The sequence below is a fragment of the Bidens hawaiensis genome, unplaced genomic scaffold (assembly GCF_021521415.1).
Source record: "Bidens hawaiensis isolate Kalapana, Puna unplaced genomic scaffold, B.hawaiensis_p1.1 tig00016462_1, whole genome shotgun sequence".
NCBI lineage: Eukaryota > Viridiplantae > Streptophyta > Magnoliopsida > Asterales > Asteraceae > Bidens > Bidens hawaiensis.
Window position 1 is genome coordinate 130,966 of NW_027492510.1, and position 72,089 is coordinate 203,054.

The 72,089-nt window shown below is 37.3% G+C and overlaps 1 protein-coding gene and 1 pseudogene across 1 annotated transcript; one reads left to right on the forward strand and one right to left on the reverse strand.

The window, feature by feature from the left end:
* Positions 1-1,339: 1,339 nt before the first annotated feature.
* LOC143551575 (quinolinate phosphoribosyltransferase [decarboxylating] 1a-like) lies at positions 1,340-3,888 on the reverse strand. The gene is made up of 10 exons (XM_077041975.1): positions 3,813-3,888; positions 3,049-3,209; positions 2,819-2,952; positions 2,677-2,740; positions 2,491-2,573; positions 2,309-2,392; positions 2,050-2,202; positions 1,801-1,977; positions 1,663-1,730; positions 1,340-1,562 (listed from the first exon to the last, which is right to left on the reverse strand). Exons 1-10 carry the CDS (start codon positions 3,872-3,874, stop codon positions 1,466-1,468), a joined length of 1,083 nt encoding a protein of 360 aa, XP_076898090.1. The 5' UTR covers positions 3,875-3,888; the 3' UTR covers positions 1,340-1,465.
* A 37,775-nt stretch (positions 3,889-41,663) lies between these two features.
* Positions 41,664-44,100, forward strand: LOC143551576 (zinc finger BED domain-containing protein RICESLEEPER 2-like; annotated as a pseudogene).
* Positions 44,101-72,089: the final 27,989 nt, after the last annotated feature.

Consider the following 72,089-nt stretch of genomic DNA (forward strand, 5'->3'; position numbering starts at 1 on the left):
GCCATATAGCCCTATACGACCCGTATAGGTAGACTTTTCAGATTTCTAAGCTTAAAACATGAAAGATTTGTGTGATGGTTTTTAAGATTGTGTTGAAAGCAGTTTGATTGAATGTAATATTGGGATTTAAGCTTAAAATGTCTATATTTCAAAAGCTAACACCCCATATATACAAGGCCGGCCCAATAGTATACCTAAGTGAAGCTAGGGCTTTAGACCCCAGAAAAAACACAGAAGGCCTCCATCTCCCCAAGGCCGCCCCATAACGAGGGGTCTTATGGGCCAAGTCTGCTATCTGACTTTTAGGCTGCTTACTGAGCAATAATCAGGGATTTAGATTTCCAGGGAAGTGGCAATCCTCTAATTAATATTGCTCTAATTAATCATTCCATTTTCGAATTTGGCATCTGCAAAATTTGCTATTTCTCTTGTGTGATTCTCCCTCTTCTTGCTTTTCCAAATTTGCTAAGGTAAACAATCAATTCTTATGGTTTGCTGATTACATATTGTTAATTGTTATTGACTTATCGTTTGTTAAAAGACTAATTTGTGGGATAGAACACTAGACATTTTCACAAATTGTTAATTGTTTTTGTTTGTTAATCAATTTCATACCGACTTTAATCAATTAAATATGTAGTTTGTTTTTATCATGTTTTTACACAAAGCAATGAAGTGTATTTTGTTCGGATCTGATAAGTCTCTTCGAACTCAATTATGTATTTTTCATTTTTTTTGGACAACAATTTCTATAATTTTATTTACGGCCCGTATAGAGTTATACGAGGCACCAGAAACAAAACTGACACCTTACGACACAAATTGACATGACCCAGGGCCTATATGACTCGTATAGGCCTATACGAGTATACGAGCCGTATAAGCGACTGAGGGTGATGTATGAAGATCGCATGCCCTTACAAATTATTAGGTTTGAGCTTAGTATAAATGGTTTCAGATTAGATTCTGGTCAAACCTATAAACACATTTAGACAAATGGGTTTGGTTTGTCTAGCAGATTGTCTTGTTTAACCATTTTATTTATTAAAACATGTTTTTGTTTGGATTTCTTCTCTTCCAATTTCTAAACTAAAACACATTCAAATTATTTGCTAACTCTTTCAAGAAACTAATAACTAAATCTTAATACATTATCTAATCATTTGCACAATTGATAAAGTGGTCACAATTGATATTAAATCTTAATAATAAAATTATTTTTAAAAATTAAGATTACATATCAATTTATAAATGGATATTTGTGTGTTAGATTGTTAGAAAAGGAAAGAAAACATATGTTAGAAATCTAATTTCTTTTTGCAATTTTACAGGTCAGGTCATGCTCTGTGACTTTATTCCTTGAATTTGTTCTACAGCCAAAGTAGAGAAAATCATATCATTATTATGAAACGTAACACGTGCAGAAGGGTAAAAAACAACTCTCATTTTAAGTTTTTAACTATGACTATGCTCGTTTTGTGCGCCTTCCAACTTCAAGCGCCAGCTCGGTATCAATTTTCAGGGATATGTCAAGTGCTTTTACCGAGTGTGTCAGCGCCCCGCTGCATACATAACACAATAAATCAGAATGCCTTTTATAGAAATAACGTACTTTGGTTTATTATAATCATACTAGTACTTAATAAATTTAAAAGGTTTTACCTGGATATGTATGTCACTCCAGTTTGCCCAATCTTGTGTACCGTATCCAGGGTAACATTTCCAGACGCCTGCAATCCGTTTGGTTATAAAAAGTAATATAATAATTCATAAAAGAAAATTGATGTTTTAGAGTTTTACCTCGGTCTCAAACTTGCCATTAATAATCTCTACAGCTTGTTTAAGCATGGATACATCAATACCTCCATCAGGTTGCGGCACAACCATATTATCCAGCATTATTCTGCTTAACAAAGTTTCGTTTTTGGAAGCGTAATCCAGGACCTCATGTATTTCTTCAAATGTCCTAGTCTCCACCTGTTTAAATAATTACTGAAATTTATTCATCGAGATTTGAAAGTTAAATTCCTAAGTTAGTTAGTTAGTTACCTCAACACCCATCTGATGATTATTTTTCTTTAAATATAAGTCAACAGATTTGAGGGCATTCGAAACACCTCCAGCTACCGAAATATGATTATCTTTTATCATCACCATATCAAATAAACCCATCCTGTGATTTTGGCCTCCGCCTATGAGTACCTATTACAGTAAAAATGCATATTATTAGGAAAAAGGCCTGCACAAAATTATAAGAAGTTAGGGTTTATGTGAAATATAGTATAAAATTGAAACAAGTGAACCACACCGCCCACTTATCCACCAAACGCAAGGCCGGAGCAGTTTTTCTTGTTTCCAAAATGATAGCCGGGTGTACAGCATCTGCCATGGCCTGTAACAAAAAGTTGCTCATTTAAGAAAACCTTTCTAACAAATAATTAAAAAATAGTCAACAAACAGATAATAGTCAACACAACTTAATACTCACACCTTTGTGAGTGTGGCTATGCCACTCATCCTCTGCATAAAATTGAGCGCAACTCTTTCAGCTACAACAATACTGTGTGCCCTTCCTATTAAGTTCATATACGAAACACAAGATCAATATTAATCAGTTTAACTTCATTTTCAAAGAACAGATATAGTTTGAATAACTTGATAATGTCTATTGCTTACCATGCACTTTGCCAAACTTTAATCCTTTAACAACGCTATCTCCATCTTTTTTAAACCATTCCACCTAATTACCATTTTTCAACAGTAAAGAGCTACTAATATTCAGTAAATTCACACAGGTGTATTGTTTGCCAACCAATACCTTTAAGGTAGGATCAACTTCATTAAATACCATCTCAGCAAGTGAAATCCCTGCAACAATTCCATTATCCTTTGCTAGAAAATAAGCTTCAACTTCCATTTCAGTCGGTATGGTGGCCAAACAGGTGACATCCCCTGCATTAACGAGCACAAACTACCGCTAAATGAAACTATGTAACAGTATTCTTGGCAATTATTGAAAAATGAACAAAAAGTCAATAAAAATCAAACCTTTGTCTCCAGCATCTTCCGAAAGGGCTAGCTTAATGACACCCTTCAAATCATAAGTTGGGTGAACAGGAGGCTTCACAATAACTGGCTCAACTGATTTTACATGGTTCATGCTTGTAGTTGCTGTCATTTTAACAATCAGTCTGTTTCTGGTGCAACACCTATATCACCCAAAAAAAAATATAGTTTCATACACACGATAAAAGAGCCTAGCTGATCCGCCCATGAGCTACTCGAGAGACCGGATCAGTAAAAAGCTCGAAACGAGCTGAGCCTTATCGAGCTCGAGCTATGGGAAGATTGTTTACGCTCGTCGAGCCTTAACGAGCATAGTGTATTTTTACATTTGAACTTTTTCGGACTTCTATGTATTAATTTCACACTGCACAACGAAGCTCGAGCCGAGCTTAGGCTTGTTAAGGAATAAGGATTTTCTTAAATATATAAGAATAACGAAAAATGTATGTAAATTATACTATTTTGGGCGTTTTCCTTTTAGCATCAGTGCTGCGCATTTATAAACTAATTTATTTTTAGTCTTCGGTGCCATTACTGTAACGAAGTTAACCAATACAGACTAAATTACCGCAAACGCACATTAGTTAATTAATAAATAATAAACGAGCCGAGTTCAAGCTCAAGCTTTGGTAAGTCAAAAGCAGCCCTAAAAGGCCTAAGCTTACATACAGTACACATACATGATGAAATTATTATATCTACATAGATATATGAATGAAATATTAAGTAGTTGAATAAAATGAAACCTTGAAGAAGCTACAAGTAGACAAGCAGGTGCAACTAATTGCGAGTTACAAATTCCCAACATCTATTGAATATGTAGTAGTAATAATAATACGCAACAAATTAACCTGCAATTCAAATAGTAAAATTGAACTGAATAATTTTCCATAATCAACTAATTAACAAAAACAAAAAAATATATATAACTCACAACTTAATTATGATGCGCTCAATAAAAATAAATGAAGAAGCTTCAAAATCAAGGCAATTTGAAGAACCTTTTTATTCTTTCTTTTTTTTTGCGGGTACCAATTTTTAGGCATGGTGCTTAAAGCTAAAAAGATACAATCTAGCCCTTGTAATATTATGCTTATAGTCCCTACGAGCTGCTCGCGATCTACTCGACCTCCAATCAGTAAACAGCACCAAATGAGCCTGACTTTTTCATGGTCGAGCCTAAAATAAGTCTTATTTAGTTATCGAGCTCAAGCTCAAGCCGAAGCTTGTTTAGGCTTGTCAAACCTTGACTATTTTTAATTTTTATCTTTTTTTGGACTTTATTTTTATAATTTCACACTGTATAGTTGAGCTTTGGTCCGTTTAAGGTACCACATGAGCTCGAGCCAAGATTAAGCTCTTTTAAGTTTTTTCTAGTATATCAATCAATCAATCAATCATACCCAGTAAAATCCCACCGACAGCAGAGCTATAGGTAGGGTCTGGGGAGGGTGGGATGTAGGCACACCGTACCTCTATCCAAAGGAATAAAGAGGTGGCTTCCAGAGAGACCCTCGGCTCTAAGAACATGTGTATGAAGCAAAAAAAAAGGAAATCAAAGTTTAACAGTTATATAAAAAACTACTACTAATTATAATAATATTAATAAAAAGGTCACAGTTTAACCGCAATATAAAAGCTAATAATAATAATAATAAAATATGTAAGGGAAATACCATTATGGTATGTGACCTAAATAAGTTAAGTCTAAGCCCTAAGGTATTCAATTCTCTCTAAAAATCCTTAACTTTAATTCTACTTCTCCACGAATTCCTATCCTCAACCATGTCCTCGGAGAGGTTTAGGTCTATCAAATCATGCATAATCCTCTCATCCCAAGTCAATTTCGGTCGTCCTCTACCCTCCTCCCCTCTATGGTAATGTTTTCTACGGATCTAACAGGATTCGTCGTCTGTCTTCTCTTTACATGTCCAAACCATCTCAATCTCCACTCTCTTATCTTGTCTGCTATGTTCGCCACCCCTAATCTCTCACGAAGCATAACGTTTCTTATTCTGTCTAGCCTTGTGTGCCCACACATCCAACGTAGCATTCTCATTTCTGCTACCTCCATCTTCCGCACTTGTGCCTTCTTGATGGCCCAACAATCTGTTCCATATAGCATTGCAGGTCTAACTGCCACCCTATAGAATTTTCCCTTCAGATTAGTCCGGAAACTCTTGTCGCATAATATACCTGTGGCTGCTTTCCATCTACACCATCCTACCTGAACTCGGTGGGTCACATCACTGTCTAATTCCCCATCGCTCTGAACAAATGATCCTAAATACTTGAACTTCGTTACCTGCGGGACCACCTGCCCTTCAATTGTGATGTGTGCGTCTTCACTGTCGTTTATCTCACCAAAATCACAGTGTAGGTACTCCGTCTTAGATCGGCTAATCTTTAAACCTTTTGTCTCTAAGGTTGTTCACCACTCCTCAAGCCTCATGTTTAGATCTTGTTTTTTCTCAGCAAGTAACACAATATCGTCTGCGAACATCATGCACCACGGGAGAGTCCCCTGAATCGACCTTGACAACTCATCCAAGACTACTGCAAAAAGAAACGGGCTCAACGCTGACCCCTGGTGAAGACCTACCTCTACAGGAAAGAAATCAGTATCCCCCACTGGCGTACGGACACTTGTTTCACTCTTGGTATACATATCCATAATTATCTCTATGTATTTCCTGTGCACTCTTCTACCCTCCAAGCACTCCCAGAGCACCTGTCGTGGCACACTGTCGTAGGCCTTTTCTAGGTCAATAAACACCATATGTAGATCACGCTTCTTCTCCCTATACTTTTCCATTAATCTTCTTATAAGGTGTATTGCCTCTGTGGTGGAACGCCCCGGCATGAAGCCAAATTGGTTGACCGTAACCTGAGTTTCTCGTCTAAGTCTAACCTCAATCACTCTTTCCCATAGCTTCATAGTATGACTTAGTAGTTTGATTCCTCGGTAGTTACCACAACATTGGGCGTCTCCTTTGTTCTTATAGATAGGAACTACAACGCTGCTCCTCCACTGGTCTGGCATCTTACCTGATTTGAGAATACTATTGAACAGAGTAGTTAAGCACATGACTCCTTCCTCCCCCAGACACTTTCACACCTCGATGGATATGTTGTATGGGCCAACCGCCTTAGACCTTCCCATCCTCCTAAGTGCGTCCTTCACCTCTTCTCGTGTGATCCGTCGGCAGTAGCAGTTATTCGATTGTTGTCGATGAAAGTTTGTGTTGTCATGTTCTTCTTGGTAAGCTCTCCCATTGTTAAAAAGATTGTGGAAGTAGGTTTGCCATCTTAGCTTGATGTCCTGCTCCTTGACCAGTACATGCCCATCTGTATCCTTTATGAACTTCACCGGTCCTAGATCTTGCCTTCTACGCTCCCTGGCTTTGGCAATCTTAAACATAGAATGTTCCCCCTCTTTTGTTTCTAGACTTTCATACATCCGTTTAAAGGCCGCCTTCTTTGCTTCCGCCACTGCCTTCTTTGCCTCTATCTTGGCCGTTTTGTAGTTGTCCCTCAAATCCACTCGCTCCTCCTCATTCGTGCACCTCATTAGCTCCCTAAAACATCCTTGTTTGTCCCTTATCTTGTCTTGCACTGCGTCATTCCACCACCAAGACTCCTTATGCCCACTTGACTTTCCTGTTGTGACCCCGAGAGTCTCCTTTGCTACTTGGATGATCTTTGTCTCCATAGCTTCCCATATATGAGTTGAGTCCCCATTTAGTCGAGCCCGCGTATGCAGTATGAGTTTATCCTTAAACAGAAGGAGATTTTCGTCCTTCAAATTTCCCCATCGAATTCTCGGTGTACCTTTCTAGTATATATAAATTAATTAAAAAAACATGTATAATTTAATTAATTAAAAAAACATGTATAATTTAATTAATGATTCGTAAATGAGCAAAGTCCAAGCTTGAAAACACAATTCACGAGCCGGGTTCGAGCTTTAGGAAAAAAGCTTGAAACTTGCTAAACTCGAGCTTTAGTAAGTCATGACGAGTCAAGCTCGAGTACGACTCATTTACAACCCTAGCAATGTTTTTCATTTATTAAGGACATGGATGTCTATTAATTGAAAATGATACTCGAAAAAAAATTTGAACTTTTGAATTAGGTTAATAGCGATTTGAATTTGTTATCTTCAAAATGAATTAAAGTACATTTAGGTTTTCTAGTATCTGAATGTATATAATACATCTCAATCAGCTCATCTTTGGCCCTCAATTGAGTAAATCTCTTACCCTAAACGCCGTATCATAAGTTTGTCTCTCAATGTGTAGATGTTTCAGACCCTAAACAATACTTATAACCCTAGTCATCCCTCTGTGTGCAAACGTTCAAACAACTTTCAAATAAATTGCGGCCGTTGTCGATATGTTTAGAGGAATATTCATATATATCGTATAATTGTATAATATAGTTTACTGAATGAGTATAGAGTATTTCAATTTTTATCTTTCTTTTGATACTTATCTCTTCTCTCTTCTTAATGTGGTTATATAGTTTTTCTCTAAACAAATATGTAGCTAATATGTGTTTATGTTTTCTTACATTTATGATAAAATGCTAGGTTTTTGTCACTTGATCACCTTCTGTCACTTTCGGATGCCTATTTTTATAGTTTGGTTGTGCTACAATTGATCTAACCTAATTTGAAAGACTAGTGATAGCTTTTTAATGTGCCGATATATGAAAAAGTGATTGTTGCCATATTCATTAATGTCAACTTTGTTGTGTTATAACTATATCTTTAATATTATTGTAATTTGTCAACTTTGTATTTTGCTAAAATTTAATGCTTTGTTTTTACCGGTATCGTAACTTTAAGATCTGGATTTGTAACAGATATCGTTTTACTTTTACCCGATTGAAACAAGTCACAAATTAAAAAAAATAAAAATAAAAATAATTTCACTTCTTTTTCCAGGATTGAATCATGTTGCCTCTATTTTAAAAAAGGACCCAACACCAAAGAAAAAAAGAAGAAGAAACTAAATAATCCATTTTGAGAGAGTAACCCAAATTATTGAAATATTGCATAAATTCTATAATGACCATCTAAAGCCGTCGGAAATAGGGCCGTCCCCGAGAATTCATAATAAATCTAAGATATAAACTCAATAACTCAAATATAATTTATATAATTGTGATAAAAATAAACAAAATAAAAGCATCATAGTAAAATGATATCATTTATAAACTTAAACGGGTCTTGAACTTCTCCTAGCATTATTGGAAGCAAAGGTCTCTATCAACTTTTTGTAATCCACACTCTTCTATATATCGTTCTCAATGGCTATAGTGATTTAAGTGTGCTAATGATAATGATACAATTATGATTTAAGTGGGCTAAAGGGTCAGAGTGGTCACATAAGACAAATCACATATAACTAAATATGTAATCAACAATTAAAAAACGATAAAGATACGAATTTAATAACTTCATTTGTACAAATATACAGTTTCTCTAAGTAGTAGGACAACTCAATTTGTTATTATGTGGCAACGTTACAACTTAGTTTATATAAAATTTGGATTTTAAACAACTTTATATAATAAATAATATTAGGGGTGTTCTCGGTCCGATTTTTACGGTTTTTAGGTCAAACCGTAACCAAACCGTTAGTAACAGTTTTTGGTTATCAAAAACCAAAACCGAACCGCTAAGATTCGAAACCGAACCAAACCAAACCGTTACTAGCGGTTTGGTTCCGGTTTGGTTTCACGGTTTTTCTAATCTCTCATTTGCTTGTGAATAAGACTTAAAAAAGGTTGATGTGTTTCGTCAAAACTAGTAGTAATTATAACCAAAAGATATTATCTGATTTGAATATGTTCTTTCGAAACATGAAAAGCATTATAAGTTATAACTAACTATGCTAAAAAAGGCTTTTGTTGTATCAATTTTTTTAACAGGGACTTCGAATGACTCGTAGTCACGTAATATTTACTCATCGGTTTAAATGAGCCGCCTCCTTAGCACTTCAATTAAACCCAACTGCATTTAGTTAATCAAATATGAATATATGATCATCCTAGTTCACTGTATGAACATAAACACAGATAGTTATCTATTACGGTCCGGTCCGATTTTATGGAAGGTTTGCGATATAAACCGCAAACCGAACCGTTCACTACGGTTTAAAACTTTTGAAACCGAACGATCAAAAGTTAACAAAAAAAACCAACCGTGAAACCAAACTGATGACCGGTTTGGGCGTTTTCACGGTTTCAAACCAAACCATAAACACCCCTAATAAATATACAACTTTATTTAGTAAATATAGCTAGAGGGTTTCAAATGTCAATTTGTATATTTTTCTTTCTATTTGTAGTCACCCATTAACAAATTTAATAAATGTGTTTGGGGCTAAAATGAAGACCAGATTTTTGGGGTATAAATTAGGACTTTTGTGTTTTTGTTAAAAAAAAAGGTTATAAGAATTTGCATAGAAGGGGACTAGACCTAATTGAAAAAAAAAAAGCTTTCCCTCTCCACCATTTACATTATATAAATTGACAAAAAAAAATGTCATTTTCGTTCTTGTGGTTTGACAGGTAATGCGAATTTAGTCTAAAAAGTTTTATTTTTTTAATATGAACCATCCATGTTTCTTAATTCTTGCCAATTATATCCAAATCACTTATCCCGTTAAATTTAATCTTAAGTCAAGGGTAGGCATGTATTTTCAATATTTACTTATTATAATACTTATTTCAGTGAACTGCAGTTTTCATCTCTGTGGTTTGTTCAAATATGTGGTTTTAGTCCGGTAGTTTCAAATTTGCATTTTTCTTCCCTATGGTTTCTTTTCACTTGCAATTAAACCCGAATTCACTAATCTCGTTAAATCTGGTCATTAAATCCATCAGTGTGCCCTTCACATGAAGGACATTTTTGTTCCTTCTTATTCTTTTTTGGTCAGACCCTACCATAGCATTGCTATTGGTGGGATATACTGAGTACGATGATGATGATATATTATTCTTTTTTGTCCTTTCCCCAAATACACCCAGCCCCTCACGTGAAGGGACTTGCGAATTAGGACTAAGGTTTATATGGGGAGAAAAACGACAAAAATGGTCGTCACGTGAGTGGCACGCAGATGGGTTAACGACCAGGCTTAACGAGTTTAATAAATTCAGGTTTAATTGCAAGTGAAATGAAACTACAAGGACGAAAATTACAAACTTGAAACTTTTGGACTAAAACCGCAGATTTGGACAAACCATAAGGGCGAATACCGTAGTTCACAGAAATTAGGATAATAAAGAAAGAGTGAAAACACATGTATACCCCTGACTTAACGATAAATTTAACGCGGTTAGTGATTTAGATGTAATTGGCAAGAATGGGGAAACTTGGGATAGTTCATATGAAAAAAAATTAAACTTTTAGGACTAAAATAGTATTATTTGCCAAACCACAATAACGAAAATGACAATTTACTCACTCACACACACACACACACACACACACACACACACACACATATATGCTTAAGTTCATGAGAGAAATGATAGTACTAGCGGGAAATGAATATAGGCCACTAATTTTATTTTAGGTTTTAAAAGCATAAAGATAAATGAAAAAGATATAAATGTAACAATAAATGCACTATCTATTTAATTAATACAACTAATATAACCATAATAAATCTCTCTCTAATTAATATATCTACCTAATTTAACTATAATAATTTAAAAGATAAAAACAATAATTTAGTTTTATAATTTATTTACATCCTCTTTATTTAATCAAACAAAAATACAATTTATTCATATAATACTAGTTCTTTATATTAAAATAACAATTTCTTTCCACTCAATTTATTAACATATATCAACGCGTAATTTTTAACAATAAATATCAAAACATAATAATTTTTTCAATTGATATATCTAGAAAAACTATTGTCATAAATAATAAAAAAATGTCATACCATTGTGTCCATTAAATATAAACAATAAATATACAACCTACACAAAGTTATATAACCAACACTTGTTTTGAGCAATAAAAACGTATAAGACACAAAAAAACATACAACTTACATATTTAATTCGACTTCAACAATTATATATACTACCGAAAGATACACATATCCTACACGTGTGTAGGTTATATGTCTTTCGTGTGTAGGTTATATGTTTTCTTATTCTTAGAACCGGTGTGAGCTATATGTTCTTGTGTAGGTTATATATTTCACATTTAATGCAAACATGTGTAAGATAGTTTTATGTATTATTCATCACAATGTAACTACGTGTTGATGGATATTGATAAGTTGAATTGGAAGAAATTGGTTTCAAATAGAAAGAAATTTTAATGTGTGAATAAATTGTATTTGTATAGGATAAAATTTTCGTGTGTAGGTTATATGTTTTTCGTGTGTAGGTTATTGTTTTCGTATGCGTGTGTATTTTATTGATTATAGATTTTGTGTGTAGGTTATATGTTTTCTTATTCTTAGAACACGTGTAGGATATATGTTTTTGTGTAGGTTGTATCTCTTTTTGTTGATATTTAATGCAAAAACGTGTAAATAGCTTTTTTGTATTATTTATCACAATGTAACTACGTGTTGATGGATAGTAATATATTGAATTGGAAGAAATTGTTTTTGGATAGAAAGAAATTTTAACATATGAATAAATTGTACTTGTGTAAGAGATAAATTCAATAGACGAAAAATAAGTTATAAAAATAAATTAATTCTTAATATTTTTTAATTATAGTAATTTGATTAGTTATATTAATTGAATAGATAACTATTATGGTTTATTAGTTATATTAATTGAAGATAAATAATGCATTATATTATCTTAATTTATCTTTAAGCTTTTAAAACCTAAAATAAAACTAGTGGCTCATATTCATTTCTCGCAGTAATATCAATTCTCTCCTGAACCATCCCATATATATATATATATAGGGTGCAGCTACTATATGCTAATGCCTTAACGTATGGTAGGTACGCGAGACGCTCAAAGGCAAAAACCTAAAACGCTCAGCCAAAAACCTAAAACGCTCAAAAACGGCCTTCGTGAAAAATTGATTGATTAATCATCAAAAACTGTTTTTTTCGGTGAACCAATGATTGATTGGATATGTATTGACGATTCCGAGATGTTTGGATGTGATTTTATGGATCGATTCGTAAATAAATAGATTCGCGTACGTATTGTACGTTAAGGCATTATTGTATTGGATCTTTTCACTATATATATATATATATACAGGGTTTGGATCAAATACAAATGAAATTAACATGCTAAACGTGAGAATCAAGTAGAGTAATTTTATATACAAGTATAGTAATTATCCTAGAGTAATTACATAATTACTCTACTTGTATATATAATTACTTTATTTTATTCTCACGTTTAGCACATTAATTTCATTTTTACGTTAACCTTCCCCTATATATATAAAAGTTTCAGGTCCTTGGGATAAGTGGGCCTTGGGCCGTCGCCCTCCTAGCCCACCTCCCTTGGTTCGGGCCTGGTCGATAAAGACTCGTTTTGAACAAAATCCGTCTTCGCCGACGGGTTTCGTTTGAGCCAATCAAAACCAGCCACGTGTTCCAAATACGTCGACTTTGACAAATTTTGAACCAAGCCCTTTGGCATAGACAACTTTTGAACAAAACTCGTCGTTTTTAAAATTCGTGAAAGACAAAGTTTGCACCAAATCCGTCTTGTGAAAACTTATCTCCCTTAACGCCCACTAACTCTCCACCATTCCTCTTCAAGCTCCTCCGGCGACGCATGTGACCGACCACCTGCAACTTCCACGAAGACCAAAAACATTGAGTGTGGTGCCTCTGAGTTCTGAATATGAGGTTATGTGTGTTTCAACCAGTTCGGTTACGTCAGATCCGTATAAAACATTGAGTATACGTCCTGGTGCTTCTGGATTTGAAGTTAAATGGTGTCAGAAAAAATGGTGTCGCCGGAAGTTGCAGGTGTTGTCGCCGGAAGTTGTATGTGGTCGGAAAAACTGGTTTCGCCGGAGGAGCTTGAAGTGGAATGGTGGAAAGTTAGTGGGTGTTGAGGGAGACAAGTATTCACAAGACGGATTTGATGCAAACTTTGTATTCCACAGATTTATAAAACGACGGGTTTGGTTCAAAAGTTGTTTGGGCCAACGTGTTTGGTTCAAAAAGTTGCCTGAGCCGACGGATTTGGAACATATGGCTAGCTTTGACTGGTTCAAACAAAACTCATCGATGAAGACGGATTTGGTTCAAAACTTGTCTTTTCCGACGGTTTCAGATGGACATTTATGAAAAATTTCAATAATTTGGGCTATTTAGGGCGCGTTCGTTTCATAGAATTCGTAGGAATTCAAAGGAATTGGTATTATAATCCCAGACATGGCGTGTTCGTTTCGTTAGAATTGGAATCTTAATTCCATTTTGCTGTGTTCGGTTTGTTAGGGCATAGAATTTACGCTGAGAATCCTCTATCCTTGATCGATTTGTGGATCAATTATCCTTACGATATGTTCCGGATTGTAACGGATCAAGGATTCTTGGTATTATATGTTTACTAATAGTTGTATTTGAATAGTGTTGTGTTTGTTAGATATAACAGCTGGAGGACTAAGTCATCCAATTCTTGCGCTACTGGAAGACTTCCGCACGTGGTCAATGATGAAGAAACGGCTAGTGGAGGGGTGGCGTGAAAGTAGGGATTTAGTTAGTTATCACTTTTTGTTTATAATCGAGATAGATGATCAGTTAGCAGACACATGTTTTTACACACACATTCGAGCAGTCTCTCATTCATAGCTCGCAGACTTAGCTTTCATTGTAACACTGATCAATATCTCCACCATTTTGTAACATTTTTTGATATTAATAAAGTGGTGATAGACAAGTTGTCATCACCCGAGGGTTTTTTCCTTTGATCTAATCAAGATCAAGGGGTTTTTCCTCGCAACAAATCACGGTGTTCATCTCTATTTTGTTCACATATTCATTATTATTATAATAGCACTATACCTCACAATTACGGATTTGGATACATTATCCTTAGCAGATTTTTGTCCAAAACAATTTGACGCCCACAGTGGGGCAATTGGTGCTATAATCCAGAAAATACCCTATCAATATTCAACTTTTCACTACCTATATCACTTCTAATGGCCTCTCAATCAACCTCTGCTTCATCAACCATGCCATATTCGGTTCCTCTCTCCTCAAGAACTTTGCCACCGATGCCTCCTCCAACCACGGGAACAACAAGGGTTGCTGCTGCTGAAAACAAGACGCAACTACCAGTCTTCCAGAGCTCGAAAACTACTGCTGCCACTTCGGTAGTTAATACTAACAATGATGTTTCTAATATGTTTTCGCAGGTCAAAGCATACATGGAGCAACAAAACAAGACTGACCAGAGGATCCTCCGGGAGATAGAAGACCTGAAGAAGACTAAGAGGCCGGTAGAGGATCAAACTCCTCTGATGCCCAGGATGTTGGATTTTAACACTCCAATATCCTTGGCTCAACCTACTCAAGGATCATCCATCCTTCAACCGGGAGCCATGAATCTATAGACTCACGGACCCTCAATTTTCCAGCAAGGATCATCTATCCTCAACCCGGGGTCCATGGGTCAACAGGTTCAAGGATCCTCAACTTTTCATCAAGGATCTTCTATCCTTCACCAGGGGTCCATGGATCAACCAACTCAAGGATCCTCAACCTTTAAGCAAGGGCCATTGATCCTTCAACCAGGATCCTCCGGATTGCATCTTCAAGGATCCTTCAACTCCCAACCACTAGGATCCTTCTTCCACAGTCAAGGATCCTTCTTTCCGGATCAAGGATCCTCAGGGTTTCAACATCAACAATCCTCCGAGGTCCATGAAGGAGATATAATCCCCATGCAGACCATAGCTTCCGGTGGACCAACTCCTGTAGCAGACGCTTCTTACCTCAACCACTCTTCTGGAATGCCAACCTTTACACAACAAAGACGTACCACACATGATCCTATATCCTTAAATGCTAACCGTGGTTCCATGCAGGATGCATGTATCAACCAAGCCATGGCTAAGGAACTGCAAAAACTTAAGGATATTGTAAGACCCCGTTACCGATGCCCTACATCGGACGTTGGATTTACTCATAAACACAGTTCTAAATATTAGAGTTAATTAAAACTTTCGCGGAATAATATAAAAGCTAACCATTTTTTACAAACATCCATAACTTGTCTTTTAAAAAACATAACATATAACATAGTATTCCAAACATCATGACAAATCTCCAGATGCTAGCCTCTTCAGATCCTGCCATGTATCTTCCTCAAACCAGCTGTCTCAGTCGATTAACCTGCGTGCATACTAAAACTCAGCTACGTTGAGTGAGTTCTAGTTAATCATACCATACAATACATTCATAACTACGTACTTTCATACGTACTTCATACTTTCATAATTCGTTCATAATATACATACTTGCCTTCATACTTTATTTTAAACCCTACTTTACATTATTCTATTCTGCCTCGGATATTATTAGGGTCCGGTCCCTTTTTCTGCCTTGAGTATTATTAGGGCTCAGTCCCTTTCTGCCTCAAGATTTATAAAGGGCTCGGTCTATTTTCTGTCTCGAATATTATTAGGGTCCGATCCCTGTCTACCTTGAGTATTATTAGGGATTAGTCCCTTTCTTCTGTACCTGACTATCTCTTACATTCATTCATAACATACGTACATATCATTCGTACATTATACATAACATTACAACTCGAAAGTACGTGCAATATCCGAAGTTCGTTCACGTACAGACAAGAAATCATTCATACTTTATATACATATCATTCATATCCTCAAACTATTACCCGACGGTATATGCAATATCCGAAGATCGTTCACGCACTGTCAAGCATTCATTTATACATAATCATGCAAGGCATACACTTATCACTTAAGGTAAGTGTATTAACTAATCACATCGAGTATGCACACAGCCCCAAAAACATAACAAAAAATGGGGCTAGAAACTTACCTGAACGCGGTTACGTTCACCGTTAATAGTTATTCCCTTCTTTAGCTGTGCGCGACTAACTGTATAACAATTTCACGTATCAATTATCTATCGCTACCCATATCGTATTTCTAGTTTAATTATAACCCTCAACGAATGGGGGTCATGGGGCAGCGCCCCTGGCAGCGGGGTTCTAAGGGCGGTAGCCCCTTGCGGGGTCCAAGGGGCAGAGCCCCTGGCTGGGGTTAAGCTGTCTTAACACATTTTCCATTAGGATTTCATGATAATATTTTATTGCTAAACTCTTAATCCTTTAAGGTATCTTCTATAAATTAATAAAGTTCAAGGGCTATTTTGTAATTAAATAATTCTTTTCTAATTCCATGGACCATTCTGTCATTTTATTAAACTTTAGTTCGTTACCTAGTTCTTAACGAATTGGGTTTATAACGAAGGAACCCATAACGAACTGATTATTATAACGAATCTGCCTTCGTGATGAATAGGCTACAGTAAAGAATTGGACCTTATAACGAATTTGAACTTATTTATTTGGTCTGGTTAACAAATTGAACTTAATAGAGAATTGAACCCTTATAACGAACCAGTCCTCATAACGAATTAGACCTTATAATAAACTAGTCATCATACGAATTAGACTTAACGAATTAGGGCTAGTTCGTCATTCTTTCAGTAACTAATTGTCATTCAAATTGCTTAACAAATTAGTTAACGAATTAGTTAGCGAATAAAGCTAGTTCGTTATTCTTCCATAACGAATTGGCTTAACGAACTGGGGTTAGTTCGTTAAGTTCCCGTAACGAATTAGGGTTAAGTCAGAGAATGTCATAAACATTCTCTGACATGCTTAACCTCGTACGCCGTTTTCCGGCGCCGCCTTTCTGGCGTCGTTGTCGCCGGAAAACCGCGATTTCGCCGGAAAAACGAGATCTCACTCGTTTTTCCACTGTTTTCCACCGTTTTCGTCCCGTTCGATCCAGATCTGAGCTAGGGTGACCCCAAAGCTAATCTTTTGACCGGCTCATACCCGATTCCACCCGGATCTCGTGACTTTAACAGTTTAAGGTGCCGGCTCGTCGTTTCGCGACTAGATCTAGCGGATTTGGGTCTATACAATATCATACTATCATTACCTCGGGTCGGGAATCGATTCTTCTTGGTGATTTCGGCTAGAGAGAGAGATTAAGTGTGTGTTTTGGGTGGTGTATGGAATATGTGTAAATGAATGGATTAAGGGTTAATTATTGTTTATATATTATGGATCATGGGCTTAAGCCCATGGTCTTTTTTCTCTTTCTTTTAACCCAAGTCCATAACTCATATTTATTTAACCCAACACATGCCCGATTCATAATAACTCCTAATTTATTTCATTAACCGAAACGAGAAAACGGGATGTTACAGATATGATATCCAGCGTACCCGGGGTGATCCGTTCAATCCCCGAAATACAGGAGGGAAGCCACAAATTGTCCTGATTTGCTCCACCAATATGTGATGCGGAAATCCTGAAACGCTTCAGAACCCCAACATGGAAGTGTATGACGGGACCACTGATCCTGAAGAGCACATAGCTTAATATAGAGAAAGGATGGAAATCAACCCGATTCTTGAGAGGCTCAAGGAGGCTTGTTTGTGTAAAGGTTTCGGAGCCACACTATTAGGATCTGCTTTGAAATGGCTGCTAAGTCTTCCTCCCTTTTCTGTTACTTCTTTCTCACACTTAGTTAATTTGTTCAACAGTCAATTTTCCTATAGTAAGAAATTTGAGAAGTTAAATAGTGATTTATATCGAGTTATCCAACCCAGTGATGAATCCCTTAGGGATTTTGTTACAAGGTTTGGAAGGTTAGCCCTGGAAATCCCCAACCTTGAGATGGCTATTGCTGTTGAAGCATTCAAGATGGGAATTCAGAAGGGCTCCCCCTTTTATGATGATCTTGTTGTTTTGGATAAAAATCTGTTAAGGACCAAGTATCCAAATCTGTTAACTGAGGTAAGATGCTAACTTGATAATGACAAGTGTGTAATCGGAATATTAGTGAACACAAAGGTTTGATCACGAGGGAAAAAGCACTTAACCAAGATAGTCTTACTTCGGTCAAAACTTAACAAGGTAATCTTTGGTAAAATAACTCCGGTCAAGGATTAATAAGATAATCTTTGGTTGGATTACTTTAGTCAATGATCAACAAGGTAACCTTTGGTCGAGCAGTATGTGATTATCGTGATCTCCGGCACAAAAAACCCCCGGACGGTGAAAACTATCACCGTCGATTATATTAATAAACAAAAGGTGGTTACAAATGTGGTGGAGTGTATGATCGTGATTACAAAGTATGCTAGTGTAGAGAGAATGCTTGTTTCAGCTCTAGTGTGTGTAATACATGTGTTTCCTAACTGATCATAATCTCCATTATATATCAAAAATAATAACTCAATGGAGTTATTAATATTAAAGACTATTAACTAATAATCCCTAAAAATCCGCCATGTCTTCAGTATAATCGTAACAACCACTTTGACCACGTGCTCCATCACTCAGGCTGCGAAAAAGGGGGAAGACCAGGTCTTGGAGCCGTTATAGTTGATAAATATCAGCCTTCATATAAGAACCAACCGTTAACAGCACCAATATACCGAGGATCCATGATCCTTACATAGCTCTGGAACTCTTCAGAAGGATAATTGATCTAGACACGTCAATATCTTCTTGACTGCAAGTTAGTGGATAGACTGAGTCTTCTAACCGTTATACCTGCTAAATATAAGACTCTACATGAGAACAACCGTTAGTATATATAATAAGTACCGTGGATCCTCGATCCTGACAGGATCTGGAACACACGCTAAGGATAACTGATCCAAAACACATGCCAGGATTACGTATCCACATTGTCAAATTTCTGTGCACTAACAATTGCCCCCAAAATGGCGGCTGTGATAAGATCACAGCTTTCATTTTGCCTTTGAATTCGAGTTCCAGCTTATCCTTCTTCTATCGTGCTTCTCAGTTTGATAACTTTGCTTTGTCGGCCAAGCTTTCTTTAAATTGTGCTTTGTAGGTGCTCAGAAGCCTGGAAAGTCTACTTCTCAATTTTCTCTTGAAGACATTGACTGTCTGGTCGTTAAGAAAGAGACTCCAAAGTCCACAGCTATCCATGAACCACGCCCGTAAGGATCCTTTATCCTCCTTATTTGCTACTGTAAATCCAAATTTCTTTTGTACGTATTCTGTTGCATCTCATAGGCCTTGGATTCTGCTAAGAGCTATCATGATAACTGTTAGTAACACCTACTTAACCCGGGTTGATGGTCCATCTTTCGTATGGTGAAATCCGGGTTAAGGATTTTGGATAAGTCCAGGTGACTTATGTTTAAAAACTTTTGACTATTCGCTTGTTACTTGTTATTTTGAAAGTTTGTTTGATATAGCTTTAGTCTCATTGAAAGTTTTAAGAAATAATCTTGAGTAAAAATTTTAGAATAAAATATCCTTACAAAAATAAACCAGGATCTTAAATCCTTATAAAAATAGATTGAAAATAATGAATCCTTATATCTATGAAGATATAAACTGAAATCAAATAAGTGTAAACCGATAAACAGAAATCATACCGTAAGGTCTAGTTAGACCTAAGTTACCATAAGTATTGAGCTCTTAATGATCCTTAAAGGAATAGCTTTAGGATCCGGGATCCTCAGTTTCTTGATCTTCAGAAGGAACTTAGAAAATCTGTTGCAAATAATTCATAATATCAACTGGGATCAAACCTATTAAGCTGGGGACAAGCCCAAATAATAAACTGGGGACAAGCCCGTGCAACTGAGGACAAGCCCGTGTAACTGGGGACAAGCCCGTGTAACTGGGGACAAGCCCGTGTAATCTAGGGACAAGCCCGTGAACTGGGGACAAGCCCGTGTAATCTGGTGTTAAACTGGCGACATGGCCCTTGAGAACAGGTGAAAACCCCTAAACCTTAGGAAATGGTACGTCTACCATTATTCGTAGGATCCTCCATATATCCGGAGACAACGAAATTGTCAGCCACTAAGCGTGTACTGGTCCCGCTGCCCGAACTATACATCGGATAGCGTGATCTGGGGACAAGCCCGTGTAATCTGGTGTTAAACTGGCGACATGGCCCTTGAGAAGAGGTGAAAACCCCTAAACCTTAGGAAATGGTACGTCTACCATTATTCGTAGGATCCTCCATATATCCGGAGACAACGAAATTGTCAGCCACTAAGCGTGTACTGGTCCCGCTGCCCTGAACTATACATCGGATAGCGTGCGCAACTGGCGATCGTGAGAAAGGTGAAAACCTTTAAACCTTAGGGGATATGACCATCGGGGGTCATACCCAATCGTGGGCAAGGCCAAGGGAAATAGTAAAGTACCTTATATGTAAAGGAGAGGTGGCCAACCTCTTAGACATTGAACCTCTTATTGAAATCTGCATTGTTACTTAAAAACTTGGAAAGATAAATGTTAAGAATATATTATCCTTAGAATAACAAGAACATAAAATAGATAAGTAATCAGATAGATATTACCGATTTTAGGATCCTTGATCCTTTAAGGATAATATATCCTCTCAGGATACTAGATCCTGATTAGAAAAAGTACTTCTTTAGGTGGATGGCATTCCATGCTCTTGGTAGTCTATTGCCTTCCATAGTGAGAAAATGATATGCCCCCTTTCCTGCTTCCGACTCAATCTAATAAGGTCCTTCCCATTTGGGCGCTAGCTTCCCATCAGCTGGATTTGTTGTGTTTTGGAAGGCTTTCCTTAATACTAGATCTCCTTCTTGAAATCTTCTGATTCTGATATTTTTGTTGTATGCCCCAGCTACCCTTTGTTGATATGCTGCCATCCTGATCTTGGCTAGGTCTCTGAGTTCTTCTATAGTATCCAAATCTTCAAAAAGGATTTCTTTATTGGCTTCAGGATCACGGATGCTCGTTCTTGCCGTAGGAACCACCATTTCTGTGGGAATTACTGCTTCTGATCCAAACACCAATGAGAAGGGTGTTTGGCCTGTTGCATTTTTAGGCGTAGTCCTGTCAATCCAAATAACATAAGGAAGTTCTTCAGCCCATTTTCCCTTCTTGGATCCTAGCTTCTTCTTTAGATTGTTGATGATGATCTTGTTGCTAGACTCTGCTTGGCCATTGGCTTGAGGATGAACCGGAGTGGAAGTAATCATTTTGATGCCCCAACTGTCACAAAAGTTAGTGGTTCTATTCCCGATAAACTGGGAACCATTGTCACAAACAATTTCAGCAGGAATACCAAATCTAGTTATAGTATTTCGTTTAATAAAAGATATTACTTCCCTTTCTCGGACTTTTACAAATGCTTTTGCCTCGATCCATTTGGAGAAGTAGTCAGTCATAGCAAGCGTAAAGATTTTTTCACCGGGTGCCTTTGGTAGCTTGCCTACAATATCCATACCCCATTTCATGAAAGGCAATGAGAAGGATATAGGATATAAAGGTTCTGCTGGCTGATGAAGGATGTTTGCGTGTCTTTGACAAGCATCACATTTCCTTGAATATTCCACTGCATCCTTCTTCATCGTTGGCCAGAAGTATCCAGTTCTGAGTATCCTGGAAAATAATGCTCTTTCACCTGTGTGGTTGCCGCAATCTCCTTCATGAAAATCCTTGAGTACTTCTTTGATCTCAGGATCCTCAATGCACCTCAAGTATGGACCTGCAAGAGATTTTCTATATAGCATATCATCTAATAAAATGTACTGTGATACCTTGAGTTTGAAGGATCTGGGACTCTGTTGTTGGAATTTCTCCTGTTTGGATGTGCCTCTTGATTGGAAGGATCCATGATTCTCTATTATATGACGATAATGGATCCCAGAGGACAATTTCTTTGTTATTTGTTATCTCTCCAACTTCTTGTTCTCCTATTGCTGGTGAGAGAACATGAATGATTGGAATATTCGTATCTTCTGGAATTTTTAAAGATGAGGCTAAATTTGCCAAAGCATCTGCCCCGACATTTTCTTCTCTTGGTACCTGTACAATGCTAAATAATTCGAAGGATTTTGCTAATTCCTTAACAACATCTAGGTATATGATTAGTTTCTCTCCTTTAACAGCATATGAGCCATTAAAGTGGTTAGCAATCAATAATGAATCTATATATACTTGAAGATACCTGATCCTCATGCACTTAGCTAATTGCAAACCTGCGATCAAAGCCTCGTATTCAGCTTCATTGTTTATTGCTTGAAACTCACAGGCTATAGACTGGGGTAATATGCCCCCCTTTGGCGACTTCAGTAGGATCCCTAATCCTATTCCTCTTACGTTGGAAGCACCATCGGTGAAGAGTATCCAAGGATCCTTAATCTTTTACAGTTGTTGGACCTCCAAGTCAGCTTCTTTTTGTAGATCACTTGTGAAATCAGCCACAAAGTCCGCTAGTGCTTGATACTTAATTGCTGTTCTTGGCTCATATTGGATATCATATGCACTTAATTTTACAGCCCACTTGGCCATTCTACCTGATAACTCGGGTTTTCTAAGAACATTCTTTACAGGATAATTAGTTCTCAAAATAATAGGATGAGTTTTGAAATAATGTCTTAATTTAGTGGATGCCATAATGAGTGCAGGAATTAACTTTTCTACATGAGAATACATGGCTTCCGCATCTAGAAGACTTTTACTTACATAGTAAACGAGATGTTGTTCACCTTCATGATCCTTCACCAAGACGGCACTTACTGCATTTCCTGAGACAGCTAAATATAGGTATAAGGATTCTCCATCCACAGGCTTCATTAGGGCTGGAGCTGGGGATAAGTAATCCTTCAAGGCTGTAAGCGCAGCCTCATGCCTTTCCGTCTATTCAAACTTTTTATTCTTCCTAAGAATGTCGTAGAAGTCCTTGCATTTCTCGGAGGATCTTGAGATGAACCTATTGAGGGAAGCTACTCTTCCTGTGAGCCTTTGGACATCCTTTGTGTTTGCAGGAGATTTCAAATTGAGGATGGCTTCAATCTGCTCGGGGCTTGCTTCAATTCCTCTCTTCGTCACCATATATCCCAGAAATTTTCCAGCCTTAACACCAAAGTGGCATTTTGACGGATTCAATTTCATGTTATATTGGTCGAGGACGTTGAATGCTTCCTCGAGGTCTCTAAGGTGATCCTCAGCTTTATTTGATTTTACCACCATATCATCTATCTAGACCTCCATAGTCTTACCCAACTGATCCTTGAACATCATGTTGACTAATCTTTGGTATGTTGCCCCTACATTTCTTAGTCCAAACGGCATAGCAGTATAACAGTATATGCCTGTAGGAGTCATGAATGCTGTATCCTCTTGATCAGATGGTTCCATCTAAATTTGTTGAAATCCAGAGGAAGCATCCATAAAGGTAAGCATTTCATGTCCTGCCGTTGCATCCACCATGGAATCTATATGTGGTAATGGGAAAGGATCCTTGGGGCATGCCTTGTTTAAATAAGTAAAATCGACACACACCCTCCACTTTCCATTCTTTTTTGAAACAACGACCACATTAGCTAGCCATCGAGGATATTGAACCTCTCTGATCATACCGGCCTTAAGAAGTTTTTTAACTTCTTCTTGTATGATCTTATTCCTCTTAGGAGCAAATTTCCTTCGCTTCTGTACATGGGGACGAAAAAGGGGGATCGTATCAACTTGTTCCGACCTGAGATAATAAGCTCATGAGCTTGGTCTTACTTCACTGTCGAGAAACGAAAGAAGACTTCCATCTCCAAATTTAACTCAGACGTATCTCCCTTCTTTTTGGGTGTGAAGCAGTGTCAAACCAAAATACCCAACAAGCATTAGCTCTCCCTGAAAAGGAGGTATGGACGGGTTTAACAGATAAATCAAGGCCGAGTTTATGAGTGATTACCTATTTTGAAATACCTGTCATGTCCGAGTGCTTGAAGGAAAAGGTAGATCTTCTTCGCCCTAAAAAGGATATTATATCCTCCTCAATCTTACTTGGGATACTGAATCCTTGGAACACCTTTATTTCAGGATCCTCGGGGTACAATGATACTTCTTTAAGGTCTTTCTCCCGAGCTTCCATCACGTCCCTAGGATGTTGCTGTAGTTGTTATGCTATGGTCGGCTTGGCTGTTGGCTTCATTGATGATGAATAATAATTCTTGGCCTCCGCTTGATCACCTACTATCTTCACAACTCCCCAAGGAGTAGGTAACTTGATGCACTGGTGGTAATTTGAGGCTACAGCCTTCATTCCATGGAGCCACGGCCTACCTAAAATAACATTGCAACAGGAAAGGTTATCTATAACACAAAATTTTTGGTATGAATTTAACCCTTCAATATAAATTGGGAGGTTGATGTCCCCCAGTGTCTTCTTGGTTTCGCCACTGAAACCAACTAGCACCGTTGTTCTAGGGATGATTTCTGAATCCGGGATGTTTATTTTCTTAAGGACATCATGTTGGATAATGTTGACCGAGCTGCCGCCGTCTACTAGGATCCTGCATACATAATGGTTAGAGATAAATAAAGTAATAATCAAACCGTCATGATGAGGATCCTGAATGTTCAGCTTGTCTTCCTCATCGAAGAAGATTCTCTTGTCTGTTGTTAATGTGGTCGACAGTATTGGACGATCTCCGTTATCCATTTTGATCTCCTTAGCGAATCCTTTTGCGGCAGAGAAGGAAGTTCCACATATGTCTGAACCTCCCGAGATGAAATTAACTGCTCGCACATCTGGCTTGTCTTGTTGAGGATCCTGGATCCTTGAATTAAAAAAGATTCTCTGATCAGTCACTCGAGTAGTGGGGATGAGTGGTCTTCTCTCATTATCCAACTCTAATTCTTCTCTGGGACTCTCTACTACGGCACAAGAATATCCAAACAATTTGTCGTCTCTGGAGACAAAGTTGATCACATGAGCATCCGGCGGTGGCGGTGTTGCTTTTTGTGGAAAATCTTCAGGATTTTGGATCTTGGATTTCTTCCTTCCCAAGAGTTCTTTAAAGTGACCCTTGCTTAGGAGGTATCCAATTTCTTTCCTTAAGGCGATGCATTCATCTGTTGCGTGGCCAAAATCCTCGTGGAAAGCGCACCACTTAGACTTGTCCTTGAAGCCGACAACCTTTTCATTCTTTCGTGGCCACCTCGCTTTTTCTCCCAAGTCCTTCATGGTGCAGATCAAGCCATGAGTGTCCACAGAGAAACAATAATCGGAGATGCAAGGATAGTCTTCATCGTCATCTCCTTCTTCAACTGCCTGCATGTTGTGATTATTGGGCTTGGCGTACGGCTTTGAATTGTTGTTCCTTTTCCAGGATCCTTTATTCTTTTCAGGAGTTTCTTGCTTTGTTTGTCCCCCGATTTTTATCTTCTTCTAAGCGGATGTATCTTAATGCCTTGCTTCTGACTTCATCCAACGTCCTGCATGGAGTCATCACAAAAATCATCATAAAAAGGGGAGCTCTTTTGAATTCCCATCTTGAATGCTTCAACATCAGTAGTCATATCAAGGGTTGGGATTTCTAGAGCTTCCTTTCCGAACCTGAAACGAAATCCCTAAGGGATTCATCACTAGGCTGGATAACACTATATAAATCACTGGTTAACCTCTCAAATTTCCGACTACAGGAAAATTGAGTGTTAAACAAATTAACTAAATGAGAGAAAGATGTAACCGAGAAAGGGGGGAGAGTTAGCAGCCATTTTAGTGCAGCTCCCGTTAGTGTGGCTCCAAAGTCTTTACAAAGGCAAGCCTCTTTGCGTCTCTCAGGAATAGGATTAATTTCCATTCTCTTCCGATATTGGGCTACATGTTCCTCAGGATCGGTGCTCCCATCATACGTCTTCATGTTGGGAGTTTGAAACCGCTTCGGGATTTCAGCATCACATATGGGCGGAGCGAATCTGGATAATTTGTGACTCCCCTCCGGTATTTCAGGGATTGGACGTATCACTCCCAGTACACTGGATATCATATCCTTTAGCTTATGTAATTCCCTGGTCATGGCCTGGTTGATACCTGAATCCTGCATGGGAACATGGTTAATATCTAAAGATATAGGATCGTACCAGTTACCTCTCTGCTGGGTGGAGTTTGGTATTCCAGACAAGTATCTGGGATAAGAGGAGTCAGCAATCGGAGTAGGTCCTTCAGAAGCTATGGTCTGCATGGGGATTATATCTCCTTCAAGGACTTCGGAGGATCGTTGATGTTGGACGCCCGAGGATCCTTGATTTGGAAAGAAGGATCCTTGATTCGGGGTGAAGGGTCCTTGAGGTAGGGTACTATAGGATTCTTGCGGAAGGATGACCGATCCTTGCCGATAACATGAGGATCCTTGATTCTGCTAACCCATGGATCCCTGTTGAAGGATAGATGATCCTGGCTGAAATAGCAAGGATCCTTGAATTTTTTGACCCATGGACCCTTGTTGAGGAATAGATGATCCTTGAGAGAACTGAGCCATGGATTCTGGACTGGTGAAATCCAGCATCCTTGGCATCAGGGGGGTAAGATCCTCTGCTGGCCTTTTGTTCTTCTTGAGATCCTTTATCTCACGGAGGATCCTCTGATTGGTCTTGTTCTGCTGCTCCATGTATGCTTTAATCTGTGAAAACATAGATGAAACATCATTGTTAGTATTAAAAACCGGGGCAGCAGCAGCGGTCTTTGAGCTCTGGAAGACTGGTAGTTGCGTCTTGCTCCCAGCAGCAGCAGGCCGTTGCGTTCCCGTGATTGGCGGAGGCATCGGTGGCAAAGTTCTTGATGAGAGAGGAACCGTAGCCGGCATGGTTGATGAAGCAGAGGTTGATTGAGAGGCCATTGATAGTGATATGGGTATGAAAAAGTTGAGAATGGTAAGAATAATATGGATTATAGCACCAATCGCCCCACGGTGGGCGCCAAATTGTTTTGGATAAAAATATGTTAAGGATCAAGTATCCAAATCTGTTAAGTGAGGTAAGGTGCTAACTTGATAATGACAAGTGTGTAATCGGAATATTAGTAAACACAGAGGTTTGATCACGAGGGAAAAAGCCCTTAACCAAGATAGTCTTACTTCGGTCAAAACTTATCAAGGTAATCTTTGGTAAAATAACTCCGGTCAAGGATTAATAAGATAATCTTTGGTCGGATTACTTTAGTCAATGATCAACAAGGTAACCTTTGGTCGAGGAGTATGTGATTATCGTGATCCCCGGCACAAAAAACCCCCGGACGGTGAAAACTATCACCGTCGATTATATTAATAAACAAAAGGTGGTTACAAATGTGGTGGAGTGTATGATCGAGATTACAAAGTATGCTAGTGTAGAGAGAATGCTTGTTTCACCTCTAGTGTGTGTAATACATGTGTTTCCTAACTGATCATAATATCCATTATATATAAAAAATAATAACTCAGTGGAGTTATTAATATTAAACACTATTAACTAATAATCCCTAAAAATCCGCCATGTCTTCAATATAATCGTAACAGCCACTTTGACCACGTGCTCCATCACTCAGGCTGCGAAAAAGGGGGAAGACCAGGTCTTGGAGCCGTTATAGTTGATAAATATCAGCCTTCATATAAGAAACTACCGTTAACAGCACCAATATACCGAGGATCCATGATCCTGACATATTTCTGGAACTCTTCAGAAGGATAATTGATCTAGACACGTCAATATCTTCTTGACTGCAAGTTAGTGGATAGACTGAGTCTTCTAACAGTTATACCTACTAAATATAAGACTATACATGAGAACAACCGTTAGTATATAATAAGTACTGTGGATCCTCGATCCTGACGGGATCTGGAACACACGCTAAGGATAAATGATCCAAAACACATGACAGGATAACGTATCCACATTGTCAAATTTCTGTGCACTAACACTTGTGATAACTCCTTGCAGGTCTTTAGAGGAAGTAAGGAACAAAGCACTAAGGTTCATAAGTCTGGAAGATGATAAAAGGATCCAAAAACGATTGGGGGCTCAGACAAAACAAGAATCCCCTGACAAGAATAAAGGATCCTCATACAGAAACAACAATTCGAAGCTGTACTCCAAATTCAACAATCAAAACGTTCGAGCAGTTGAAGAAGGAGATGATGATGAGGACTACCCCGGCATTTCAGAATATTGCTTCTCCGTAGATACCCACGGCTTGATTTTTGCCATGAAGGATATAGGGGAGAAGGCGAGGTGGCCCCGAAAGAACGAGAAGTCAACAACCTTCAGAGACAAATCCAAATGGTGTGCTTTCCATGAGGATTTTGGCCATATGACGGACGATTGCATCGGTTTAAGGAGGAAAATTGGATACCTCCCGAGTTAGGGACATTTTAAGGAACTATTGGTAAGAAAAAAGTCCAGGATCCAAAATCGTGAAGAGGTTCCTCAAAAAGCAACTCCGCCCCCACCATATGCTCAAGTGATCTACTTCATTTCCGGTGGCTTAGACATATGTGGAACTTCCTTCTCCGTAGCTAAGAGGCTGGCTAAGGAGACCAAGTTGGTTAATGGGGAACGACCGGTTATATCCACCACCTTGACAACAGACAAAGGATCTTCTTTGATGAAGAAGATAAATCAAGCATCCATGATCCCCATCATGACGGTTTGATTATTACTTTGTTTATTGCTAACCATTATGTACGTAGGATCCTAGTCGACGGTGGAAGCTCGGTCAACATCATCCAGCACGATGTGCTTCAAAAGATGAATATACCAGACTCGGAGATCATCTCAAGGACCTCGGTGCTAGTCGGTTTCAGTGGTGAGACCAAGAAAACATTGAGGGACATCAAACTCTCTATATACAACGAAGGGTTAAATTCTTACCAAAAATTTTGTGTTATTGATAACCTTTCTTGTTGCAATGTTATTTCAGGCAGGCCTTGGCTACATGGGATGAAAGCAGTAGCCTCTACTTACCATCAATGCATTAAACTTCCAACTCCTTGGGGAGTAGTAAGGATAGACGGTGATCAAGTCGAAGCCAAGAACTACTATTCTTCATCAATGAAGTCAGCAGCTAAACAAACGATAGCATAACAACCACAACAGCATCCTGGGGACGTGCTGGAATCTCGGGAGAAAGACATATAGGAAGTGTCCTTGGATCCCGAGGATCCATATGTGAAAGTGTTCCTAGGATCCAGTATCCCTAGTGAGATCGAGGAGGATATAATATCCTTCCTAAAACAAAGAAAGTCTACGTTTTCCTTCAAACATTCAGACATGACAGGTATTTCTAAGGAGGTAATTACTCACAAGTTAGGCTTTGATTTATCTGTTAAACCCGTCCATCAGAAGCGAAGGAAATTCGCTCCTGAGAGGAACGCGATCATACAAGAAGAAGTTGAAAAACTTCTTAAGGCCGGTACGATCAGAGAGGTTAAGTATCCTCGATGGTTAGCTAATGTGGTTGTTGTTTCTAAAAAGAATGGAAAGTGGAGGGTGTGTGTCGATTTTACTGATTTAAACAAGGCATGCCCCAAGGATCCTTTCCTGTTACCACATATAGATTCCATGGTGGATGCAACGGTAGGACATGAGATGCTTACCTTTATGGATGCTTCCTCTGGATTTCAAGAAATTCAGATGGAACCATATGATCAAGAGGATACAACATTCATGAATCCTACCGGCATATACCGTTATATTGCTATGCCATTCGGACTAAGAAATGCCGGGGCTATTATCCTTGGCACCAGCTTTGATGAAGCCTGTGGATGGAGAATCCTTATATCTATACTTAGCTGTTTCAGGAAATGCAGTAAGTGTTGTCCTTGTTAAGGATCATGAAGGTGAACAACATCCCGTTTATTATGTAAGTAAAAGTCTTTTAGATGCGGAAGCCAGGTATTCTTATTTAGAAAAGTTAATTCTTGCACTTATTATGGCTTCTACGAAATTGAGACATTATTTAATAATTATCAGGAAGGATGGCCAAGTGGGCTGTGAAGCTGAGTGCATATGATATTCAGTATAAGCCTAGAACATCCATTAAATCGCAAGCACTAGCAGACTTTGTGGCTGATTTCAGCAATGACATGCAAAAAGAAGCTGATTTAGAAGTCCAACAACTAGAAGAAACCAAGGATCCTTGGATCCTCTTCACAGACGGAGCATCTAATGTAAGAGGAACAGGATTAGGTATCCTACTGAAATCACCACACGGGGACATATTACCCCAGATTATAGCATGTGAGTTCCAAGCAACAAATAATGAGGCGGAATATGAATCCTTGATCGCAGGTTTGCAATTAGCTAAACGCATGAAGATTAGGTATCTTCAAGTATATATAGATTCATTGTTAATAGCTAACCACTTTAATGGCTCATATGTTGTTAAAGGTGAAAAACTAATCAAATATCTAGATATTGTGAAGGAATTAGCAAAATCCTTCGAATTGTTTAGCATTATACAGGTATCAAGGGAAGAGAATGCTAGGGCAAATTCTTTGGAAAATTTAGCTTTATCTTTGAAGATTCCAGAAGACACGAAGATCCCAATCATCCATATACTCTCGCTAGCAATAGAAGAACAAGAAGTTGGGGAGATAACAACAGACAAACAAATAGTACTTTGGGATCCATAAATCCTCAAATAGACAAGGATCCTGGATCCTCCCAATCAAAAAATTCATTCAAAGTGGAGAAATTCCAGCCACTGAGAATCCTAAATCCTTCAAACTAAAGGTATCACAATACATTTTATTACATGATATTTTGCATAGAAAATCTCTTGCAGGTCCATACTTGAGGTGTATCGAGGATCCTGAAATTCAAGAGGTACTTAAAGACTTTCACGAAGGAGATTGTGTGGTAATCACACTGGAGCTAGAGCTCTGTTTTCTAGGATTCTAAGAACAGAATACTTCTGGGCAATCATGGAGAGAGACGCCATGGAGTACTCAAAGAAATGTGATGCTTGTCTAAGGCATGCAAAAACATCCTACATCATCCAACATAACCTATGTATCCTATATCCACATCATGGCCTTTCATGAAGTGGGGTCATGGATATTGTGGGTAAGCTACCTAAGGCACCAGGAGGAAAAGTATTATGCTTGCGATGACTGACTACTTTTCAAAGTGGATAGAAGTAGAAGCTTTTGTTCAAGTCCGCAAAAAAGAGGTGATATCCTTCATTAAAAGAAATATTATTACTAGATTTGGCATTCCTTCAAAAATTATTTGTGACAATGGTTCCCAGTTTATCGGGAAGAAAACCACTAACTTTTGTGACAGTTGGGGCATCAAGATGATTACCTCTACTCCAGTGCATCCTCAAGCTAATGGCCAGGCAGAATCAAGTAACAAAATAATCATCAACAATTTGAAGAAGAAATTAGGATCCGAGAAAGGCAAGTTGGCCGAAGAGATACCTTATGTTCTTTGGGCTAACAGAACAACACCCAAGAATGCAACATGCCAAACACCTTTCTCATTGGTGTTTGGGTGAGAAGCAGTAATCCCTACAGAAATGATGGTTCCTGCAGCCAGAACAAGCATCCGTGATCCTGAGGCTAATAAAGAAATCCTTCTTGAAGACTTGGATACTGTTGAAGAACTCAGAGACCTAGCCAAGATCAGAATGGCGGCTTATCAACAAAGGGTAGTTGGGGGCATACAACAAAAGTATAAGGATCAGAAGATTTCAAGAAGGAGATCTGGTCTTGAGGAAAGCCTTCCAAAACAAAACCAATCCAGCAGATGGGAAGCTAGCACCCAAGTGGGAAGGTCCTTATCTAATAGAGTCATAAGCAGGAAAGGGGGTATATCATTTGCTCACTATGGAAGGCAATAGGTTACCAAGAGCATGGAATGCTATCCACCTCAAGAAGTACTTTTTCTGATCAGGATCAAGTATCCTTTAAGGATCGAGTGTCCTTAAAGGATCATGGATCCTGAAATTAGTAATATATATCCAATCACTTATTCATTTAAGGTTTTTGCTAGTTTAAGGATAACATATTCTTAACATTTGTCCTTTCCAAGTTTTAAATAACAATGCAGGGTACTAATAAGATATTCAATGATCAAGAGGTTGGCCACCTCTCCTTCACATTTAAAGGTTCTTTACTACTTCCTTTGGCCTATCCCACAATTAAGGTATGGCCCCTGATGGTCATATCTTCCAAGGTTTAAAGGTTTTCACATTTTTTATAAATTAAAGTTTCTATACTCTCTCCTGGAGCGCACGCTATCCAACGTATAGTCTGGGGCAGCGGGACCAGTACACGCTTAGTAGCTGACAATTTCGTTGTCTTCGGCTATATGGAGGATCCTACGATTTATGGTAGACGTACCATACCATCGGTTTATAACATTTTCATGTTATCTCATGTTTGGGCTAAATCCCGGTTTGGGCGAGTCCCCAGTTAACATCCGTATCTTGGGCCAGTCCCCAGTTTGGGCTAGTTCCCAATTTGGGCTAGTCCCCAGTTTGGGCTTGTCCCCAGTTCATGGGCTTGCCCCAAGTTCACGGGCTTGTCCCCAGTTAGTTATTTGGGATTGTCCCCAGTTTAACGGGTTTGATCCCAATTGATTTTATGAGTTGTTTGTAACAGATTCCCTAAGTTCACTTATGAGGATCACAGAAGGATCACCGCTTATGGATTCAAGTTCCTTAATTTATTTTTACAAAGATTACAAAAGGTTTAACACTTTTGGTAACTTAGATCTACTTAAATCTTATGGTATGATTTCTACTTGTAAATTTACATTTGTTTGGCTATGATCCTTATAAAACTTTTTGCTTAAGGAGTTAAAATCTTTAAATTATTTTTCACAAAGATATTCTATCCTAAAATTTTTATAATTATTTTTCATACGGACATTCTATCCTAATATTTTTACTCAAGATTAATTCTTAAGATTTTCAATAAAACTAAGACTATATCAAACAAACTTTCAAAATAACAAATAACAAGCAAATAGTCAAAAGTTTTAGATTATTATTAATCTTAAGTCACCTGGACTTATCCAAAATCCTTAACCTGGATTTCACCATACAAAAGATGGACCATCCACCCGGGTTAAGCAGGTGTAACTAACTGTTCATAGAGTGCAGGAAAATAAAGAAAATAGGGGCAACAAATGCTTCATCCCCATAAACAGAGGATCCATCCACCTTTGCCACCCCTTGAAATTGTCTTAAGGATCATTGGTCATTCAACCTAATTACTATTGTCTGTTACAAACCATAAACCATTATCCATAAAAACATCAATAAAGGAAAAAACAAGAATGGGCTCAGGCATTGTCTTCATTATCCTTCATCGCCCATTCATGCAGCCTCCTCACCCTCTACTGCACCTGCTCCTTACTCAGTCTCCACCACCTCCTTTGCTCCGCTAGTTCCAGCTCCATCAGCCATCGCCACGTCTTCCTCACCACCAAGAGTCACCAAGGTCGCTTTCCATTTCTCAATATTCTAGGCTGCTTTGTCAAAAGTGGGATCACTGGCTTCCGTCGCCATCTTGATCCTTGCCTGCAGCACCGACCTGGCAGCCCACATCTTTGCTCCTGCGGTAGCCTGTTTCACCTCTTCTTGGTGTTGGGCCTCTGCTGAGGATAGTTGATCCTCCAATCGCTTCTTATCCTTGGTGAGCTGAGCCATGGCTTTATCCTTTGCGACTGCAGCACTTCCCATCCCCGATAGGCTCTCACTAATTTGGTTCACAATCTTCTCATAATGATCCTTGCAAGCTTTTAGCCTGTGGCCAACAATTAAGTGAAAGTTAGAAGGATATTGGATCCTTAAAATTCAAGACACCAGGATACAGGATGCTTATAGTGAGGATCATATCAAAGTGGGTCTCGGGCTCGAATGATCTCTTTCTTTTGGATGCTGCTGACTTGGCTCTAGCAGTCGTGGTCTTCGGATCGGAAGAGGTTGCTACCTTCAAAGCCTCCTTCTTGATACTTTGAGGAGTAATCATGCTGTCGATATCCTCTAAGGAGAACTTGTTGGTAGACTTTTGGGATTTTTGAGCACCTGCACAAACCAAATAACAGTTAAGTATTCTATCTAATTTTATTCATTTCTATTTATTATTCTAATCTTACTTGACATGTTGGAGTCCGAAGAGATGTCACAGAAAGCTTCAACAAATCTGGCTTGGAAGGTCCTAACCTCGGAATCGAGGGCCAGAAATCTTTTTGTTTTTTCTTCCGTTCCAGGTAGCTTGGCCAAAGATGCAAAGTTTTCAACTGAAAACAAGAATAAAAAAAATATTCAAAGTTAGATCAGTTATCACAGATTGTATCTCTGTTAAGGATCCGGGATCCTACCCTTCTTAGCCCAAGTCAAAGGTAAATCAGTTCCAGCGGGTATGGAGTCTCGATTCACAAAGAAAACTGATTCCTCCAGAAGGAATCGTTTAAGGTTACTTTTGAAATCGGGTTGGGTTGTCGAGGTTTGCACGTCAGTAAAAACCGGCTTGAACAGTGGGTAGTTAGGGTATAAAGGTGAGACAGTTCCTGGATCCCGAAATCAATCTTCTCTTCCTCGATGATTCTTTCAATGGTGCTTAGAACACGCCAAATCATGGGCATAGCTTGAATGTACGACATGCCGGTAGATTCGAAAAACTCTATGTGAAAGGAGAAAACGGGTATGTGTAACCAATGAGAAAAGGGAAAGCCGGGAAGCACACCCAGTTCTGAGAGTAAACGTCACATCGAACAGTGAAATCGTACGGTCGGAAAATAGTTTCCGGTGGAAACAGTGACCGGAATTCATCGATCTCGGGGTCTGTGAACTTACAAATCTCCATAGAGGGATTAGTGATAAGGTTTTGAGGTCGCATCTCCATCAATTCGGAGTCGTCGGAGGACTGGTCAGATTGTTTAGAGGGAGAAGAAGAAGAGGCGACATACATATTTATCATAATATAAAAAGAATAGAGGGAGAAAGAAGGATACCTGATGGACGGCTGGAGTATGTGGTTATAAATGGATTAGAGGGATCACATATATAGGCGGTTGTTTTGGTCAAAAATTAACAAAGTAATTTTGTGATCAAATTCGTATGTGAGGAAGAGTGCTTGATCAAGAATAGGATGAACACAACGATTTGATTTCGAGGGAAAAAGCCTTTGACCGTGAGGATCTCCGGCACAAAAAACCCCCGGACGGTGAAAACTATCATAGTCTCTTTTATTAATAACAAAAAGGGGGATTAAATTGGTGGAGCTGATAGTAGATCGTATACTAAGTGTTACAATGTGTTTTGATAGCTAAGTGAGTGAAGTGTGTGTTCTAGTCGATCATATCAGCTCGTTTAAATAGTCAAAAGAGTGCAACTGAAATTCTGAGAAATCCGGAATAAACCCTAGACTAAGTCTCCCATGATCCGTTGCTGCCCACGTTTGAGTTGACGAAGCCTCAATTATATCCGTTGCAAACCCACGTTCTTATTAACATATTAAACACGTGGTCTTATCTACAAAACTAACAAAACAATAAAAGACAACTGAATTAGTCAAATATAATCCTCAGAATATTTGCATCGGCAGGATAGGTCGAAATCTCTAAACCGTGATCAATCCTGAGGATAAAAAATCTGCTCCCAACAATTGCCCCCAATTATTACAGTTAGCGCGTGACAGCTGTAAAAATTTTAAATTTCAAAAATGAAAATATCTTCTGCGATTTGAAAGGGTGACACGCGAATTGAGGAAAACTTATAACCGTCCTTTTAGGTTATAATTAACCCATACCCAGATTTCCAAATCATTATACTCTCTTCTTCGCTTGATATCCATGTCAGTTTCTCTCTTCCTCATCTTCTTAATTTTCTGAAGCTTCTTTTTTAATTCGAACGATAATGAGAAAAAGAACCCCTCGATTGTTAAATCCTTATTCTTTCGCAAACTCTGAGGATTTCATCGACCAGGGTCACATCCCGGCCACTGATGAGGATCAGTGTCTTTTCAACGATCTCGATATTAGATTTCTCAAAGATTACGGCTTGTTACCTGCTAAGGCCGTCATCAGACCATACGACCCCAAAGCCAAAGCTGACTTTTCATCTGAAACCTGGGTTTTTTTTTTCTATTACCCTTTTTCAATCGGCCTTTCGTACCCATTTTCGCCGCTTATTAAGGAGTTTTTCGATATCACTGGCTTCTCCTACTCCCAAGTTATGCCAATGGTGTGGAGAGTCTTATCCAAATAGATCGCTTGAATAGAACCCACGAACTATCCATAGGCATTTCTGAGATCGCCGCGACCTATAACCTTCGTACACACGGTTCTCATCGTTATTGCCTCCAATCCAAAACCAGCCGTCTCTACGTGATCCCCAAAGTGTCTGTTAACGACCACGATTGGAAGAAGAAATTCTTCTTTGTACGTCGTGACTCGATTCCCGACGGAGTGAACTTGCCTGTTGAATGTGTTCATAAGGGTAGGAAATCCTTAGGATAGAATTTCTTTTTAAAATAGTTTGTGTTAATACATCTTCTTTTTTGCAGTTGTTTTTGAGGATTTGGTAAGGTATAGGAAAGACACGAATCGAAGTCTTAAGGCTTTGTTCAAAATTCCGGCACAAGAAAGGGAATTTCGGTTTGAAGGAGAAATAGGCGAGAGCAGCACGACTGCCGCGAGGTCTTCTGAAAATATGTCTTTTGGTAAGTATTTTGGGTATCTCATAGAATCCTTAGGATTTCGCTTTCTCGAGAATAACTTGATAAATTATTTGCACGGAAATGCCGAAAGCAAAATCTCCCTTCAGCTTGATTGATCTGGACGACTACATTGAGGACAGGACCGTGGTAAAACAGGAGCATTCCAAGACTCTCTCCCCAAAGCCGAGAATTCCAACCACCCGCCAAAAGAGTGCTGCTAAGAAGAAAAGGAAGGCCACCACCTCAGCCGAGACTGAACCCTTTGCTGACATGAGCAATGCTGAAGTTGGAGAGAAATTACAAGCTCTTGCCAGTCTTCTTGGAACAGTAAGTATCCTTATTTCTCCTGAGAATAATAATCTACAGAAAACTTATGTTAACCTGAGGATAACAGAGAACCGAAATTACCACCAAAGACTCCAAGATGCTGAATTGGCTCTGAGAGAGGCTGAGGGCAAGATTGCTGATCTTCAACATGCAGCAGACGTAAGGATCAAGCTTCACAAAAAGAAGGAGAAGGAGATTGCGGATCTTAAAGCTTCATTCAAGTTGGAGAAAACCGAGTTTATTTAAGAGGACAAGAGGTCTGTGGCTACAAGTATCCTGGAGTCAATGCTCAAGATGTCAGAGGAGGTGCAGGCGAAGGGCTATGTGATGGATTCTTGGAATTCCGCAACTTGGGGAAAGAAGCTAAAGATGTTGAGGGGAGAGAAGGTTGAAGAAGCTGAGGTTGTAGGTACTTCTGAGGTGATGAAGGAGGCAGGTGCTAGTGAGGTGGCAGAAGCGGAGAAGAAGGAGGGTGATCAAGGTGATGGTGACAAGGTTTGAGCCTGGTTTTCAGGTTATTTGATGTGTTTCCGGTGGTGGTTTGTTTGAACAATTTCTGTTTTGGTTATGTATGAACAATATAATATGCCTAGGATAATGGTTTGGGTGGAGGGATCTTGGTTCAGGACGAAGCCCAAACTAACTTTTATTTCATGTTTTTGAACAATCTGATGGTTCAGGTTGATGGGCTCTGTTTTGAGTGAAACCTGAATCATCCTTTCCTGCACTATAATATTAGTATAACAACTTTTTATGACTTATGTTGGTATTTTATCACTGTTTCTGTTATTAAATCTTTAGAGAAAAAACTGAGTTTACTAGGAATGAAATTCTTTAATAACAGTTTAAGTTAAATTCAATAAACCAATACCAAGTCATAAAATTTATCTTATAAATAAGACAAGTAATAATAAATATAGAATATTCACAAATAGGAAATCATACCAGAATCGTATAGCTACTAACTCTGATAATGTATAGATCATTTTATCCTTGTAATAAGATTACTTTCAGAATGTTTCTCCAATTCTAGGAATATACCGATAGACCTTCAATGTTAACATTATCCTGAAAATAAATTCAGAAATTCTGGCGACTAGGCCCTTAGAATAGGTGAAAACCTTTTAATCCTTAAGAATAAACTGGCGACAAGGCCCTTTTGAGAGGTGAAAACCCCTTAAACCTTAAGAATAAACTGGCGAAAAGGCCCTTATGAGAGGTGAAAACCCCTTAAACCTTAAGAATAAACTGGCGACAAGGCCCTCATGAGAGGTGAAAACCCCTTAAACCTGAGGAAAGGTACGCCTACCATTAACTTTAGATTCAAACCAATAGATGAGGATTGCAAGGTAACAGGTCACTATATTTCATGTGCTGGCCCCGCCTCTCGAACTACGGCTGAATAAACATGCGCTACAGGTGGTCTTAAGAAGAGGTGAAAACCCCTTAAACCTTAGAAGGCATCGAATAATACCTCAACTGACGGCAAGGCCTGAAGAAATTGGCGACAAGGCCCTTAGAAGAGATGAGAACCTCTTAAACCTTAGGAATAAACTGGCGACAAGGCCCTTATTAACTTCATTCCATGTGGGAATACCACATATCTTCAGGCTACAAAACAGTCAGATCTAGGTGAGGGGTGGGTGTTAGCCTTGCTAACACCCCTCCGATGCTTAAGTCAGTATCAATATAAAAGAATAATAATATTGAAAATGAATAAAAATATAAATTCGAATACATACCTTAGTTGTTTAACATCACTGTTAAATTTCTCAGAATAGCAATTATCCTAGGGATAGAAGTGTTACATAAAATATTGTTTGAGGTGGATAGCGTTCCAAGCCCTTGGTAATAAGTCACCACCCAAAGTAGACAATCTATATGCCCCCTTTCCTGCTTCTGACTCAATCAAGTAAGGACCTTCCCACTTTGGTGCAAGCTTTGCTATCTTCGCTAAATCCCAGATATTCTTGTTGTAGGACTTTGCTATCTTCTGCTGATAAATACCCTTCTTGAAATCTACGAACCCTGATATTCTTGTTGTAGGACTTTGCTATCTTCTGCTGATAAGAGGCCATTCTGATCTTCGCTAAATCCCTGAGTTCTTCTACTGCATCTAGATCTTCAAGTAGACTTTGAGTATTATCTCCGGGATTCTAATGACTGATTCTAGCTGTAGGGATAACCATCTCTGTAGGGATAACTGCTTCAGCTCCAAATACTAATGAGAAAGGAGTCTGACCAGTGGCATTCTTTGAAGTGGTCCTATCCGCCCAAAGAACAAAAGGTAGTTCCTTGGCCCACTTTCCTTTCTTAGATAATGACTTTTTCTTCAGGTTATTGATAATGATTTTGTTGCTTGACTCGGCCTGACCATTAGCCTGAGGATGGACAGGTGTTGAGGTGATCATCTTGATTCCCCAACTGGCACAGAAGTTAGTTGTTCTCTTGCCAATGAATTGTGAGCCATTATCACACACTATCACTACCGGGATTCCAAATCTTGTCAGGATATTGCGCTTGATGAATGAGATAACTCCTTTATCTCTGACTTGAACAAAAGCTTCCGCTTCGAGAAATAATCTGTCATAGCCAGCATAAAGACTTTTCCTCCTGGAGCTCTTGGTAGTTTTCTCACAATATACATTCCCCATTTCATGAAAGGCCAAGGGGATATAATAGGATACAAGGGTTCTGCTGGCTGGTGCAAAATGTTGTTATGTCTTTGGCATGCATCACATTTCTAAGAATAATTCATAGCATCCCTCTTCATCGTTGGCCAAAAGTATCTTGTTCTCAGGATTTTGGAGAATAGTGCTCTGCCCCTAGTGTGATTCCCACAATCTCCTTCATGGATATCCTAAAGAACTTCTTGAGCTTCTGCCTTCTCCAAGCACCTAAGATATGGTCCTGCAAGAGATTTCCTGTATAATACATCATTCATTATAGTATATGGGATTACTTTGTGCGAAAAGCTCTTGGGTTTTCATCCTTGGGGATAATTCCATCCTAAATATATCTCCTGATCGGGATAATCCAAGAATTTTTATTATCCTCAGGATTCCTGACTCCCATATATTCGTCATCGTCTGATATTTCCTTGACACCTTTCTCTACTATTACTGTGTTCAGGATATGTATGATAGGAATCTTGACACCTTCCGGAATCCTGAAGGATGAAGCTAAATATGCTAGGGCATCTGCTTCAACATTCTCTTCTCTAGGTACCTGTGAAATATCAAACATTTCGAAACACTTTGCTAGTTTTTTGACTAGGTCTAAATATTTCATCAAGTTTTCTCCTCTAACAGTATATGAACCATTAAAATGATTAGTTAATAATAATGAATCAACATGTACTTGAATAAACCTGATTTTCATGTTGATTGCTAGCTGTAATCCTGCTATCAAAGCTTCATATTCTGCCTCATTATTTGTGGCTTGAAATCCGCAGGATATGGATTGAGGTATAATGTCCCCCTGTGGAAATTTCAGCAGGATCCCGAGACCTGTTCCTCTAACATTTGAAGCACCATAAGTATATAGAGTCCACTTATCTTTGGTTTCTTCAAGTTGTTGGACTTCCAAGTCTGCCTCTTCTTTTAGTTCACTGGTGAAATCAGCCACAAAGTCTGCTAATGCCTGGGATTTGATGGCAGTCCTAGGTTCATATGTTATATCTAGGGCTGGAAATTTATACATGAGACACGAATACACGACACGTACCTACACGGCTTTTACAGGTAACAGGTAAGACCTTAACAGGTTTCGTGTACTAAACAGGTAGACACGAAATTACCTGTTAATTTTCGTGTCTAAACAGGTATAAATCCTGTTTACCTGTTAGTACATGTTTATTTTTTAATTTAAATAAATTATAAAATATATATAGGTAAAAGTTATATTATCTCTAACCATAATTCTTATTTCTTACAGCCGCTCTCAAAATCCCTCCCTCTCAGCCCCTCACGCAGTCATGCAGTTCTTCCCTCTCACACCGGCCCGTCGCCGGCCATCACCAGAATTCCCGTCGTCGGCCAGTCGCCGACCTTTCATCTCACGCCGGCCTTCCCTCTCACGCCGTCACCCGTCGCCTCCAGTTCCGTTCATTATTCATTCTTGGTAAGGCTGTTTTAGTACTGTTTTAGTTTAGTTAGTTCACAAAAAGGCTGTAAATGAAATGGACTTTCAATGGCACCGTGGATGCATATCGTTCATCAATGTTTATTCGATTTTATGTCCACATTTTCTACGTTATTATTATTATACTTTGATATTTTGTATTATTTTTTTTAACAAATAACAATACAGTTTGATATATTGCTATTATAATATTAAATATGATTACGTATTAATTATTTTAAACAGTCAACATGAAGGTTTTGACCCTTCCAACGATTAAAGAGATTGAGGTGAACGATTTGGTGACTCGGTGGGTTGCTGGGTTAAATAGTTAATATTATGAGTTTAATTCTACTATAGGGCTGTTTTAGTTTAGTTAGTTCACTTATTTGGTTTTGAACTTTTGATTGCTCACATTTGTTAGTATTTACTATTTAGATAATTATGAGTGACCCACAAAAGAAGGTGGAAAAGGCGAAGGATAAGAAAGCCAAAACAACGGTATGTTTGTTGATTAAACTATACTTATTTTGGTTCAAGTTTGGTTTTATTTTAATTTTGTGTAACTTTATGTATTTTTTTCTTTATTCATTTTAGACGGGGAGTGATTCTATCCAAATTGATTTAGAAGATGACTTCTCAATGGATATGGATGTGGATGATAAGGTTCATTTGGTGGATGAAGAAGATATAAACGATAGCAAATCGAGTCAAAGAGAAAACAAAAAGAAAGAAAAGAGAGATCTCCTATGTGGCGTTACTTCATTAAACACACTAAGAAAAAAATAGGAAAAAGGACTCCAACCGAGTGCAAGAAATGCCATCATATCATGATATATGGTAGTGGCCAAGGTACGGGTAATCATACGAAACACATAAAAAGCTGCTTTGGTTCTAGTTATAAAGATGTTGGTCAAATGCTTTTAAATAGTGACATGAAGTTAAAGTCGTCTTCTTTTTCTAACAATACGTTTCGTGAGATGATTATAGATGCCATTGTGATGCATGAATTGCCTTTGTCATTTGTTGAGTATAAGGCTATTAAAGATTTGTTTTAGTATTTGCAACCCGATGTGAATATTCCCTCTAGAAATACCGTAAAATCTGATTTAGTGCAAAAGTTTAAGAGAGAAAAAGAAAAGATGAAAGTTATTCTTATGGAATCACCTGGAGTATGCTTAACTGGAGATTTATGGACTTCTATTACTGCTGATGGGTATTTAGCAATTACAGTTCATTATATTGATAAACTTTGGGTTTTGCAAAAGAGAGTTTTATCATTTTCTTTCATGCCACCACCTCATACTAGTGTTGCCATATGTGAAAAGGTGTTTTCTATCCTAGTAGAGTGGGGTATAGAAAAAAAATATTTAGTGTGACGTTGGATAATGCATCTTCTAATAATGCTTTCATTAGGCTTCTAAGAGAACAGTTGAATGCAAAAGCACCACTTGTTTCTAAGGGTGCTTTTTTCACTTGAGATGTTGTGCTCATATTTTGAACTTGATTGTGCAAGATGGGTTAAAGGAAATTGATGAGTGTGTTTACAATGTAAGAGAGAGCATCAAGTATGTGAAAGGTTCACAACAAAGGAAGGAAAAGTTTTTGGAATGTGTTGAGTTGTGTTCAATTAAAAAACAAAAGGGGTTAAGGCAAGATGTTGTTACTAGGTGGAATTCCATATATTTAATGCTTAATGGTGCTCTTTATTATCGACGTGCATTTAGCCATTTAGAATTGAGTGATTCTAATTATAAGGAATGTCCAGTTGCATCAGAGTGGGATAGGATTGAAAATATATGTTCGTTTCTTGAAGTATTTTATGATGTGACAAATGTCTTTTCGGGTACCAATATCCGACTGCAAACTTGTACTATCCACATGTTTTTTTTTCTTATTTGAATTTGTATGATGGGATGAATTCTGAAGATGAGTATATAAAAAATATGGCAAACTTGATGATGGGGAAGTTTCAGAAATATTGGTCAGATTTTAGTCTTACATTAGCCGTGGCTGTGGTGTTGGATCCTAGATACAAGTTGCATTTTATCGATTGGAGTTATTCAAAAGTTTATGGAGAGGGAAGTAGTGAATATACACATGTTGATCAGTTATTGCATTATACTTTTCATGAATATGCTATTGCCTTGTTTAATGAGGGTGAGGATACAAGGGATGAGTCAACACCTACTTCAGATGGTAGCAAAGGTGTTAAGGATACAAGTGGTGTTTCAATATTTGAGGCGAGTTCAAGACTTAAGGTAATTTTTATGTCTGTTCTTTAATTTTTTTTATGTATATTGTCTTTTAGTTATTAACTAACTAATTATTTTATTAATATGTTTTAGGATTTTGATAAATTTCAAAGTAAAGATTACAACTAATCAAAAGTCAGAACTTCAATTGTAGTTAGAGGAGTCAAGAGTTTATAGGAACTTACCACTTGATGTGTTGGCTTTTTGGAAAGCCAATGAGTTTAGATATCCCATACTAGCGAGGATGGCAAGAGACTTTTTGACTATTCCGGTATCTACTGTGGGATCGGAGTCGACATTTAGTGCAAGTGAAAGAGTGATTGCCGAACATCGAAGTTCACTTAGTAAAGCTACCGTTGAGGCTCTAATATGCACAAAAGATTGGATACATGGAGATTTTTGTAATGTCCATCTTTGCTTGATTTTTATAAGTTTTATACATAATATTATATTAATTTTATAATTTATATGTTTGTATGTACTTTGTAGGTTCTAACAAAGTTAGTGTGGAAGAGCTCACTGAAGATATAATGTCGCTTGACATTAGTTGTGAATCAAATGCTTCAAACTCGGTGAACAATCCTAAGGTACCAACTTCAAATGCTTCAAGTAGTGTTGCTCGCTAAAAATAATGAACAATCCTAAGGTACCTCACTCTAAAACTTTCAAATAGTGTTACTTGATAAAACTATATGAATATGTTCAGTTGTCCATGATTAATATGACTAATTGACTATCCTTATTTTATGTGTAGGTTTGATTGTTTGGAATTGAAGATTTGAGAAGAAAGACCAACTGGAACTTCAAAGTTTGGAACCTGATATTGTTTTCAATATATGTTTTGATTAGAATTCTATGTGTTTTTGTCTTAAATTTGCTAAGGAGCATGGATTTATGTTTTATTTTAAGACTTTTATGAACTTTCGTCGACTTTTGTTTCGCTAAAAGGTTGTCAAATATGTGTTTCTAAACAGCTATTATCGTGTACTATCGTGTATACCAGGTATTAACAGGTTCGTATTTGTGTTTGGGTTATAGGTACACGATAAGTTTTCGTGTCGTGTACAGGTATACCCATTTCATGTTCGTGTCTTATCGTGTTCGTGTCTTATCGTGTACGGGTATACACGATATGCCATCCCTAGTTATATCATATGCACTTAGCTTCACAGCCCATTTTTCCATCCTACCTGACATTTCTGGTTTTCTCAAAACGGACTTAATAGGGTAATTAGTTTTAACACATATATGGTGAGTTTCAAAATAGTGTATAAGTTTAGTAGATGCCATAACAAGTGCTAAAATTAATTTCTCAAGATAAGAATACCTGGTTTCAGCATCCAAAAGACTTTTACTTACATAATAGATGGGATGCTGTTGACCTTTGAGATCCTTGGCTAAAACTGCACTTACAACATTATTTGATACAGCTAGATATAGAGATAGAGGTTCACCTTCTTCGGGTTTTACCAGTAGAGGAGCATAAGAAAGATAAGCTTTTAGGGACATTAGAGCTTCCTCATGCTTACTGGTCCACTCGAACTTCTTGTATTTCCTCAGGATATCATAAAATTCTTTGCACATTTCTGAGGATATGGATATGAATCTGTTGAGCGCTGCTATTCTGCCAGTTAGCCTTTGAACATCCTTGACTGATGCTGGGGATTTCAGATTCAGGATAGCTTGTATCTGATCTGGACTCGCCTCTATCCCCCTTTCGGTGACCATGTATCCCAAAAATTTGCCAGCCTTCATTCTGAAATGCCACTTTCCTAGATTTAACTTCATGTTATATTTGTCGAGGATATCAAATGCAGTCTTGAGATCCTGGAGGTGATCCTTAGCTTTCTTGGACTTCACCACCATATCATCAATATAAACTTCCATCGTGTCCCCCGGTTGCTCTTTGAACATCATGTTAACCAACCTCCAATTGGTTGCACCTGCATTTCTAAGTCCAAAGGGCATAGCAATATAACAATAAATACCTGTGGGAGTCATGAAGGCAGTATCTCCTTGATCTGAAGGCTCCATTTAGATTTGCTGAAATCCTGATGATGCATCCATAAATGTCAACATTTCGTGGCCAGCTGTAGCGTCTACCATTGAATCTATGTGTGGTAGAGGGAATGGATCCTTAGGGCAGGCCTTATTCAAGTCTGTGAAATCTACACAAACGCTCCATTTGCCATTCTTTTTCTGTACAACCACCACATTTGCTAACCATCGGGGATATTGAACTTCCCTAATCATGTTCGCCTTCAAGAGTCTTTCAACTTCTTCTTGTATGATTACGCTTCTCTCAGGTGCAAACTTTCTTCTCTTTTGATGGATTGGCCTGAAAGAATTATCAATTCCAAGTTTATGTGTTATAATATCTTTAGAAATACCTGTCATATCTTCATGTTTCCATGCAAATGTTAACAGTCTTGATTTGAGGAAATTGATCAACTTTGACTCAATATCCTCAAGAATACTCGTTCCTATCAGCAATTTGACTTCAGGATCCTCGGGATAAAGAAGTAATTCTTTAATTTCGTGTTCCCTGGCCTCCATTATGTCTCGTGCCGGCTTTTGTAATTGCTAGAGGAGGTGTAGAAATTCTTGCATCTTGTTGATCACTGATGATTTTTATAACTCCCCATGGACTTCGGAGTTTCACACATTGGTGATAAGTGGAGGGGACTGCTTCCATGTCGTGTATCCAGGGCCTGCCTAATATAATATTGCAACAAGACAAACAGTCAATAACATAAAATTTTTGCATCTTTTTTACCCCTTCAACATATACTGGGAGCTTGATAGCCCCTATAGTATTCGTAGTCTCTCAACTGAATCCAACCAATACTGAGGAGCTGGGGATAATCTTATCTTTAGGAATATTCATCTTTTTCAGCACATCCAGTTGAATAATGTTGACAGAGCTTCCACCGTCAATGAGGATCCTTCGCACATAATGGTTAGCCACATAAAATGTTATTACCAAACTATCATGGTGAGGATCCTGAATATTGATTCTATCGTTTCATAAAAGGATATGGTCTTTTATTGAGTGAGAATGGGTGTCTTTGTTGGTCTGTCAACTACTTCTAACTTGCTTTAATCAGCATTTCTCTTTGCAGCAGAATAAGAGGTTCCGCAGATGTCAAATCCTCCGGATATGAACAGGATTGTTTTTGCATCTGTTGGTGGATGAGTCGCCTTCTCAGGAACTTTTTCAGGATCTTGTTCTTTTCTCTTCTTCCGGCCAAGCAGCTCTTTCAAGTGGCCCTTGCTAAAAAGATAGCTAATCTCCCTTCTGAGTCAATGCAATCCTCAGTCAAGTTCCCGAAATCCTCGTGGAAGGCACATCATTTTGACTTGTCTTTCCAGGCTCCTTGTTTCTCCGTTTTCTTTGGCCACCTGACTTTTTCACCTAAGTCCTGCGTGGCATATATTAATCCACCAATATCAACAGAAAAACAATATTCAGAGATTTTAGGATATTCTTCATCATCTTCATCATCTACTACATTAATCCTTGGGTTATCAGGCTTATAGTAAGGTTTTGATCGATATGATTTTCCTGGGGATTCGGCTTTCCTGTTCGTCTGATCATACTTCGGGATATCGATATTTTTAAAGTTTTTCTTATCATCTTCTAGCCTGATAAACCTCAGAGCTCTACTTTTTGCTTCATCTAACGACATGCATTGAGTCATAACAAGATCATCATAGAAAGATGAGTCTTTCTCTAACCAAAACTTAAGAGCTTCCACTGCCGAAGCAGGATTTAGATTTGGAATCTCCAATGACTCCTTGCTAAACCTGGTAATAAAATCTCTCAAGGAATCCCCAGGATTCAGGGTAACCCTATAAATATCACCTGTCATCTTTTCAACCGTTCTACTGCAAGAAAACTGGTTATTAAACAAGTAAACTAAATGAGAAAAGGAGGTGATGGTGTTAGAAGGAATACTCAGTAGCCATTTCATGGCTACTCTAGTCAAGGTAGACCCAAACCCCTTGCAAACATATTCCTCCTTGATTTCCATAGGGATTAGGTTGATCTCCATACGCTATCTACACTGTGCAATGTGTTCCTCAGGATCCGTCGAACCATCATATAGCTTCATATTTGGGGTTTGAAACCGTTTAGGGATCTGTACGTCACCAATTGATGGCACAAATCGGGATATTCTGTGATTATCAGTGGGAACTTCAGCTATGGTATGGATTACACCAAGAACATTTAATATCATGTCCTTAAGCTTCTGTAATTGATGTGCTTGCGTGCGTGCGTGTAAAATTATAAAAGAGAATAGATGATTTGCTTTTGCACAAGATCGTGTTTTAAATTTATAAAAGTGATTTCTACGAAGACTAAACACACACAAAATAGGCAAGTGTACCTATCGTATATGTAGAATAGTATTGGTAAGAACCAAGTATCGATCCGTGGACACAAATGTTTCTAGTAATAAATCGTTGTTTTACTTTAATCGGAGGTTTTAATCATTTTTTAGGTCAATTTTCGAACTTTTTATAAAATATAAATACTAATATATAATATATAGGTGACCAACATAAGAGATTCTAAACGAGTTGTTCAATTATGCGAAGATTACCATCTGATATCAAGAATCCACTCCATTTTAGCATTGATAATTAATATTTAAACATGTGGTAAACTTGCCGTAACAATATATGATAGATAGCTCCTTAAACCTTAAGTGAGCATCGTTGGCACTAAGGAGATAACATGCGCATTTTAAAGTCCATCTTTTCCTAATGTCATGTCATCTCAATGATGTCAATTTAAGTTGGCAAGTAGTTTCGTAAAGTAGAAAGATTAGGATTTACTTCGATTTCTAAAATACCAATTCTCACAACTTCGGGTGGTTGTAGTTAACTCACACAACCTCCCCTTGGTTGATTTATGTAGGTTATAATTACAAATTCCATCAACATATGATTTCTTTAACTAGCATGATATCCTAGGCAAAGCCATTTTCGGATTACCAAGACTTAGAGAAATACATCATAACTTATATCTCATCATTTCTAAGTACAATATAAGAATCCGTGTTTCAATAATGTATCAAAGTATTTCTATCTTTCAAGAACATGAATCGATCATGAACTATTGCCAATAGAATTGACAACCACCAACTTTGAATTAGTGATTTAAGATGGTGAAACATTTCTCATAAAAAGATAATTGTAATATAACCGTGTACTTTACTAGACTACACCACATGTTTTATATAATTATCAAGTAAAACAAAGCTTCTTCATAGATTTTAGATGGTAAATAGAGTTTAGCTCATAATGAGCATGATGATAAACATTAAGATGAATGATGAAAACAAATACATGATTAAACTTTGAATGATCTAACCAAATATAGATGAATCTTCCTTCTTAATGATGGTGATGATGGATGATGATGATGGTTTATGGTGATGACCTCCAAGCCTTCAAACTCTTCACTAAATCTTCTATGTGAGTGTTAGTGTGTGTTTTTATAAGAGAAAACCGGATAGAACTCTTTTCAAGGCACACTCTTCAAATGGCACAAGAGCCACTATTTATAGGCTGTCTGGAGAGAAAAGCACGGCCACGTGCTTTATTAAGCACAGCCTCGTGTCTACGTGTCCCATTTGCATGTTGTCAGATAGTACATGATGACTCATCATGGCCTCGTGCTTCCTGAGGCACGGCCCCGTGCTTTTTAGTGACATGTGCTAATTCTTTTTGTCGTTTCTGAAAGGTGAGCACGGCCCCGCGCTTAGGTAGGCATGCCCCCGTGTTTTATTATGACATGTGCCAAATTCATTTTATCTTTTTCTAGAAGGTAACCACGGCCCCGTGTCCATTGAAGCACGGCACCGTGTCTAGTTGTCCGCTGTTTTGTCTTTTCTTGTAGATTTTTGTCTTTTCTGATAGGTAAGCACGGCCACGTGCTTCCAGAAGCACAGCCCCGTGTTTTGCTGTTTTCTTGGGTTTTCTTTGGTTTTTCTTCGGTTTTTCGTTCGTTTCTTCGTTTGAGGCTTGGATTCACCTGAAAATACATTTTAACATGATAAGTAGTTATTTTAACAATATTATACGATAGAAGTTGCAGTTTCTAGAGATTATTTGGTGCTAAAAAGATGTATATTTTTATATACATCTAACATCCCCACACTTGAACTTTGCTTGTCCTCAAGCAAGATATTTAAATATTCTCTAAAAATAGCAAGTTAGGACTATAGCTTAAACATCCCAAAAGAGTACCAAGAATATGAGAACAAAATAGCCAACCTTAAATCATAGGAATATATGTAGTGATATATAAAAAGGTGATTTGTTTTTATGAGTTTCTGTTTATGCATAACGTCACGTTCTCACAATGTTCACTCACACTCGGTTTTATGATCATACATGTGATGTATGTATATGAACACTTTTAGCCAAAATGTGACCTGTGATAAATAAGCTTGTAACAAGTTCAAATCTCCACCTTTGTGAAGGGTTGCATAGATCAGAAGGTAATATTGGTTGGTTTTGTATGAGTAGGGATTTGGTATTTTGTGGTGGTTCAAGGGTTTAAGTTAATGAAGATGAGGACGGTAAATACAACTTCTGCTGATTTTCGGGAGTCTTAAGATATCTTCAACGGTTAGCTCTTTTCTCTCGATTTTTTTAATATACCTAGTGACTCTTTTAAGGTCAGATCGTGAAGACCAGTTTTGTCAAGGATGTGGATCAGTTCTTCCTCAATCCTGTTCTGAACATAACTCCCAACTCTAATGGATCGTTCGGCTTTGAGCCTAACAGCCCCCACCCTCATTAGTTCGGTATATTCATGCTGAGACTGAGTTTGACTTTTTCTACATCTTCCTTCGTGGGACCAGTTTCCGAAACCTAAGCATCGTTCGTATCTTTTTGCTCTTCTCTTCATTGCGTTTTTGGAAATTTCACAGAATGGTGGCCTTTGTTCGTCTTTGCGCCACTTTTTCCTCACTTCATTTCTAAAGAGAAAGATTCTCTCCCTAAGTTCTGGAGGAAACCTAGGTTTTGTCATATGTATGCAGCAAAGGAAATTGAAATCGAAATAATGCATTTCCAGTTTTTTAGGGTCTGCCGGTAAAAGAACAGTGTCATATTTTACCGGTGAGATGGATAAAGTGGTAAGGTTATGGTTTAGGTTTTTGGGTTTTGTAATTTGGGGAATGGTTTGAGAGGATTGTGACAATATTACCTTCTTCCTTATACAACGCTTTGTGCGGTCTTGAAATGAATAATTGCGACAAGTTCTAAATCACACGAAACATATGACTCACTCAATGATTCCGAAAAAATATTTTATATGGCATGAGGTTTATCTCACAGTAACGGAGGGATTGGGTATAAACGCCATATTTTGCATAAATTTGTTCTCATTATTACAAAACTTCTTTTTACTTTTTCACTTTTTTAGTTATAGTAGATTAGTAGTTGGTTATTTGCAAAAAATTCTCTTGGATTTTTCTTTGGTTTTGTCAAAAATAGTCTTTGTTTGCTACAAAAAAATTTGTTATTAGAGAATCTTATAATTAGTTGAGCAAGCAATTGGTCAAGTAATTCCCCTCCCCACACTTGAATCTCACATTGTCCTCAATGTGAAAAGATTCATAAAAAGATTAATAATAAGATTCATACGAAGTATGGAGGGTAAAATAGAAAGGAACTTCCTTACGGGCCAACGAAATTTTGACAGAGCGTCCCCTATTGTTCGTCTGTTTTCCTGTAGTGTACCTATATAAAAACTGCATACAACCAACAAGCATAATAATACTTAAAATTATTATTATTATTATTATTATTATTATTATTATTATTTTATTTATTTATTATATATTTTTAACCTTATTTCAATGCCTAGTTTAATCAGGGTCTTGGCCAGACCCTACTTCCAAAATGTTCATTAATCTAGGTGGAGGATTAGTGCCTCCGAGACGGTCTCGAATGGTCCATCGATGTATAGTTTCAATCGATGTCCATTAACTTTGAACTTCTGGCCTTCAGAATTTGAAATCTCTACTGCCCCATAGTCAAAAACTTATTCAACTATGTGTGGACCTTTCCAACGAGATTTCAACTTTCCTGGGAAAAAACGTAAACGTGTGTTATATAACAGTAAACGGTCGCCAACTTGAAATTTCTTGTTTCTTTTTAAATGGGCGTCGTGTAAACGTTTAGTCTTTTCTTTGTAAGACCAGGAATTTTCATATGCCAATGTTCTTAGTTCTTCGAGCTCGTGAATTTGATCTTCTCGGTTTTTACTGGCGGACATTAGATCAAAATTCACTGCTCTCAGAGCCCAATACGCTTTGTGTTTTAGTTCTACGGGTAGATGACATGCCTTCCCATGAACAAGTTTGAATGGTGTTGTTCCTATGAGGGTTTTATAAGCCGTCCTGAGGGCCCACAAAGCGTCATCTAACTTTTCTGTCCAATTTTTGCGATTCATTCCTATGGTCCTTTCTAAAATCCTTTTTATTCCTCGATTCGAGACCTCTACTTGTCCATTAAAGCACTACAGAAGTGGGTACTTCTGTCGCTGATTAGTGCTTTTGGAGTGCCGAATCATGAAAATAACTTTTTCAGAAATCGTAGAACTACTCGAGCATCGTTAGTTAGAAGAGCTTGTGCTTCTACCCATTTAGATACGTAGTCGACTGCTACAAGGATGTATTTATTTCCGAAAGAGTTAGGAAATGGGCCCATGAAATCTATTCCCATACATCAAAGATCTCACAAATTTGAATGCCCTTTTGAGTCATATCATTTTTGGATGAGATGTTCTCGGCTCTTTAAGAAGCATCGCATGCTTGGATCAAAGTATGTGTATCTTTGAATATGGTGGGCCAGAAAAATCCTGCATCAAACACTTTTCTGACCGTAGTGGCGGTACCGTGGTGTCCACCAGTGGGTCCTTCATGGCAGTGTTTGAGAATGTCTAAGGCCTCCTTGCTTGCTACGCACCTACGAATAACTTGATCTGCACCTATCCTAAACACATATGAATCTTCCCAGAAGTAAAACTTAAGATCGGAGAAGAATTTCTTCCGCTGTTGATGGGTAAGCCCTTTTCTTAGGATTCTACAAGCTAGGTAATTTGCGAAGTCGGCATACCAAGGACTTTCGTTTTTTTCCTCTATGACTTCATGAATGCGCATGAGAATTTCATGTGGGAAATTATCGTTTATAATTTCTTTGTGATGTTCTTCAGGAGTTGGACATTCTAAGCGCGAAGTGGTCGGCGGAGACATTCTCTGCTCCCTTTTTGTCCTTGACCTCGATGTAAAAGTCTTGTAGTAGGATCCATCGGATGAGTCTGAGTTTGGCATCTTGTTTGTTGAAGAGGTAACGTATTGCGACATGGTCGGTGTAAACTATGGTTTTGGAAAGAACAAGACAGGATCTAATTTTTTCAAAGGCAAATACTACTGTTAGTAAATCTTTTTCTGTTGTGGTGTAATTTTCTTGTGCATCGTTCAGAGTTTTACTTGCATAGTAAATTGGGTGAAAGAGTTTTTTTTGCGTTGTCCGAGTACGGCTCCAACTGCAGAGTCACTTGCATTGAACATGATTTCGAATGAAAGGTTCCAATCGGGTGTAGTCATGATTGGTGCATTGACTAGTTTGTCTTTTAATGTGTTGAATGATTTAACACATTCTTCAGAGAAGACGAATGGTGCGTCTTTCTCCAGAAGTTTGGTCATAGGTCTTGAGATTTTTGAAAAGTCTTTTATGAAGCGGCGGTAGAAACCTGCGTGACCTAAAACACTTCTAATGGCTTTGACTGAAGTTGGCGGTGGTAGTTTGGATATGGTTTATATTTTGGCCCTGTGTAAGAAATCTGATCCAACCCTTTCTTTCTATTTCAAATTTTGGCATCCCCATCTTTAAGGAAGAGATCGGCGACCCCAAGTTCTTTTACTCCATTCAGAAAGTCTTTTCTGCCGGACGACTCGTAGGGGCGGATAAGGGCCCTTACTCCGTCCCCCTTTTGACGTGAGGTTCCTTTCTTCAAGGCCGATTTGGGGGGTCTTTTTCGATAGTTCACCCCGACAAGTGTGTATTCAATCCGCTTCACTCACGTTGTGGCGTTGTATTATTGTAAGTTCCCTGTTCCAAACATTTCCTTCAAGTAGACGACAAGTTTAAAATATCAACTTCTAGTCCGTCTTGAGAAATCTTGTGACCGAGAACAATGCCTTCCTTTACCATAAAGTGGCATTTTTCCCAGTTGAGCACTAGATTTACTTCTTCACTCCTAGCTAACATTTTGTCTAGGTTTTTCAGACAATGATCGAATGAGTCTCCGAAGACTGAGAAGTCATCCATGAAGACTTCCATAGAGTGTTCGATCATTTCATGAAAGATGGCCACCATGCAACGTTGGAAGGTGGCTGGAGCATTACATAGTCCAAATGGCATTCTTCGGTAGGCGAATGTGCCATACGGACATGTAAATGTGGTTTTCTGCTGATCTTCAGGAGCAATTGGAATTTGAAAGTATCCGGAGAATCCATCAAGAAAACAATAGAACATTTTTCCAGATAAACGTTCAAGCATTTGATCAATGAAAGGAAGTGGAAAATGATCTTTTCTTGTGGCGTCATTAAGCTTCCGTTAGTCAATGCAAACTCGCCAGCCTGTGATGGTTCTCATTGGTATCAGCTCGTCCTTCTCGTTCATTACGACCGTCATTCCTCCCTTCTTGGGTACTACTTGAACGGGACTAACCCAAGGTGAATCTGAGATTGGGTAGATTAATCCGGCATCCAGTAGTTTGATTACTTCCTTCTTCACCACATCTTGCATGTTGGGATTGAGACGTCTTTGATGTTGGACCACGGGTTTGTATTCCTCCTCCATGAGAATTTTATGAGTACAAAAGAAGGGACTGATGCCCTTGATATCCATGATCTTCCATGTGATGGCCTTCTTATGGTTTTTGAGAACCTTAAGAAGTTCGTATTTCTCTTCTTTAGAAAGGTGAGATGAAATAATCACTGGGAGTTGAGAATCTTTTTCTAGAAAGACGTATTCGAGATGTTTTGGTAGTTCTTTTAATTCTAAGGCTGGTGGTTCTTCTATTGATGGTTTTGATTTTTCATTGTATTCAGTGATCTCATATACTTCTTCTGATGCTTCATGATAGTTATTCACAGTATTGAGATTATCGTTTTCTAAAATGGCTTTGGTAATAGTGTCAGTTAAGATTTGTGTTTCTAATGAGTTATTAAGGTAAGATTTCCGCACATAGCAACTCACGATAGAATCGATGATGTTAACACAGTATAATGTGTCATCGTGATGTTGCGGATATTGCATAGATTTTCCTATGTCAAAAGTGATTGCCTCGTCATTGACCCTGAAAGTGAGTTTGTCGGTGCAAACATCAATAATAGCCTTTGCGTTGGCTAAAAAGGGTCTTCCTAAAATCAGAGGTACACTTTTGTCTTCCTCCATGTCTAGAATCACAAAATCTACTGGGAAAACAAACTTGTCAATTTTGACAAGCATGTTTTCAACAATGCCCCGAGGATATTTAACGGATCGGTCAGCTAACTGAATGCTCATGCAGGTGGGTTTTGGTTCTCCTATCCCTAGCTTCTAGGTCAGCCAGGGCATTGCTAACAGACAAATTTCCTATAAGACAAGGAATAGTAAAACTCCCTGGATCGGTCATTTTTGGCGGCAGCTTGCTTTGGAGGACAGCTGAGCATTCTTTACTCAAGGTGACGTGCGAGAGTTCCTCCAGCTTCCTCTTGTTTGTCAGCACTTCTTTGAGAAACTTGGCATATTTTGGCATTTGAGCGATGGCTTCGATGAAAGAGATGTTGATGTGGAGTTGTTTGAAGAGTTCTAAAAACTTCCCATACTGAGCTTCCTATCGTTCCTGCTTCAGCCGTCCAGGGTTTGGAATAGGTGGAGTATAAGTTCGGACTGACTCCTTGCGTTGTACGGTGCCCGTTGGGATAAGTCTTTCCTGCATTTTATCAGGGGATTCCTTGTCCATAACTAGTTCTGAAGTTGGTGAGGCAACAGTGGTTGTGCCACTTCTTAATGTAACAGCGTTAGCTGTTGCATTCGGGTTGGTGATTGTATTGCTTGGAAGAGTGCCAGGTGGCCTTTCGGATAAGTGTCGGACAATTTTCCGATTTGAGTTTCTAGGTTCTGAAGTGATGCTTGTTGACTTTTGAGATCGGCTTCATGTTTTAATAATACTCCGCTGATATCAACAGCTGTTGAGTCGGCTTTCTTTTCTGCTTCATTTGTTTTGGTCATCAGTTGGATTAGCATTTCTTCGATCTTAGAGTAGCTTGGGTTTTTATGGCTATTAGAACTCTGATCTTGAAATTGAGGTTTAGGCTGGAAGAGTTGATTCATTGGTCTTTTTTCGAATCCGAGTAAAGGTTGAGTGTTACCTCCGTCTTTCCTACTGAAATTCGGGTGATTTCTCCATCCTGGATTGTAGTTATTGCTGAAAGCGTTGTTCTGTCGAGCAATGAAATCGACTTCTTCCATGGCCATGATGACTTGTTTACAGACACTCGTCTTATGATTCCTTTCACAGGTGTCACAGGTGAGTCTGGTTTTTGATAGCTCGGCTTGAAGTTGTTCGAATTTTTTGGAAAGGGCTTCAAGCTGTGATGTGACAAGAGTGTTGGAATCAACGTGGTCTATTCCGTTATAGGTAGGTGTAGATCTTGGTGGGATGTAAGCGAAACTCTTCTTTGCGGCCTTCTCCAGGACTTCAAATGCTTCGTTAGGTGATTTGGATCCCAGGTCTCCACCAGCGATTTGGTCGATGGCCTGTTTGTTTTAACTAGATTGTGCATCAAAGAAAGTTTGTACTTGTAACCATATGCTCAGTCCATGATGTGGGCATCTTCTCTGAAGACTTTTGTATCTTTCTCATGCTGCGTGTAACGATTCATCATCATCGATCCGGAATCCGGTAATGCTGGCTCGGTATTTGGCAGTTTTGTCGGGCGGAAAATATTTGAGTAGAAACTGTTCAACCATCTGGTCCCAAGTGGTGATGGAACCAGAGGAAATAGATTCTATCCATTCTAGGGCTTGGCCCCTTAGAGAGAAAGGAAAGAGTTTGAGTTTAATCTGATCGTCTAATAGTTTTGGATTTTAAAGGTTCTGCAGATTCTTAGTGTAACGATTCCGACGAAACCAGGCATCCCCTAACCGGTAGACAATAGTTACGTCATATTCAATGTCGGGTACATGATTTACCATAGTAATTATATGAGAATACATGGTTCACTGTATTGATTGTACGTGAATATATAATTCATCGTATTGAATATGCGATTAATCGATCGATGGTTATTGAAACCCGAACGAATCGAGGGTTTAATTATAGACGATATCTATAATATTTAGTGATTTTACGAAGCATTAATGCTTCGGGATAAGTAAAGTACGGCACAGAAAAAGAAATTCGATTTAATGGTACGTTAAACGAAACCTTTAATACCAAACCGAGCAAGAGACAATCAATCAAGCCGAAAAAGATGCGCAATAATTAATAATATGATGTTTTAAGTTAATAAATGCCATGGTTTAAGTTTTTAAAGTTTTTAAATCGGTTTTAACTAAATTTCTTTTTTTAAGCCGAAAACGACCATTTTAACTTCGTTTTAAGCCGAATTAGACATTTAACCGAAAAACGAACTGAACCAGATTATCCAAAACATTATCCGGATATCCGAAATCCAAATATGTGGCTAAGAATGAAGAGGTGGGTCCCACCCCACCCCCTCATACAATCCGATCGGCATAATGGGATCCCCCATTGCCTTGTTATTCTTTTTTACACAAAACATTTCCTTGATCTTCATCTCCTCTCAACTTCATGATCCAAAACCGAGATTTTGTAGCAAGAAAACAAGGTAAAGAATCGAGTTAATCACGTTTCCATCTTCGTTTCTTGAGTTTATTTGCAAGAAAATGAGGTTTCAAAGATGAAAACCGATTCTTGCATGATCAAGTGATGTATACGGGTTATACAAGGGATCTTGGTCCAAGAAAAGAGTTAAACGAACCAAGAACGAATTTTTACGGTTTAAACTTTAGTTTTGAAGCAATAACCGAAACTAAAGTGTAAGAGGCTTGATCGTGAGTGTAACTTGCTTGGTATTGTGGTATGTTGGTTGTAGGTTCTGTATTTAGTGGTAGATAAGGCGGAAAGACGAGTTTGTAGCTTGTAGTGGCGGAAAACAAAAGGTATATTCGGTTTATGTTCGGTTTTGGAGTTTTTGGACAGATTGTTGATGGTTTAGAGTTGGGTCATGAAATTTTACAGGGATGTTCTACATATGAAAATAAGAGTTCTGTGAAATTCTGGTAATTTTTGGATAAAGGATGAATATTTGGTGAATTTAATGCTCGGTTTTGGCTAAAAATGGTGAAAAATAGTTAAATATCATGAAAAATTCTGGAAAATTGCAGATACGCTTTTTATAACATGTATAAGTCACAAACAAAATTTTAGGTCAGTTGGAGAAGCCTAAGTAGGCTTTTCGGTTAAACGATTTCTAAGGTTTTCTAGCTTGGTTTTAGTGAAAATGGCATGTAAAAAAGAGATTTTGGTTCTGCAAAAATTACAGGGGACTATGTAGATGGCAGAGGATATCCAGGAAAAATATGGGATTTTTCTAAGGTCGTTTGGTATTTACGACATATTTAGTGTTTAAATGGTGTTTAAAAATAGATAAATAAATTTTAAATATAAAAATTAATTCTGGAAATATTTTTATATAATTCCCCACTATCAAAAAGTGATTTGTGCAAAATTTCAAGATCCGAGATTGAACGGATAATTATTTGTGCAAAAACAAACTTTTAAAGCTTAAAACGCGTAAACCGGTAAAGTTCGCTTAAACGAACTGACTGGTGTATAAAAACCCTAAAATGAACTATTTTCATTTAACTGATTTAAACAAGTAAAAATAAATCATCCGAAAATAATTCGGATGATTTAGGTAATTTTAAACGATTTAACGGTTTTCGGTGCACTAAAGACGGAAACGGGTCCCGCGGCCAATCGGGGCGTCTAAACCGAGCTCAAATTTCACAACTTTAATTAAATTATCAGTCAACCACTACTTTCGGGTCGTGTGTGACCAAACTCATTTTTGAAACGTAAAAACGGATAACCGTGCTAGGCACGCAAAACGAGAAAAACGACTAATAGTAATTGTGACCATGGAACTCTAAACGATATCACAATCTGAGTCCGGAGAAGTGTTTCTGGGTTAACATTGCCCCCGGAATGGGTACAGTACTGGGTTAACAGTGTCCCCAGATGTACCGATTGATACGGTTAAAGTTATATTAATAATGAGTGTGTAGTAACGATCGTAGGGATCATATTACAGATTGGACGTGTTAACTGATAATGATTGTTGTTACCTGCTTGCATGTGCTAAGGTGAGTTTCACGAGCCCCTTTTTCTGAATTGTTTTCAAATATTTTCCCGGGGCGGAAGCATGTTACTGTTGAAATGTTTAAGTACATACTGAACGCATGGATTTGCGTGTATTTATAAATATTTGATTGTACGGGAATCGTACGGAATGGGTACAGTACTGGGTTAACAGTGTCCCCAGATGTCCCTAGAAGTGTTTCCAGGTTAACATTGCCCCCGGAATTGGTACAGTACTGGGTTAACAGTGTCCCCAGATGTCCCTAGAAGTGTTTCCGGGTTAACATTGCCCCCGGAATGGGTCCAGTACTGGGTTAACAGTGTCCCCAGATAATATTATATTATGATATTGATTCATCAAGGTTTACTCAAATTGTGAAACTCACCAACTATTCGTAGTTGACCGTTTTCTCACATGCTTTTCAGGTACAATTAAGATGAAGTGATTGCTTACGTGCTAAGTGCTTGATGTGTGTAAGATTTGCGTGCGGGATGTTAGGATACAGTATAATAAATAGAATTATGTATGGTATGATGTGTGTATCACCTACACGGTAATGAAATACGAGATAATGTAATTTGAAGTATATTAATGTATTCAGTTTTCTTTATAAACAATGTGGTTGATATCAGAGGTGTCTGTTGCATCCCGTTTACGTTTCCGCTGCGATTACGGGGTGTTACACTTAGGAATCGAGATATGTGAGAAAGAGGGTCTTCGTCGAGAAGACCATGAAATTGAATTGAATTTTCCACCATATGAATGGTGCTTGATTTGATTTCGAAATTTTCGGTGATTTCGGGTGGAGCCACTCCATTGCTGTAGCCTTCGAGAGTTGGCTTGGCATACTGGCTCATGTTCGGCTCATTGTTTTGGGCAGCCATCATTTCTTCGGTTTGATTTTAACCTGATGCGGTGGTGTCTACTGATTCTTCTTTGATTGCTTCGGCGTTTTCTACAGTCCGTTTACGTGCTCGTCGAAGAAAGAGTCGTTCCGGTTCAGAAATTTGAGAAACAAGCTCAGGCTCAAAAGTAGAGGACATACATGGGACTAAATCAAAATTAAACACTAAAGTAAAAGTTAGCTAGGATTAGTCTAATTTAAACTATAAGTTAGGTAAAGTTATTTCAAACTAAACTAAGGTCTAAATTAATTAAACTAAAGTAAATATTAGGTAAGTAAAGGTAAAAAGTAGGCTAGCCATAAAATTATATATTTTAATATTTAGTAAAAATAAAAAAAATATTTTAAAGGTAAAATAAAATAGAAGTTAAAAATTTGTACAACTATAGACAATGATTAATTTAAAACTTGGATCGTTCTTAGAAACGTACCGTGTCCCCGGCAACGGTGCCAAAAACTTGATGTTCTTGCGTGCGTGCGTGTAAAATTATAAAAGAGAATGGATGATTTGCTTTTGCACAAGATCGTGTTTTAAATTTATAAAAGTGATTTCTACGAAGACTAAACACACACAAAATAGGCAAGTGTACCTATCGTATATGTAGAATAGTATTGGTAAGAACCAAGTATCGATCCGTGGACACAAATGTTTCTAGTAATAAATCGTTGTTTTACTTTAATCGGAGGTTTTAATCATTTTTTAGGTTAATTTTCGAACTTTTATATAAAATATAAATACTTATATATAATATATAGGTGACCAAGATAAGAGATTCTAAACGAGTTGTTCAATTATGCGAAGGTTACCATCTGAGATCAAGAATCCACTCCATTTTAGCATTGATAATTAATATTTAAGCATGTGGTAAACTTGCCGTAGCAATATATGATAGATAGCTCCTTAAATCTTAAGTGAGCATCTTTGGCACTAAGGAGATGCGCATTTTAAAGTCCATCCTTTCCTAATGTCATGCCATCTCAATGATGTAAATTTAAGTTGGCAAGTAGTTTCGTAAAGTAGAAAGATTAGGATTGACTTCGATTTCTCAAATACCAATTCTAACAACTTCGGGTGGTTGTTGTTAACTCACACAACCTCCCCTTGGTTGATTTATGTAGGTTATAATTACAAATTCCATTAACATATGATTTCTTTAACTAACATGATATCCTAGGCAAAGCCATTTTCGGATTACCTATACTTAGAGAAATACATCATAACTTATATCTCATCATTTCTAAGTACAATATAAGGATCCGTGTTTCGATAATGTATCAAAGTATTTCTATCTTTCAAGAACATGAATCGATCATGAACGATTGCCAATAGAATTGACAACCACCAACTTTGAATTAGTGATTTAAGATGGTGAAACATTTCTCATCAAAAGATAATTGTAATATAACCATGTACTTTACTAGACTACACCACATGTTTTATATAATTATCAAGTAAAACAAAGCTTCTTCATAGATTTTAGATGGTAAAAGGAGTTTAGCTCATAATGAGCATGATGATAAGCATTAAGATGAATGATGATAACAAATATATGATTAAACTTGGAATGATCTAACCAAATGTAGATGAATCTTCCTTCTTAATGATGGTGATGATGGATGATGATGATGGTTGATGGTGATGACCTCCAAGCCTTCAAACTCTTCACTAAATCTTCTATGTGAGTGTTAGTGTGTGTTTTTATAAGAGAAAACCGGATAGAACTCTTTTCAAGGCACACTCTTCAAATGGCACAAGAGCCACTATTTATAGGCTGTCTGGAGAGAAAAGCATGGCCCCGTGCTTTATGAAGCACGGCCTCGTGTCTACGTGTCCCATTTGCATGTTGTCAGATCGTACATGATGACTCGCCACGACCTCGTGCTTCCTGAGGCACGGCCTCGTGCTTTTTAGTAACATGTTCTAATTCTTTTTGTCGTTTCTAAAAGGTGAGCACGGCCCCGTGCTTAGGTAGGCACGCCCCCGTGTTTTATTATGACATGTGCCAAATTCATTTTGTCTTTTTCTAGAAGGTAACCACGGCCCCGTGTCCATTGAAGCACGGCCCCGTGTTTAGTTGTCTGCTATTTTGTCTTTTCTTGTAGATTTTTGTTTTTTCTGATTGGTTAGCACGACCCCGTGCTTTCAGAAGCACGGCCCCGTGCTTCCAGAAGCACAGCCCCATGTTTTGCTGTTTTCTTGGGTTTTCTTTGGTTTTTCTTCGATTTTTCGTTCGTTTCTTCATTTGAGGCTTGGATTCACCTGAAAATACATTTTAACATGATAAGTAGTTATTTTAACAATATTATACGATAGAAGTTGCAGTTTTTAGAGATTATTTGATGCTAAAAAGATGTATATTTTTATATACATCAGTAATTCCCGGGCTAAACTTAAACATATGCCTGCATCCTGCAAAAATCCTTGATTAGCATTAAATGGAATTGTATTGAAAGTGTTACCCTGATTAATATTCTGAGGAACAGTCTGGGTGTTGTAGCTCGCATTCCCAAACATAGTGTTTCCCGGAGTAGCAAATGGAGTGGTAGAAGGGTTAGCCTGCATCAGGATAAAGTCTCCCTGGTGCACCTCAGAGGATCCTGCGACTGCTGAGTCTGAGCAAATGGTTGCTGAGGATTAGAGAATCCTGATAAGGATACTCTTGAGGATCCTGCTTGTTGATGATATCCTGAGGGTACCGCCTGCTGATAAGGACCTGAGGATCCTGTCTGATGGAACAATTCTGAGGACCCGGACTGTTGAAACAATCCTAAGGATCCTGCTTGTTGCTGATATCCTGAGGATACTACCTGCTGATAAGGACCTGAGGATCCTGCCTGATGGAACTATCCTGAGGACCCTGAGTCCTTGATAGATGAGGATTCAGGGTTGTATGCCATGGTCGACTCTGGACGCACCAATCCTGAAGATCCTGGAGGAGTGAAATCCAGAGATCTCGGGATCAGTGGTGTGAATTCTTCCACCGGCTTCTTGGCTTTCCTGATATCTTCTAGTTCCTTCACGAGCATCTGGTTGGTCTTGTTCTGGCGATCCATCTGTTCCTGTAACCGTCTATACATATACAGAAGGTCGTTGTTGGATACCATGATGGGATCCTGGGGAGACGGTCTGGATCCTGAGAACACTGGAGTAGCAGTTTTCTTCTGACTGTTGTCAAGCTTCTTCGGGACACCACCAGCAGGAGGAGGAGGCATAGAAGGCCTCACAGAGGAATCTGAAGCTGCGGCAGAAGAGGAAACATTCTTCGGTTGGGAAGACATGTTGTGGATGTTGAAAGTAAGGTTTAGTTTGAGAGTTAATAATTATCAAAGCACCGTTTGCCCCACGGTGGGCGCCAAATTGTTTCGGTCAAAAATTAACAAAGTAATTTTGTGATCAAATTCGTATGTGAGGTAGAGTGCTTGATCAAGAATAGGATGAACACAATGATTTGATTTCGAGGGAAAAAGCCCTTGATCGTGAGGATCTCCGACACAAAAAACCGCCCGACGGTGAAAACTATCACCGTCTCTTTTATTAATAACAAAAAGTGTGATTACAAGTGGTGGAGTTGATAGTAGATCGTATACTAAGTGTTACAATGTGTTTTGATAGCTAAGCGAGTGAAGTGTGTGTTCTAATCGATAATATCAGCTCGTTTAAATAGTCAAAAGAGTACAACTGAAATTTCGAGAATTCGGAATAAACCCTAGACTAAGTCTCCCATGATCCGTTGCTGCCCATGTTTGAGTTGACGAAGCCTCAATTATATCCATTGCAAACCCACGTTCTTATTAACATATTAAACATGTGGTCTTATCTGCAAAACAAACAAAACAATAAAGGACAATTGAATTAGTCAAATATAATCCTTAGAATATTTGCATCGGCAGGATAGTTCAAAATCTCTAAACCGTGATCAATCCTGAGGATAAAAAATCTGCTCCCAACAGCGGTTATGATTAATATCAAGGGTTTGATAATAATTATCTCTGGCAACTGTCTAATCGATTAATCTTTTTGCAGGGATTTCAAATTTCAAAATGCCAGCTGTGAGGCATAAACACCCGCCATTTTGGGGGCAATTGTTAGGGCATAGAATTTACGCTGAGAATCCTCTATCCTTGATCGATATGTGGATCAATTATCCTTATGATATGTTGCGGATTGTAAAGGATCAAGGATTCTTGGTATTATATGTTTACCAATAGTTGTATTTGAATGGTGTTTTGTTTGTTAGATATAGCAGTTGGAGGACTAAGTCATCCTATTCTTGCGCTACTGGAAGACTTCCGCACGTGGTCAATGATGAAGAAACGGCTAGTGGAGTGGTGGCGTGAAAGTAGGGATTTAGTTAGTTATGACTTTTTGTTTATAATCGAGATAGATGATCAGCTAGCGGACACATGTTTTTACACACACATTCGAGCAGTCTCTCGTTCATAGCTCGCACATTTAGCTTTCATTGTAACACTGATCAATATCTCCACCATTTTGTAACCTTTTTTGATATTAATAAAGTGGTGATAGACAAGTTGTCATCATCCGGGTTTTTTTCATTTGATCTAATCAAGATCAAGGGGTTTTTCCTCGAAACAAATCACAGTGTTCATCTCCATTTTTTTCACATATTCATTATTATTATAATAGCACTATACCTCACAATTACGGATTTGGATACATTACTCTTAGCAGATTTTTGTCCAAAACACAGTTGACAGAGAATTGGAATTGGAATTCAATTCCTTTAAATTCCTTTAAACAAAGGGATTCTAAATCCTTCCATCATGTGAAGAAATTCAAATAAATTTGATGGAATCTTCAATTGGGCGACTTACATGGCGTGTTCGGGTCGACATTTCGGGTGTGTTCACATTCAGGTCGACGCTCCGAGTCTTAGCGCTTTCAGCTCAGTGCTCCGGATTGGGTCACGTTTGGGTCAACATTCCGGGTCAACTCGCATTCGGTTCGGCGCCCCGCGTCAGTTTGTGTTCGGTTTGACGCCAGGGTCAGTTCGGCTCAACCCTACCCGGTCCGCCGACGCCCCGACCATTTCATGGACCAAAACGAAACAAATAATAGAAACCAAAATGAAATGAAACCGAACTAACCAAAATGAAACAGAAAAAAAACATAAACCGAACAAAAAAAAATAACAAAATAAAAGTTAAACTGAACCGAGTAAACCGACTAAAATGAAACAAAAAAAGGGAAACGAACAAAACAAAACAAAAGATTAAACCCGAAGGGAAACGAAACAAAAAAACCGACATAAACGAACCAAAAAAACCGAAACGGGCCGAAACCAAAAAAACTGAAAAAAATAAGCAAAAAAAGAACTTGAACCAAACATAAACAAAAAAAACATCACAAACATACCAAAAAAACCAAAATGGGCCGAAACCCAAGAAAATGAACCAAATAAGCAAAAAAACGAACTTGAATCAAACAGAAACCAATAAAAACGAACAAAAAAACCGATATGGGCCGAAACCCAAAAAACGAACTTGAACCAAACATAAACCGAAAAAACAACATAAACGAATAAAAAAAACCGAAACGGGCCGAAACCCATAAAAATGAACAAAATAAGCAAAAAAAACGAACTTGAACCAAACAGAAACCGAAAAAAACGAACCAAAAAAACTAAACGGACCGAAACCCAAAAAACTGAACAAAATAAGCAAAAAAACGAATTTGAACCAACAGAAACCAAAAAAACAACATAAACGAACCTAAAAAACCGAAACGAGCGGAAATCCAAGAAACTGAACAGGATAAGAAAAAAAACGAACTTGAACCAAACACAAAACGAAAAAACTGAACAAAATAAGCAAGAAAAAAGAACTTGAACCAAACAGAAATAGAAAAAAACGAATTAAACGAACCAAAAAACCGAAACGGGCCAAAACCCAAAAAACTGAACAAAAAAAAGAAAAAACCGAACTCGAAGAAAACAGAAAATGAAAAACCAGCCTAAACAAAAAAATCGAAACCGGGCCGGAACAAAACCCAATAAATTAACCAACTAAAGCAAAAAAAAAAAAAACAACCCAAAATGAAACTGGAAAAAAAACGAAAGTGGGCCGGGTCGGGTGGAAGCGGTTAGGATCATCAGCGGGCCGGATCGTCCAAAAACGTTGTGGGTAGTCGGTAGAGTGGGTCAAAGTGATTGCCTCCGACTCATTGGCCAACCAAACACGTTAGATGGAATTGAGATTCCAATTCCAGCAAATTCGATTCCTATGGGAATGTTTAAATTCCAATTCAAATTCCAATTCTAATTTCATTCCATTCCGTGAAACGAACACACCCTTAGGTTTCTCTACCTACAATAGGCTATTTATAAAGAGACTTAAAAAAAATCCTTCACTGATAATGTTTGAAAAAGCATGGGGTAAAATTTTAATACTATACATACAAATTTCGATAAAAAAAAAAGATAGAATCAGTTGATCTTGATTCACCTTTAGTGGTATGCTTGAGATTATTTGCCTATTTTGTAGTTGTTTCACTTTCATAATTCGTTTATATTCAATCAGTAAACTTCCAACCTAATTCATGTTTTCAAATTCGAATAGGTTTTCCTACTTCTAATTCGAGTTAGTTTGAATTTACTCACTTTTAAAATTTTCAAATTTATGAAACCCGATTAAAAGAAATCGAATAATCCTTAAATCGATTTGATGAAGAGTAATTAGAGCTTCACCATATCTTTTTAGCTCAGTTAATATGCAAAACAAGTAAAACTAGGTTAAGGGTATATGCATTTTCAACATAGAAAAGAACTTTAAACAATTGGCAAAAATAAATTGCCTTTTGTGGTGACTTTTACATCAAGAAGGAACAAAATGCTTTTTATCAGTTTTATGATTGATATTGGGGCTATTGGCACCACAAAGTTACGGTGAAAAATTGAAAGTGTCGTTTTGTAAAGTTGGATTGAAATAACTATTTGAACGGATTCAGAAGACGTGACAACAGAATGTTTATATCTTCTAGAAGAAGTATTTTATTTTCTATTAATTAAGCACAAATTTATATCCCTGTATGTTTTTCTTTCTGATATCATATGGATTGTAAGATTTCAATGCATAAAAGAATATGACACTATTACGATATAAGATCGAATTAACGTACGTACGTGCGAATCGGATTAACATTTAACGCGTACGAATTGAAGAGAAAAGGTACGATGGCAATTTAATAAAAAACATAAGTTATGCTACAACACAATATATAGCGTAATTAATCGTGAATTTATTACGCTAGACTATTGCAAGTAACGTAATAAAAATTACGATTCTTGTAAAACATTAGTGTAACAAGATATTGCTAATTGTAAATACTATAGTGTAACTTTCTTATGCTAGTTTTATACTCTGGTGTGCATAATTACATTGTTTGTGTATTTACCAAACTGTCCATCACGTTGTTTTTTACCCGCGCTTCGCACAATATTTATTGTTCATCTATAAATTACTAGTTTTATCCCTCGTATTACGGAAGTTGTTTTATATTATTTGTTTATAATATTTATTTATTTATTTTTTTATTGTATGAAAGTTAATAATATACTTTTGGTTTAATAATAAATTGTTTCACAAATAAATGAGATGTTATAACCCGGTTTAAAAGCTATATGTGTTTGATGAGACTCAAGACCCGTTTATTTTTTTACTATAAAATTGGTTTTTTAATTATATCTTTTATTAAATAAATCAGATATTAATTTTTAGATAATTTATAGGATTTTTATATCAAATATTTGGTGAGATTAGTTTTTAATTTAATGAGATGTTATAACCCGTTTAAGGAATATATGGGTTTGATAAGACCCATACCCGTGAATTTGGGTCAAATGCATGAGAAGTCTTCATTTAAAAATCAAGCAAATCTGGTGATTTCAAGAAAATGGGGGAGCGGCCACGTTGCGACACGTAAGATTTTTATGTTTTCTTTTATATATATTATAGATTATAGATAGTAACTCTTTTTGGAGCATTTAAGTATATACATACATGAAAATTTATGAAATTTGAATACTCAAAACATATATGTCCGTCTTTTCAATATTACATTTTAATCTTAAATTATCTATATACGTGTTAATAATTATATTAAACTAGTTTGATCCCCCTGTGTTACGGGGGTTTATTCAAGTTTTTGTTTTAATTGCTTTGCTATTTTATGATGATTTATTTTATTTTTTAACGTAGTTTTGTTTTAATTTAATACATATATGTTAGTTTGTTATTATTCTTTTTAGAGTTTGAGTTTTTGCAATTGAGATTTGTAGGTTTTTTAGATTTTTAACGAACAAACATAAACGGACACGAACATGTTGATTTTTTAAAATGAACAAACATGAAAATAAATATTTGTCTAATGAAAAATGGGATGTTAATGTAGTTGACAATGGTGGGTAGTATCGGAAGTTTACCAGCGATGAAGATGATAGAGCAGCAACATAGAACATGTAAAGGAGATGAATTAAATTAGGGTTTAATGATAATATTTACCAATAAATGAGATCTTATAACTCATTTGAGGGCTATTAGGGTTTGGTAAGACCCGTAACCCGTGTAAGTTATTCGTTGGTAATTAAAGGGTTATTTCACAAATAAATGAGATGTTATAACCCGTTTAGGAGTTATTCGGGTTTGGTGAGACCCATGACCCACAAAAGTTATTGTTTGATTATGAAAGAGTTTCATAAATATATGAGATGTTATAACCCATTAAAAGACTATCCGGGTTTGGTAAGACTCATATCCGTGAATTCGGGTCAAATGTATGAGAATCCTCCATTTAGAAATCAAGCAATCTGGTGGCTCTAGAGAATGGGGGGAAACAACCTGAGAGCGACACATAGGATTTTATGGTAGATAATATCATATGCCAGTTCAGTTTGTCTTTCATTATATATATATATTTTGAATATGTGGTTGAAATGCTGGGTAAAAATAAAATTCTTTGTTGAGACATAAAAACATACACGAAGGCAGAAGTCAGAATTGAATAATAACACGTACGCCTGGTTTGCTAGAAGCTTGACGAATATATTGTCCCGTGAAACCCACATGAAATCATATATAACAAAAATATGTCATTCTCAATTAAATATTACCCTCACTACAAACAAGTACAATTTTATATTCTATAGATAAATTCAACATTCCGACAAATGATGACCTTGTGGTGAATCAAGAACTAAGTTAAAAATACCTTTTTGTTTTTAATTTTAACTATTAAGGTATATTTTTTTTTTGAGTTTTTAATATACTCCTACACGACAACCGTATTAACCAATGCGTTTTTTTTCCTCAATAAATATTTAGAATGTTTGATTATCAGTAACTAATTATTAGTAAAATATCACATAGATCGATAAAATCTGCCAAATATCTAATCTCTATCTCCCTTGTCGTATGCAACCTCCACAACTACCTACCATCATGTTTCTCTAACAAAATTATCAAAATTTTATAGAGAAAACTACCCGAACTTACCATGGTTTTTTTTTAACTTTATAGCGAATATCAATTTACAAAAACTTGACTGATACTAGTTTTAAACTCTACAAAAACTCTATCGCTTCTATAGCGGACTGTGGTTGCATGAATCCAGATTGGTTCATCTTGACAAGAGTGTCCTTTCTTGTTCTAATCTCCATGACATGTTTCTCGTTTTTTACTACAATATTGAACAAAACTAATTTAAAATAGTAATTTAGTAAATTTAACATTTTACGTCACCTTTAAGAAAAGCAATGTGTAACCACCTTGATATTAAAAGGCCTTATGCTTAGCGCTATCAGTTTATGTAATATATGTCCTTTCTCATAAGGTTGAGGATTCGAATCTTGTGATGAATAATGATTGGATTTAATAGTATGATTAAAGAGTCCTGTTAGTCTTTAATAAACCGTCCCGCTTATCATGTTAATTATTAAATATCCATATTGAATATGTAAATACTTTTCGCATCAACCAAAATTTTCCTATATCAAAAAGATCTCATATTTCTTTTTGTTACTTGTCATGGATTGTTGTCGCTCAAGTACATTTTTCTATAGATTTCTTAACTCATCTAAAACCATTGCACCCAACGCATTTGATGATATTTGAGGCGGGAATTATATATATATATATATATATACTAGACGGGTGCCCGCGCGGTAACACTAAATTCTAATAATCACGTAACAATTATAGATGTTCATGGTTAGTTTGAAACCTTGAAACCGTTTAAATTACTTATCATCAGTTTGGTTTCATGGTTGGTTTGTTCCTTTTTTAGTAATGGGGTTTCTAATTTTTTAAACCATAGCAATTAGTTAGTTTGCAGTTTACACCGAAAACCGACCATATAAAACCTGACGGGACAGTAAGTTTATAATTAAATCTCCATCCGTGAAACTAAACTGTTAGTACGATTCAGATTAAATTTTCAACGGTGTGTTTCGGTCTTCAACGACAACAAAACGTTACTGGTGGTTTGGCTCACGGTTTAACTTAAAAACCTCATAACCGATTTATGAAAACACATATAGGTTACATGTTAAATTTTTTAATTGAACAAAAAATATAACAAGACCATACTCAAATTAAAGACAATAGAATGCTCATTTTTACGGTGTAATTTTTTTAAAACTCTATTAACATACGAAAAAGTTATGGTCGTTTAAAAATCGTTGGTGAGAAGTTGGTTTAAAATTAAAATCACAAGGAATATATGAGTAAAGTTGATGGACCAAAGTTGAAACTATTTTATAAATTTACAAAACTTGAGTTAAGTAAAGGGGAAAATATTGTAATTATTTTTAAGCATATTTTGTAATAGACAAGTTTATAGATGATTTATGAGATGTATCATATGCATTACAAGTTTTAAATTATTTAAAAAGTTAGTGTCTTAATTTGCCATTTTTGGTGTATTATATATAGTAAAGATATAAAGGAGGATTATCTTAAAAACAAGTAGTTTCTTAGGAAAACTCTGAATAAATTATAGTATTGGATTATGTTAATCAATGATTGAGATTAAAATTACCAAAAACTGACATAGTTTCCTAGAATTACTCTTTCACCATTTTAACCGACATAGTTTCCTAGAATTATTATTTTACAATAGGTTGAAATGGCACATGTCAAAAATCTATTGGTTCTTATCATTCCTATGAAACTTTTTGTTTTTATTTGAACCATTATATATATATGGGAATGTTCATGCGCATTTTAATCTTAACATGAGAACGTAATATATAATGCTAATTTATTAAAAAAACGAGAATGTAAGAAACAATACTAACTACAATACCAATCTACATAAACAATAATTTGTAATTAACAAAGAAAAAAACCTAAAAATTACTACAAAAGAATCAAAATCAAGAACAAAATAATAACAGTAAATACTTATAACAATATAAGAAAAAAAATAAAATAATAACAAGAAAATATAAATCAACAGATATTTATAACGTCTCATAATCGAAAATTAGCAAATACGAACAAAAAATAGCAACAAACACCTATAAAAATAAACCTAATGACAACAGCAAATTGGTTCTCATCGTTTCATGTTAAAAATAAAATGTATTTGATCCTGTTATATATATAGGGGATGGTTCAAGAGATAAATGATATTACTGCAAGAAATGAATATGAGTCACTAATTTTATTTTAGGTTTAAAAACTTAAAAATAAATTAGAAACTATAAATGCATTATCTCTCTTCAATTAATATAATTAATAAATCGCAATAGTTTTCTATTCAATTAATAAACTAATCAAATTATTATAATTGAAAGATATTAAGAATTCATTTATTTTTATAACTTATATTTGTCTCTTGAATTTTTATCCTACACGGGTACAATTTATTCATACGTGAAAATTTTTTTCTATCCAAAACCAATTTATTCCAACTCAATATATTAATATCCATCAATGCGTAGTTACATTGTGACAAAAAAATACAAAAAACAATTTTACACGTGTTTGCATTAAATATCAACAAAAAAGATATAATCTACACAAAAACATATAGCCTACACTTGTTCTAAGAATAAAAAAACATATAACCTACACACAAAATTCATCATCAATAAAATACACACGCACATGAAAACATATAACCTACACACGAAAATTTTATCCTACACAAATACAATTTATTCATACACTAAAATTTCTTTCTATTTAAAACCCATTTCTTCCAACTCAACTTATCAATATCAATCAA

Excerpts from the sequence above, each read along its gene's own strand:
- LOC143551575 (XM_077041975.1), bottom strand. The coding sequence starts at position 3,874 with ATGTTGGGAATTTGTAACTCGCAATTAGTTGCACCTGCTTGTCTACTT. Across the intron at positions 2,393-2,490 it reads GCATAGCCACACTCACAAAG|GCCATGGCAGATGCTGTACA; the intron begins GTGTGAGTATTA and ends TTTTTGTTACAG. Across the intron at positions 1,731-1,800 it reads ATGGCAAGTTTGAGACCGAG|GCGTCTGGAAATGTTACCCT; the intron begins GTAAAACTCTAA and ends AACGGATTGCAG.